The 60,948-nt window shown below is 45.1% G+C and overlaps 1 protein-coding gene across 1 annotated transcript; it reads left to right on the top strand.

The window, feature by feature from the left end:
- Positions 1–2,267: 2,267 nt before the first annotated feature.
- On the top strand, positions 2,268–58,381 carry LOC139666818 (GDP-mannose 4,6 dehydratase-like). Its single transcript, XM_071546143.1, has 8 exons — positions 2,268–2,468; positions 16,789–16,833; positions 17,908–17,995; positions 18,810–18,919; positions 47,457–47,649; positions 48,741–48,845; positions 57,808–57,935; positions 58,160–58,381. Exons 1-8 carry the CDS (start codon positions 2,373–2,375, stop codon positions 58,379–58,381), a joined length of 987 nt encoding a protein of 328 aa, XP_071402244.1. The 5' UTR covers positions 2,268–2,372.
- The last annotated feature ends 2,567 nt before the right edge of the window (positions 58,382–60,948 follow it).

Below are 60,948 nucleotides of genomic sequence, written 5' to 3'. Positions count from 1 at the left end.
CTGATGTTTACATAAGACTGTAATGGAATCACACCTTTCATCATGCTGTGCGCTCTGGGAAGCCAAGCAGTGAGAGAGCGCTTTCATAATGCTACTGACACTCACTGCTGGAGCAGATGTTTTCATACCCGGTCAAATGTACTAGAACAATAAGGGATTAGGAGCTAGTCTGAGTGTTTGATTGCTCCTGTTAAGATAGTGTCTCATGTGATATGATGATTCTTGTGAAATGAACTCCTCTCTCAGGGACAATAGATCAAGTTCTGTTCCTGAAATTGTATTCATTTTGGCCTACTGACAGGCCAGTGCTTTAATAAACTTAACAGTTTTCATTGGGAGTGAAAGTAAGGTGTTATTCCTCTTGCACTGAAACTCACTAAAATAAAAGTAGTCTAATGGTGAGCCAATAGGTCTGTTCTGCGTGTTGTGAATGGGCCAAACAGATGTGTCAATAACACTGCCTTGTCTGTGCTATCTAAACAGGATAGAAGAAGAGTTTTGCAGGGAAATGATGTCTTATGATTTATAGCTCTTTTTCCATTTCTGTGTTTGTGTGTATGTGTGTGTGTGTGTGTGTGTGTGTGTGGTTGCATCTCTCTCTCTCTCTCCCTCTCTCTCTCTCTCTCTGTGTGTGTGTGTCTGCCAGTGGTAGGTTGATCTAACGAATATGACTTTGCATATAACAGATGTTTTCAGGAAATCATCTGTGATCTCAGCATCTGGTGTTTACAGCAACACAGGGAGCAATGAAACATCCTGCTAAAAAGATACTGCATAAATCATCAGCTGAAGGCTTTTATTCACTAAAGACACTATTTATACTACAAGGATAAAATAATCATCTGACATTCATTGCTAAATAAAAAAAAAAAAGAAATGCAGAAAATGACATTTTCCTGATGTCACTATTGTGTAAGAAGGGGATTTAAGATAGCTGATAATTTAAATGATATTCAATAATGAATTTGTATTTTCTATAGGTCTGCTCATTTTAAGGAGATAAGGTGAATGTTTTTTTATATGGTGGATATTTCATTTTGGAATAGAACTCTTAAATTGTTATTGTGACATTTTGATTTCCGCTACTGTAGACCTTCTTCACAGACCTTTTTACACCCTATCAGCTAGAATAGCAACAGTATGTGTTCTCGTTTCATCCAGCATCCAAAAGACTCATATTTCACTGCTATGGTTTTGATGGATTGTCCTTTCATTCCGTGACAAATATGTCACCTTGTTTTAAGCTGTAAGTGTAGTTCCCCCTGGGCCAATCCGATTTCGAATGGAAAGCAGCGGTGAGATGCATCATTCCCCCAAGGTTTGGTAAATCCAACAAGTAAACAAACGTTGTAGCGTCCACTGTAGGGCAATCAGTGCAATCTCCACAGCCCCTGTCTTGAAGCAAAGAACCTAAATCTGAACGCACACAAACGCACTTTCAAATACAAATGTTTGAACAATCTAAGCGAAGAGTGACAAGGCTGTATCACTGCCAAGTCACTCACAGCCTCAGGTCTGTGCACAGACACTCTGGGTTGAGACTTAATCAGCTAAGAAAACCCCCCCCCAAAAAACACAAAAGAAAACAAAGCAATGATCATTTGTCACCAAAGATAACATATTTAATGGATTATCACTTTAATTATTCTGTAGATTAGCTCTTTAGTAGGCATACCTACTTTAATTGTTTCCTTCCTTATTCATTGTTTACGTTTTTATTTATTGCACATATTTTTTATTTAACGTATTAAGCATTTTGTTGTCTAAATAATGTCTATAACCATTATATTATTATTATGACTTATATATAATTGCCGAAAACAGAAGCGAGAGCGCAACGCTGAAAAATTCTCGAACTTGCTATTACAACCATAATTCCTATCACTTATATTTTAAGTTAAATTGGTTACATTTTAAAGTTAAATTGGTTCATTGGAGTAAAGTCTATCTCCGTTAGTTAGTTAGTTATGGCTACAAACCAACCTCCACCAAATTTCATGGAAATTTCATGCGATATCAGACAGATAGACAAACAGACAAACAGACTATCAGGACCTCATCGAGGAAGGTAATAATGCGTAATATCTTAAACATTTAATAATAATGACAATTAAGTTGCCTTTCTGTCTGAATCCTCTGGTCGGCGCTGTGTAAAACAGAGTGACACCCCATAGAGAAGCTCCAGTCTTTAGTGAAGTTTCCTCTGCTCCTCATACTTGCCCTCTTTCCATTGGCTGGTTCGCGGCCACTTCCTAATACGTCACTTGTTAGTGTAGTTTGGTTTACGGATGCTCAGGCTCGTTGTGACTGAAACACAGGCGTTTTTGCTCGGCATATCGGTCTGTGTGCAGCAGATACCCAGTCGTTGAGCCATGGCCCAGTGCACCGAGCCGTCCGGGAGCCTTGGGTTGAACGGAGAGCTGAAAAGGCAGAGGAAGGTGGCTGTCATCACGGGCATCACCGGACAGGTAACGTTACAGCTCAGTCTGCATCCACAGTGGGGATGAATGACTTGCTCCACGGATTGGGAGGCGATAAAGTAGCAAAGCTTAGTGTCCAACGCCGTTTCATTGGCCTTTCTTGTGGAAAAACCATAGTTCCCCCACCTGGGCTTTGTTGGAAGACGTGTGTTTTTCATAAATCTCGTTAGCCTCTGCAGTAAGGTTACGTGCTTGTGTCTCGGATGCAGAAGCCTCATCTCTGATTGTCATTCTGGATTTCACATAATGCAAAGCTAAACACGGGAGCAGGCCTAGCATGTCTTGGTCATAGTTCAAGCTGCACTGTTCCCTTATATTGAAGTCTGCAGAAGTTGTTGTGGCAAAATAGTTTCTATTAAAAAATGTGATTCCCCTCTCGACCAGGGATAGGCTATAAAAAGTCCCTAAATAATCCTAACCTGCCCAGTTGCCTGTCATGCTTGTTTCAGCACAAGCATCCATTGAGTCCACCAGGTTACACATTCGACTGCTTGCCATTTAGTAAACTGCAGTTCACACACGGCAAGGGATTTGTTTTTAGGGGAAACACGTTTTGGCACAACACCGTCCTTTAAGTCCCTTAGTCATCATTCCATCCATGAGTATATTAATATCAGTAATAATTCAGTTATACTCTATGCCAAAGGAAGGGTCTAGGTAGAGCTATGCCAGAGTACTAACATTAAAACTAATGGTGAGATGAAAGATGTGATGAGATGTTTGGAGAGGTTGTGTGTGTGTGTGTGTTCAGCCCCCTGTCAGTCCATATTGTCCACACATCCAGAATAGAATAGAATAGAATAGAATAGAAGCAGGCGGCACTGGAATGAGCAGTGGAGGGTGAAGAAGGTGACTGATGTATTGATGTATGTAAGGGAGAGGATGACAGTGAGTGAAGACAGAAGGTGTGGGTGGTTGAGTGGAGGCCATTGTCCATTCATACCTGTTGCCCTGCCAAGGTTCATCTCATCCTTCCTCCAGTCATGTAAGTCACAAGTCATAGGGTACAAGTCATAAGCAAGTCAAGTCAGACATAAGGTTAAGTCAAGTCAAGTTGAATCAACTTTAGTTTTGCTTTTAGAGTGTATGGTACAGTGCTGAACAATATATTGAATTCAAACTGAATGTTATATGAAAGAATACAAAATTTTATTGCAAAGGTTTGCAACATGGGCATTTTGAATCAATTTCTATAATACACAAAATCATTGAGTGAAGTAGAGAATGGCAAGTGGCTGGTAGACATACTTTCTTCAAGCCCCAAAACACTAAATCTAATAATTTAATAAGGAAGGGGGGTGCAGTTGAGAGGAGTGTTCCATCCCTCCTAATTGAGACCCCGTAGATTTGCCCTGTTTGGCCAAATGAAACTGTGTTGTACATGTACACAGATATGTACACATGTTCTCTGCCCACAAGAAGTGACAAACTGAACATTAAGAGCAAAATACAAACTGTCTCCTCAACAGCAGTGAGCAAGTGCTCTGTCCAGAGAAAACTGGACTGATCAATGTTAAATCTTCTGCTTCTCCCATTCCTTAAAGCAATTCCAGTCCTGCCAGCTCCTAAACATGAGTGTACTGTGTGTTGCTGACATCAAATTACATTATTTCTGGATACTGAAGTTAAAGTTTTTCAGTTATCAATTCAATTCAATTCAATTCAATTCAATTCAATTCAATTCAATTCAATTCAATGTGCTTTATTGGCATGAAAGTTCACAGACAATATTGCCAAAACATCAAGATGAATATCAGTCTAGGTGTGTGTGTGTGCGTGTGTGTGAAAGAGTCAGCGCCTGGACAGAGGAACTGGGAGTTGAACTTGTTAAAGTAGATTTCTCTGGTTGAGTTAAATCTTTCACATTTTAGGAGGAAGTGCATCTCCGTCTCGACCTCACCTGTCCAACAGTGACCACATGTTCTGTTTTCTTTTGGTTGCCATGATTTCTTATGTCTTCCTGTTTCGATTGCCAATTGGTGGTCACTGAGCCTGTACCTGGTGAGGATCTGTCTCTGCTTCCTATCTCTGACAGTAGAGAGATATTCTGCCAATTCATAATCTCTTTTTAGGGTCAGATACCATTCTAGTCTACTTTGGCTTTTAGTTTCTTTTTCCAATGTTCCAAATAGGTTTCTTTGCATTGTTTAATAATTTGGTTTACTCTGATTGGTGTTGGTCAAGCAGTGTTGGTGTGAGCCTGGTCCGGGTGTGGCTGAGGGGGGGCAGTTAGTCTCAGCACCAACTGACACAGTGGACTCTTTTCTGGGTTCAGCTCTTGGGTTTGGAGGGCTTTAGAGTGGAGGCTGTCTGGGGAACTGAATTTGAGGTGATTTAAAAATTTTAGCGCTTGCTTTTGAATGTTGATTGTTAAAGGATAACGGCCTAACTCTGATCTGCATGTGTTTGTTGGTGTTTTTCTTTGTATGTGTAGGATGTGTCTGCAAAATTCAGCATGTAGGGATTCTGTTGGATGTTTCTCCCAGCTGGTGAAGCTATGATGACTGAGTGGACCCCAGACTTCACTACCATACAGCGCAATGGGCTGAATCACACTATCAAATATTTTAAGCCAGATTTTAATTGGAATTTGGATATTATAAAATTTCATTTTGATTGCATGTAGAGCTCTTCAAGCTTTTTCTTTTAGTGCGTTCACTGCCAGGCTGAAGCTGCCTGAGGCTGTTATTGTAAGGCCGAGGTAGGTAGGTGTAGCTCATGGTGTGTGGTATGATGGTGTTTCCTAAGGTGAACTGATGTCTGTTTTCCTGACATCTGGCCTTTTTTTGGAACACCATGATATTGGTCTTTTTCAAATTGACTGCCAGGGCCCAGCTCTGGCAGTAGCGGTCCAGCAGGTCCAGTTGCTGCTGTAGTCCCTGTTTTGTGGGAGACAGCAGAACTAGATCATCTACATAGAGCAGGAATTTGATTTCTTTGTCCAGAAGAGAGAGGCCCGGGGCGGCGCTTAGGTCCAGCTGCTCTGCAAGTTCATTTATGTAGATGTTGAACAGCGTTGGACTCAGGTTGCAGCCCTGGCAGACACCTCTCCCCTGGGCAAAGGACTCAGTGTGTTTGTCTCCAATCTTCACACTGTGTCTACTTGTCATATACATACATTTAATAAGGTTGTATACTTTTCCACCTATACCGCATTGAAGAAGTCGGTAATATAGGCCTTCATGCCAAATCGAATCGAAGGCTTTTTTGAAATCAATAAAGCAAGCAAATATTTTACCATTTTTTGTTTGGTGTACATGTTTTTCAATGACTGTGTGAAGTGTGTAAATATGGTCGGTGGTACGATGTTTGGGGAGAAAGCCAATTTGGTTTTTACTAATGATGTTGTGATTTTCAAGGAGATTTGAGATTCTACTATTTGCTGCAGAATAGCTTTCCCAGACAACTGCTGACACAGATTCCCCGGTAGTTGTTGTACTCTTAAAGATGGGGGAGATAAGGCCCTGGCACCAGATGTCAGGAAAACATCCTGAACTCAGTATAATATTGAACAGTTTGAGCACTGCATCCTGCATGTTGGGGCTGCAGTTTTGGAGCATTTCATTTTTTATGTTGTCTGGACCACAAGCTTTTTTTGGTTGGAGACATTTTGTCTTTCTTGACAATTCTTCCCAAGTGATTGGAAAGTCGAGGGGGTTTTGGTTGTTTTTTATGGTTGATTCTAATTTTTTGAGTTTTTCTTTTACAAGATGGTGACTTGAATTAAATTTGTTTGTTGGAATGTCTTTATAGAGATTTTCAAAATGGGTTCTCCAAATATCACCATTTTGAATGGGTAATGCTCGTGTTTCTTTTGTGCTCAAGGTGTTCCACATTTCCCAAAATTGATTTTGGTTTATGGACTGTTCAATTTCTTCTAATCGTCTGCTAGTATAATTTTGTTTTTTGTTCCTAAGTGTGTATGTATATCTTTTGAGGGTGTTACTATAAGCTGTTCGTAATTCTGAGTCATTTGGTTGGTGATGTTTTAAGTTAGAAATTTTCCTCAGTTCTTTTCTGATGTTTTTACACTCATTGTCAAACCATTTTTCATTATTTTGTTTTTTGTAATGCTTCTTTTTCACTTTGGCAAGGTTAGCCTTAATAGCTGCCTCGTGAAAGAGCATATTAACATAAGTGATGGCTAAATTAATACCATACCATTTCTGGTGGTGTCATATTGATTTTCTTTAAATTTCAATATTTGGTTCGCTATATCTGGGGAGTTCAGGGCCATAAGGAATTTGTGGCCACTGTCTTGAGTCCATCTACATATATGTCTGCTTTAATTTGTACAGCTTACTGGGCTGCTGTGGTGGCTGTTTGGTTTGACTAGAAAGCTTGAGGTAGATATTAATTTGGTTGTGGTCTGAGAGGGGGGATTGCTGCCTGACAGTGAATGCACTGATAGTGGAGGGGTCCATGTCAGTGATTGCATAGTCTACTACACTGGACCCAAGAGCTGAGGAATATGTGAATCTCCCTAAAGAGTCCCCTCTGAACCTACCATTAACTATGTACATTCATGAGGCTCGACAGAGATGCACTACCTCCTTGCCACTTTGGTTTATTTCTGAGTCAAGGTTGTTGCGATAGGTGCTGGGGGGTGTGATATGAAGGGGGGACTGACCAAATAAATGGCTGTTCCCTTGTGGATCAATGAAGTCAGGTTCGCTTCCTGTCCGACCATTTAGATCTCCAGTCAGAAGAACGTTTCCCTGGGCCTGGAAATGGCTGATTTCTGACTGGAGCGTTTCAAATATGTCTTCTTCAAAATGAGGAGAATCTACTGTATGTAAATAGCACATAGGTATATATCCCTGTCAGTTATTCCTGAAGTTTTATCTAATCTGAGCCATATATGTGATTTTCCTGGTTTTACTGGTGAGATGTGGCTGTTGAGTTCTCCTCTGTACCACACCAAAATCCCCCCAGATGTTCTGCCTTTGCGTATATTTCTTAAATTTATAGAGGGCACCTTGACTTCGTTGTACCCCGAGGGACAGTGAGTGAGCATGTCATTTTGACACCATGTTTCCGTCAGCACAATAATATCAATGTCTTCAATAGATTTCAGAAATTCAGGGTTTCCACTCTTAAGCCCAAAGGTCGAAGAATGGAGACCCTGGATGTTCCAGCAGCTTATGTGAAATGAACGCATCAAGACAACCAAAATGAACCTATAAGATGTGACAGATGTGAAAACATCTATACTGTATAAATACTAGATAACTTGACAAGAGTTCTATGGAGGGTTATGCTGCTACTCTCACTAAATACTACCATTGCACTATGACTATAAAATAATAATAATAACAATAATAATGACAGTAATGATAACACTGTCCTACGATGTTCTAATCTATTACTTAAGTAGGAGAGTGTTCTGAATGTCTTAGCTTGACAGGAGCCGGGTGCACAAGGTGTGCAGCATCTCTCTGATCTCTCCAAGCTCTGAGGTGGCTGGGGAAGGCCGGGCTACAGCTGCTGCATAGCTTCGCTGCTGTAGTTGGGGAGGGGGGCAAGAAAAAGGAGCTGATGTATAGCTCTGCTGCTGTAGTTGGAGAGGTGGTCGGGGGGGGGGGGGAGGCTGTAGCACGGTTCTGCTGCTGTTGCTGTGAAGGGGGGTGGGGGGTGGGGGCCAGGGGCGAGGCGGGGTGGGGGTGGTCTCCTCTGTCTGTGCTTCACTGTTGTGTTGTGAAGGGTGTGGGGGGACTGGGGGATCATAGAGGGGTGTTGCGTAGTTGTGGTCCAGGCTGAGCCACTTTGTCTACTCGTAGCGTGGGGGATGAGCCTGGGGTGGTGATGGAGGGGGGGTCGGGGCTGGTCTCTAGGGCTCCTGTTGAGGGGGGGGACGGAAGGACTGCGTCCCAGAGCCACATCTTTGAGGGTCTTCTTGTCACTCGCTGCCATTTGGAGCCACCAATATGCTGTTGTCTAGTGTAGCTCTATGACATACTGTATTATTTTACGATACTTCTTTATTCCTTAAAGTACACTGAGTACATCTCACGTTTGTTACTGTTAACAACTGTTATCACCTCTGCAAAAAATATTTCCTATCTCCACTGCCTTAAACAATGCACATCTATTAGGCTAGTTCTCAATGGAGAAACTAGGTGTGGTGCATGACCGTGTCAGAAGCTGTATGGCTCATGGATGAAGGATGGCAGATTGGCTTTGCTGTGACATTTATTTATAGCTATGACTTTATGCTGCAGCTATGACGTTAAATATGCCCCATGTTTGAGATGCTGCGCGCTCAATGTGGCGTTCACCTAAAGGATTTGCTCATAATCTGAACAGAAAATGTGGACAATGGATGGAGAGGAGTGGCAGCTGGGCAGGACTTGTCTGACTGGAGCAATGGGCTGCATGTATGTACTGAGCAGATAGCAGGTTCTGTGTGAAAGGTGCTAGTGACACTGTGAGAGTGATAAGGATGTCAGAGAAGTTTACTACCAGGTTAACCTCATTGTTTTGTTTGAATGCGTGGTTTCTTGCCCTGCAGGTTGGTTAGTTGTGTCATCACGATATCTATAGGCAAGGACAAGACCCATTTTTTACTCTGTCATCACCAGCCTGAGTCCATTGAGTATTAGGATTACAAACTGAGAATGAAACATATTTCTTTTTCTCTTGGCTGTCATTTTGATTCATTGGGGATAAGTGTAGTAAAAATGTTTATTTAACAGGAAGAATGTCCAAGACACACCTTTCAACTTTCATAGTTCATCTTCCTTCCTGCAGTTATTCCTCATTCACAGTTTTACCTTCATTTATTGACATGTGTTTATATCAATATGTATTTAGCCTCTGACTGGGTCCATGCTAAACTATAGCTATGTAACCAGGGTATGCTAAGTCTCTCCTCACATTTTCAGTCTCCTGTGGATTTAGTCAGTTGAATAGAGGATCAGTGCAGGGAGTATCCTGTATTTGCATCTATAGTTCAATGGCAGTTTAGATTTTATCTACCTAGGGCCAGGAGTAGGCTGGTGTACAGCAGTGGAAACACTGTCTGTAATGACTTCTCAAAAATAACTTTTCCCTCCATCCCTCACACTCCTTGTGTGTGTGTGTGTGTGTGTGTGTGTGTGTGTGTGTGTGTGTGTGTGTGTGTGTTTTCAGTGGCGGCCATGTTAGCTCTTTAATCCTGCTTCATGGCCGTCGCTAAGTAGGCTAAGTGATTCTCTGCCAGCTGATCTTTCGTAAGCTTGGCATCTCACCATAGTGATGTTACGGAGGACAGTATTACACATTTATAGCATTTCCAAGTCCTTGAGAAATGGCAGCAACATGGCACTCGTAGTACAACCTGGCCAAGCTATTTGCATCACTGGCTCTGTGTGTGTGTATGTAGATAAGCGTAAGTGTATTTGTGTGTGTGTGTGTGCGCATGTGTATATGTAGCCAGTGTGCTGGTATGCACATTCAGGAGAGTATAAGATGTCTTTGGGAGATGATTTGCATCAGATATGTAGGGAATAAGCAGAGACTTGGGGAATGTTTTCCGGTATAAGGGAAAAGTTGTCAGTTGACCATTCCCAGAATGCATCCCTGGAGAGACAACTATCCCAGGTCTTGGAAAGTCATTTTCAACGTCTCGCATTCCTTCGTCAAGCAGCACTCTCCCAAAGCTCCTTCTCCCTCCCCCCCTCTAACAGAAAACAAAGAATAACAGTGTTATTTCATTTTTATTCTGCTGGTCATGGTGATATATCTGGCTCCTAAAGGAATTGTAGGATACTGAGAGCCCCTGTGCTGATGCAGAAGCCCCATACAGGAGGCAGGCATCTGGTTAGACCATCTCAGAAATATGGGGGTGGCTCCCCAACACCAGCCGGGCCACAGGGTCGCAGCGATGCCATAAATCGCTAGGCTAACTACTGTTCATAAATTGCAGGGCAGCACGCTGCTTAGTCTGAATATTAGACTGCTGTCATTGGGTGAAGTGCCGGGGTCAGAGGGTGTGAGTTATGGGAGACCACCTGAGTGCCAAGGCTGAGCTGGGCAGGGGCTCTGGCTGATACCACTGCTTTACGATCCGGGGTTATGAGAAGGACAGGTTCGGCCTCTCTGTTCGACGGTAAAACTTTACTTTGGCTTCTCACTTCTCACTTCTTTCTTCGGCTTGTCTGGCTAGGAAAACAACAGTGTGTTGTGATACACCCCCCTCAAGCTGTTTGATGTGCGTCCTACAAGCCCCTTTTCTTGATCCTTTGTTGGCATTTGATACACTTCTCTCAGCCCCTCCCCGCCTCCTTCCACCGTTTCCACTAATAGTCACACAGGATAGGGTCTGTCTGAGCGCCAGCAATAATAATCATAAAGCTAAGAATCCGTGCACACATCTCCTCTGTCGCTCATAATGGCTGCTGATGACTTCTGATGGCTCCTCCAAGGCTGATTCCCCCTCTGAATGAAGTCTGCATGTCTGGTAACTTTTAGTTGGACAGGAAGAGTGTCTTTTTTATGTAGTCATCTACAGATGTAACCTAAGCTTTTGTTATTGCTAAGAGGGTGAGCTAAGTTTATAGTTAACAACTCAACTTCAAATGCTCAGCCTACGGTATATCTTCAGTTTTTTTCAGCAGTTTCATAAAATGCCAAATACTTAACTTAGTGTCACAAAATTTGTAGCCGCTACTTCACAGGTCTTGGCTCTTGGGTTTCGAGCTTTAGATGAGTTGTTTAAGCCGTTTCTACAGTTAATCAAGATCACAAATACTGATTGGAGTGCCTAGGTCTACTGCCTAGGTATGCTGTAGCATAAACTGACTAGTCTTCGCCCTTAAGTAGTCACATGATCAAACTGGTCTCATAGAAGCCATACGTAATGTGTGTTGGCCCAAATGGTCAGTTGTTCCTTACATCCTTACATCCTGTCATGAATCTGTCCATTTAGAGAAATGGTGATAAGAATAGCTTAGGTATATTCGTTGCAACAGTAGTTGTGTCTGTGATGTGTGTCTAAGTGTGTGTTTGTGTGTGTGTGTGTATATGCACACATGCGTCTGACTCCCCACTGAGAGAAGTCATAAAGTAATGTATTTCCTGTGTGCAGAGGAAGCCCCTTCAGAGCTGCTGATTACAGAAGCATATTGATAGCAGGGAGCTCTGTACACGCTCACTCATTTGTTACAGTGACACGCCTGAGTTGGCCTAAAGTACGGGGGAGAGATTTGGACTCCTCTTCATGCAGCACACCAAATGTTCTTAGGATTTACTGTGTGTGTGTGTATGTGTATGTGTGTGTGTGTGTCTACGTGCGTATGTGTGTGTGTGTGTATTGCGGTCTCTGATTACAGCTTCATTAAGCCGTATCAGGCCTAATTGCAGTCCAGTGGTGTGCTTGGCAGCCCCTGCCTGTGGTCTAAAGAAAGCACATTAAAGTGATTCATTTGTAGCTTACACACAATGGCAAATAAACACGCTCTGTAAGCGCATACAGCCATGAACGCCGTGCTTTTATAGATACACATGTACGAACACATGCAGACACACAGACTAGGTCTGTTGGACTCGGTCGGAAATACGTTCCATTAGGCCGCCTTTGCCTTCTTCTTAGCAAGGCTGTCTAACCCTAATTAGGACTCTAAGGTTACAGAACTGCCTTACTGTTATCTATTATGGGTAAAGACCCTGTTAATTCACTCTTCCACCAGCAGGGGGTACCAAACTAACAGTCTGGGGTTTTGTCCAAAGGCATCAAATACCCCCCCCCCCCACTGTTCCCTTCTCTCTGCCTTGAGGGATGACAATGTTTATAGTGACAAATTGAACATAATCACTGCCGGTGTGTCATGCTAATGTGTTGCTCAGCCACACTGTAAGGGCAGCACAGCGCTAGAGGAATGTTGATAAGTTGGAGGAGGAGAAGCTGAATTACAAGACTTTGGCGTAGATTGCTTTACCGTGACACACACACACACACACACACACACACACACACTCACTGCCACCTTCTGATATTTATGCTTATCCATTCTCTTAATGAAGCCACCCAATGATGATGTGATAATGATGATGATGGGAATGGTGATTGGAGCTAATGATAGCACTCGTGGGGGTGGGGGTGGGGGGTGGGGGGCGGTGGGGGGAAATAGGGGGGTCAGTTCTGATGAGCTAACATTGTTAACATACTTCAAACACATGGATCGATTTAGTCTAACATCAACCCTTTCTTTCCTTTTTTTCTCTGTCTCTCCTTCACCCTTTCTCCATCTCCATCTCCTCCTCCTTTCTCTCCCTTCCCCTTTCTTTATCTGGCACCTCCTTTATTCTGCCCCAACCTCTGTCCATACAGGAGAGTGTACAGTGTACAGTGTAGTTACTCTTAAAGCTTTGGGCAGGATTTGCCTTTAACTGTGCTTTTATATTATGTGCTTTATTGTGTTTTATTGATTTTTTTTGTTTTTTGTTTTTTTACTATGTGATTTTATTGTCGTGGTCAGGCTTATTTCCAGTTAATGCTACTGTTTGGCAGGACTTACCTTTCATTATGCTTTTATATGTGTTTTTTTTTATTGATATTGATTTTTTTTCCCTATGCCATTTTATTGTTAGGGTACAGCTTCAATTAATGCTACTGTTTTATACATCATATATGATTGGCAGGATATATATGATTTATTTTTACTATGTGATTTTATTGTGGGTTCTTACTGGAAACCACACACACACACACACATACACACACACACACACACACACACACACACACACACACACAGAGTAAAGTTTTCCAAATCGAACAGTAAAGTTTGAATTGAATTATAACTCCCCAAAGGGACTGTTGGAACCATGTACACCATAGGCTTTTTAGCAGCTTAAAAAAAAATGCAATTTTTACAAATATGAGCTCACACACGGCCTCTTGTTTTCTGTTCAGTGGTATTAGGGTTTTCGCACCTGTACATGTGTAGTTGCCTTTTGCACAGCTCTTGCGCCCCCTGCAGACAAGACTGTCCTACTGCGACCTTCTGGACTCGGGGGAATCCATAACACTCCAGTCACTATCATTTGGGATACTTGTCTCCTTTAGTATCACATTCAGGTGTGCCAGACACTTAAACTCTTGTCTTGTTCTTTAAACATTTACCTCTTTACCTCCCTGATATTGAAGCAGACCATTGATTTATGTTTGGTCTAGCTGAAGAGTAGAGTGATCATATTGTGTTTACGGCCAAAATGAGTCTTTGGGGAGTTTGTGGTATGGCATTGAACTGGCAGGTGAGCGTGCATTTGTGTGTATGTGTCTTTGTGTGTACGAGTGTGTGTCCCCCATCCCTCCCTCCCCTCTGCGCCCAGCTCCCCATAACAGGAAACAGCGAGGTGAGGCCAGGGTTTATGGGCTAATACGGCCTCAAAGGAGCCTCTTGTTTTTAAACAGAGCAGCGGCTCTTCAGGCTTGTTTTCCATATTGGCCTGGCGTGGAACGCTTTGACCCTGGCACAGGGGCAGGAAAACATGACACTGGCCGGAGCTTTGAACGCCGTGGGGACGGGCGAGGGGTTGCCAGTGCCCGTGCCCATCATCCCCCTGGTTCGGCGGGAACAGGTCGGGCTTCAGTGCCACCCCACCGCCAGAATGCTCAACCTGCACTAGCTGGAAAAAAAAGTCTGTTTAAAAAAAAGGTTGTTTAATGTAGCATTGGGTCTTAAAATCCTTTAGTAAAACAAGTGAAACAAATCTGCCAACTGGGTGAGTTTCAGTGTCATTTCTTGACACGAGCAGAGAGATCTGCCTTTCAAGATATTGACACTTGTTTCTTGAAAATTCCTGGAACAAGTTAAACTGCATTGGGAACAAGTGGTATTGCCTACACCCTCAAAATATTTCACTTGTTTTTGAGAAAGAAATTTTAAGACTGAATTTGAAACTAAATGACTTGTTTAGATGGGCATTTTTTTTGCAGTGTGGACCTCACAGAGGAGCCGTGGTTCTCAGTTACCCACTCTGAAGCTTGGCCATTAGCCCATTTTCGTGCGTCTCATATTGAACTTAACTGAGAGATCATTTCCCTCCCTCTAGTATTACTAGCGGTGTTTCTGTTAACAATCCGTTGTCACCATATCTGCCTCTCCTTTCAGCTTATTGTTCTCCGTTGTGTCGAAGTGTAAAACTGCCAAGGGCCACTTTGTCGTCTTCACTCTGTGCCAGAGTTAGCGTGCCAGAGTAGGCCTAACTGTGTTACAGTCTTACTTACCCCTAAAACATGATTGTCCCTGGTAGTGACTCTCGATTCCTGGGTGTCCTCCAACCTCCAGCCCCCTACCCTTCCTTCTCTGTTCCTTGCCCTCCACCTTGGCCGTCACCCCCAGACCTGGAAAGGAAGTATCGGGCTGGCATGCTGGCAGTGCGAGCGTACTGAGTGTATATATGTGTGTGTGTGTGTGTGTGTGTGTGTGTGTGTGTGTGTGTGTGTGTGTGCGTGCGCGCACATATGTGAGGGGGATGGAGGGATGAATGCCATGACTAGTTCGGAATGTTCCAGAGTGTTCCAGAATGTGCGGTCGGAAAGTCTGAGCAGGGAAAAAAGACGAAGAGTAACATGGGTGAGGGGAACAAGACCTTATTGACAGGGCTCTCAACCACACACACACACGCACACACACACACACACACACACACACTCACACTCACACACATACACACACACACAGGTCCAACTTCTGCCCAAAGCTCCTGACTCATGTTAACAGTGTGGATGTTACACTTAATGATCCCAGTACTCACTACTCATCTCTGTGATTTCAGGAGTGTTGTGTTCAAATGCATTTTCAGCCGTCTCACAGCAACAGACTGAACTCTCATAATCCCTGCGTAGCTCTGCTGAGCTGGGTTAGCTAAAAAAGAAGGACTCACACTTATGATTTTTGGGTTGTTTTAGACCAGTCATGTACATTCATGTGCCATAGAGGGCTGAGAGTATGCAGGTTTTCACTACACTAGCTGGTTTCGCCAATTAGCACATCTTGAGCCAGAAACAGGGGAACTAATTAGTCCCAGGTCAGTAGAGATTGTTTTATTGTGTTTTTGTGACTGTTAATGGTTTGTCTAACAGTGTTGTGGCCTGTCTCAGTACTTAGGAATTTGCCAAGTACTCTTAACTTGCCAGAGGGGACGATGTGTCTGTCCCACTAGAGTGTCTTTCCTGCTTAATCTTTGATAATTTAATACCCGTATAATGTTTAACTTGTCAAAATGTTATCAAATTGTTGTTCTAAATGGGTCAAAAATGTAATACAAACCGTGAATGTAATAAATTGCTAGATAATGTAAAAACACATTATTGCATTAACCAGCAATTATTACTTTATTATAGGGCTGTAACTTATAATATTTTTAACTGATAATGTCACAATAATACTATTGGGTAATAATGTAAAAACATGGGCTGTGGCATTCTTCTTATTCTTACAAGATATTACATTACAAGTCAATATTATTATTACATCATCAGTTGAAAATATATTACAACCCTTATGAAGTAATAATTGAAGTAGTAATGTAAGTAATTAAAGTAACATGATGCAATTAAGTTATTCAAGAATTACTTACATGAACAGATTTTAGGACATTTTATTCTATTTTGACAAGTCAATACATTATCTGACAGTCAGTTGCTACAATCAAAACAAAAATCACAACAAAACAAAAGCAAAGTCAGTATCCTGTACACACGTATAGAGCAGGGCATCTTTTCAAAATTGTTTGCACCGATACGTTGAATTCTATACTGGTACCAAAACGGTACTTTTTTTAATACCTCTGTTGAATAAAAGCATATTATGGAATCTCATATCCTAATTTTTTTTTACCATAACATAATTTTTGCCATTAGTTTTCCCAACTAAAAGAAATACTGAACTTGTGAAATGTTTATGTATTTTTTGTTCTTCACTTTAACAGTATAAAACAACATTTATTTGTTTAAAATGCAGTTTTATAATAGAAAAGAAAATCATGCTTTGGTTTAATCAAAACTATCAGATTCACGATCTTATAACTGTTAAAATTATGTAATAGCTTACATTTTAAATATTTAGAACTATGGCAACCTGGACAAGTTTGTTACCTAGCAAGCCAATCATCAGTCACTTTAGGTTTTTAGAACAGGCATGATGCTGATTGGATGAAACATTAACCATTAAAATACTGAACAATGGGACGTCCTGGTGGCTCAGTCAGCTAAGGAACATACCATGTACCTGCGATGTCCCGGGTTCGAAACCGATTTGGAACCTTTGATGCATGTCATCATGTCTCAGGTTTTAAAGGCTGCTTTTGTCTGTCGTTTCAGGATGGTTCCTACCTGGCCGAGTTCCTGCTAGAGAAAGGCTACGAGGTGAGAGAGACACCCAGACCACAGACTGAACAGCACCAAGGCTCCATCCTCTGGAAGCTTAGACACGCACACACATGCATGCATACACACACACACAGATGAATGCAGACACTCATTACTGCCAACAGACACACACAGAGCAACATTCCCTCGATAAGCTCCATCCAGCCATAGCAGTGCGGCTACACTGGAGGGACCCTGACGTAAAGCTGCAGTCAGTTGAGTATGTGGAGTGACTCACACCTCACCCTGATAAGACCCTTTGTGTTGCCCCGGGCCTGTTAACCCCTGACCTTTTACCCCCGGGTCAGGCCATTAACGAGGAAATGGCTGTTATTATATAGCCATACGAGTGAGGTCACTCACTTTCACCTGCTGCACGATGTGTTTGCAGGAGCCCAAAAAGTCAACATGGCCTCTCCGTGCGGAGGTTTACAAGCTGTTTCTGACCGAGTGGGACTACGTAAGGCTTCTGTGGCCATTTCACACCCATGAAAAGTGTGTATACATACTCACTTATAGACGCACACACACACACAGCTCACTGGTTGTCATTGTGTTTTCCTGACAGTAGCTGAATGATTTCATTTCCCCTCAGATGTTTTAGCAGCAGCAGTATCCCCAGCCCCCCCTCTGCTCTCCTCTGCCCCCCTCTGCCTGGTCAACCCCACCATGGGCTGCCTGCCACAGAGACAGCAGAGAGGAAGTGGACATGCTCCAGTTTGGGGACGCTGGTGGGTGGGGTGGGGGTGTGGTGTGTGGGGGGGGCATGAAAGAGGGGCGCACAGGCAGGCAGGAAGTCCACAGTGAATAAAGGAAGTGAGGTCAGGGCACAGCGTCCGCCCAGTAATGGACTCCCTTGGATCAGGTCCTGTTATCTTCTCTGAGCAGAGCTTCCTCGCACCCCTGCACCCCGCCCCCCTCACCCCCCCCTCCCCAGATCACGTAGTACAGGCAGCCCCAAATCACTGATCACAGGCACCATTAAAAACAGAGAGTGCAGAACAGGTTATATGGATAAATCTTCCTGTCCTGTCCCTCTGTATCCGCCCCTCCTGTCTCCTTTTCTCTCAGGTCCATGGCATTTTGCGCCGTTCCAGCTCCTTCAACACGGGTCGCATCGAACATCTGTACCAGAACCCCCAGACGCACACCGAGGGCAGTAAGTGTCCCAACCGCACCGCTAGTGTCACGCTCAATCAAACTAAGGGGACACACGCTCCCTTATTTGATATCAACATCTCTTAAATATCAAATAAATGTTTTGTTTTGTTGAGTTTCATTTTTATATTTAGTCGTGATGATTCTTAAGGAAAAAGATTAGTGCCTGTGAGGATTACTGTTGATTTGCATATTGAATCGTAGAATTCTTCATTGATTTCTTAGTTCTATGATCTTTGACAGTTAAATGACTGATTGTGAACATGAACATTTCTGTCCCAAAGCCAGAATCTAGAGAACTAAGGCTCTTCCTGCGATATCACACATACATGTGCCCACATGCAGGCACACACACACGCACACACACACACACACACACACTTACACATTTTTACATTTAAATTGTTGTACTCTATGCCAACAGGCAGCAAAAAACTACTGACAAGAATTACAGGTACACCAAACATGTATAATTTATTAGATTTATCACCAGGATCAGTTGGCTGGAAGTGAACTTTTACCATGTTGGTTTTACCTTTGGTTGCATGGACGAGGCAAATGTCAGATCTGGCTGATTCCGATCTGGGTGATTCTGTTTAAACAACAATTGCCAAATAATAATCTTGACTCTGATGTCGGAGATATGAGTGCTATAGTCAAAAACAATCTACTTAAAAATGAGACACAGTGAATGAGTGAAGGTTTTAAATTTTTTGGGGCCAAAAAATTTGGATTAGGGTAGAAACTAGTTGTATTTGGCTGCTCTAGATGTGTGTGTAAGTGTTGTGTTTCGTGTGCGTCTCCCTTCCTGTCAGACATGAAGCTGCATTATGGCGATCTGACCGACAGCACGTGCCTGGTGAAGATCATCAACCAGGTCAAGCCTACAGAGATCTACAACCTGGGGGCTCAGAGTCACGTCAAGGTAGTGTGATCCCACACCACACCTTTAACACTCTCACTGGACCTGTTATCAGTCAGCAATGAGTCACTTCACTTGGAATGCCAGTGAAGCACTATTACTCAAAGGTGCAACATGTCACATTTTGTCTTTCTTAAAATTAAGACCACTTTTCCCATAAAACCTGTTACAAAGAGGATGTTGCTACTTGTCCCCCCCCTTTCCTGGAGTCACTCCATATATGTTTGTTTTGAAGAGCAAGAAGAAGGATAAGAGCCGATAACAGTCCTTGATAACAGCAAATATGTATTCCAGCAAGGTAAATTAACGTGAAGATGAAACTATGCAGGTAGAATAGAGGAACTGGAATAAAGTTGTGTATCGATTGCAAAGTAAATATGGTTCTCCTTTTGGGCCGTAAAGCAATTGCTCATTGCAAAGTAATCTAGTAGATTCCTTGCGAAATCCGACCTGGTAGCACACAGTGTAAAATGCAGCGTAGAGGCTGGCAATCTTCTCGCCGATGGTCTCGTTTGTTTATGGTGATGATACTACTGTCCCAAAAGTAATGATTTATTGATCTTAAAATGCTACACATAGCACCTTTGATGAAATGCCCGTTTTCCTGCCCCTTCACCTGGGTTTCCACTATTGCTGCATGCAAACCTCTCTCCTTATATCTTCAAATTCCATCATCAGCTCAATCATTATTTGTAAAATCCATTTGAAACTCACTGGATTCCAGTTCCTCCCCAAACACAGTCTGTGTTTTTTTTTTGGGTTACTGTGAATCGGTGTCATCACACTGAGAGAATACAGTCAGCGTTCCCTGCTACTGTGAATGGTTAACAGTGGATGATGTTGAAAGAGACTCTCAGTCCTGGGAAGTGAGCGGCTCATCTGGGGAGGATGCTGGAGCTGATGGGACAGGAAGCAGCGTTTCTCGGACGGGTCGGTCCGTGCCACAATGTCCCTTTTGTCTTGGAGCTCCACTGTGACCCCAGGAGATCCTGCTGTGCCGCCCCCTCCTCCCGCCCCTCCACGCTGGGATCTGACACACACTCAAGTCACCACTGATCTTCCTTTACCATGGCGGTTGGGGTGGGAAATGGAGCCAAGAGCTTAGTCAGATCAGAGGGTTTCTTTTAGTTAAAACGCAACTACCCCGCTAGTCTGGTCAGGACTCCTATTAAATTCAACCCAAAGTCTGACCCAGATTTGACCTGACCGAGCCAAATATCTCAGAAGCTGCCCATCCCATGAGTAAAACTGCGATAGCCCGGTCAACCTGCACATCACTAGGGTGTAGTATTGGCACATCTGCAGAGAGTGGGACAGTGAAAGAAAGAAAGAGAGTGGGAGCGAGAGGAGAGGGGAGAAGAATGATGACTCCTCTCTCCACATCCTTTGTGGTCAGAGGCCATGACTCTGCTCCCAACCTCCCACATGGAGGATCATCCCTAGGCCACACACACACGTATACAGGCACACGTGTACACACACACACACACACAGTGACAGAAAATCCCTGTACCTGTGTGAAGCTTTCCAGTGTTTATTTGTTTCCACACCAATAACCCCGGCTCTGGTAGCTTCTTACCACATGCTGTACGTTCTGAACAGCTGAGCCCACTGGATTACTGGCAGCAGTGGTGTGGAGCAATTTCCAGTCTCTCCCACCACAGAGGAAAAGATCACTCACACCAGCTACTCAGCATCTCTCTTCCTTCCCACCAAACTCCTCCCCGCTGCCTCTGTCTACAAGAGGCTCCTTACAGGGAATCCCTCCTCAGGCCAGCTTGGTAATCAGACTTACCCAGGGAGCATGAGTTGTAGTATTGGTTTGAGATGGTGTGTGTGTGTTTGTGTCTGTGTGTGTGGGTGATGCCGGTTTCCGCTGGAGAGAGTCATCACTGAGAACAGAGTGGAGGTTATGTCTTAATGCTGCAGGGGTGGAGGTGGTCAGGGAATAGGGGACGGACACTGGAGGGCTAGAGACGCAGCCAGCTGCAGTATCAAAAGACCAGCACACAAACAAAACCGAAGGGATTTTAGATCTCTCTCGCTATGTGACTTTAACTCTAGAAGAGATATTATGGGATCGTTTTGATCTTTGTGCTCAAATAGGTGTTAGCTGGTGGAATTGGACGGACACTGATGATGAATCTGTGCTGAACACTACATCTTCTACTGCCATATGCAGTAAAGGCATCTTAGGCATTATCTCAAGAGTGAGAAAATGAGAGCATGTAGCAGCTTTGAAGCTAAATGGTAATATGTCTAAGTCTGCCAGTTTTGTGTAGATTGGTAGAATTTACAGAAATTGTATTAAGTTCATTTTTTTTATTTTTTTAATCTGCAGGCCATATAACAAAGAATAGAACACTAAACCTTTTATTCCTCAAAGGCTAAAGTTTTTTTTTTTTTTATTTATTCAGGGGGAGTTTCGCTGAGAGCAATGCTCTCTTTTTCAGGAACGCCCTGATCACATTCACACACACATTCATACCTGGAAGCTGACTAGGGCTGGTTATTGGTACTCGATACCTTTAAGGTATCGACCGAAATAACCCAGTACCAAGTCGAAACTTCTCCAGTCAAACGATACCTGCATTCGATATTTTTTGTACACAGATCTAGAAAAAAATGACTATTTGTATGGTTTTGCTTGCAGCCAATCACCGCAAGTGTTCTTTGATTTAATGTGACGTGTGATTGGCCCACTACCGCAGCAGCTACAACCCATACAGTCTGTGGTGGTGAAGTCGAGCACGGTGTATGTGACGGAGTTGGCAGTTCAGCGTGCCGAGATGCCACCAAAACGGAAAAAAAAGGTATCGAATGAAGTACTCTATTGGTATCGGTATCACTTTAAGGGTACTGGTATTGGTACTGGTATCGTAATTTTTTAAATGATACCCAGCCCTAAAGTTGACCAGTACAACCACAGTCTGATCTGCTGGCCACTGAGCAGCTCCACTGGAGCGGTTGGGGTTAAGGGCCTTGCTCAAGGGCACCTCAGTGGTGGTAATGAGGTAGGGGCAAGCGCTGCTTTTCACTTTCCCCACCCAGATTTATCCTGCCAGTCTGGGGGATTGATCCGACGACCTTCCGGTCACAAGCTCACTTCTCTAACCTTTAGACCACCACTGCCCCTAAAGTGTTAGCATGAAGCACCAAAACAAATGATCTAACAGGTTTTCATCTGTTGTCATCACTTAACGGGTAAGTTGACTAACAGGCCGATCTTCTAAACACTTGGTGTATTCCTGTAACCCCAAAAAAAAGTCATGAATTATGGATCCTCTACTAAGAATTGAATACGCTGGAAACTACCCTTATGAAATATGCATGAATGATGAATGCGAATGGAAGTGCTTACAGGCTGCTCATGACGATCTGTTAGGCATCTGAGGGTTCAACACGCTCTCATTGTGTTCTTCCACTGAAGCACTTCATAGGGAAGTCGTGAACAAAACCCCTCAACATCCCTCTCCATGCTCTGTGTGTGAGTTCAACCACCTGCAGCTGTCGCCACACACACACACAGGGAGAAGGCCAGAGGGGAGCTGAATAGACAGGCTGAATTATTAACACACCTCTGTCATGATGGTGAAAGTGACAGGTGGGAGGCTGGACAGGGAGAGAGGGAGAGAGAGAGGGAGGGAGAGAGGGAGGGAGGGAGGGAGGGAGGGAGGGGGAGGGGGCGAAGGATGGAAAGAAAAAGCACCCGAGAAGGGGGAAAGAGACTGGGGAAGTGAGAGGGGATGTATGTACCAGTGGTGGGTTTCAAACACACACGTTGCGTGCGGAAGACGGGGTTTCACACACTTCCTTCATCCATATCCTTTATTATCCGCATCCAAACTCCCCCTCAGAAAGACTAATCATCATCCCATTATCTTCTTTCAGCTCTCTCTCTCTCCTATCCCTTGGTCTGTCCCACATCCGGGCTTACAGAAGCTCCCACGCCAGAGCCACACACAGGATTTAACACGCCTGTTTCCCTACAAAGCTCAACACTGTTTGCTTGGTGTGTTGATGCGTTTATAGGCCTAAAGCAGCCATTGTACAGGTTGCCAGCGGTTTACTCATGTGCACGGTAATACTCCCAGTTACCACAGTTTGTGGACATGTTGTGTAATGTATGTAAATTGTTAAATAGTTGTGTTGTCTCCCTGTGTGTTGTGCAGTAGGATGCAATGTGTAGGCAGACAATATTGCAGCACACCTTTAACAGTTGAGTATGCAGGTTTTATAGATTTACAGATATTTCCCCCATTCTAGTACACAAAAGGATAATGTGTAACTCAGAGAGAGAGAGAGAGAGAGAGAGAGAGAACGCAAATGTGAATGATGAGTGGTCTCTTCTCCTTTACAGCCCATTGGCTGGGTTTACTCACTCTTTGATTGGTGTTTACATTACTGCCGTCCAATCAGCCCTCGGTGGCACGCGTGCAGCGCAGTGTGTGTACCACACTGGGATAAAGACTCGCCTGGAATCAAATTAGCACATTCCCCACTGAAGTGTGTGTTTTCTGTCTCTTAGGACTCATTAACTCTGTGTATGTATGTATGTGCATACTCGTGTGTGTGTGTGTGTGTGTGTGGTTTGTGTGTATTTAAGGTGCCATGTTTTCCATTGTTTTTAAATTGCCTTTCAGAATTGGAATCTTGGTGGTTTGGCCAAGTGGAGATACAGTATATCTCTGTGCCCACATTTTCTCATGTCTCCCGCCTATTGAATGAGCAGAAACAGGACTGCGTTGCATTGGTGGCCTAGTAGTCAGCGGTCAGAATAGCTCCCTAGGCAGACCGATCCCTGAGGCGTGTTTTGAAAGGTTAGGCCTTCATACAAGACAGGCTGCCTGGCCTCGATGGGTTGAAAGTGAACTTTAACTTAAGAATAGGCCATTCTGTGCCAAGACAAACAACTCTGCACTTTCCTTGTTCAGACTCAGGGAATGTTCTGTGGTTGCGCTTTGTGGGTCAGACTTGTTGCTCCACTCATGAGTCAGTTCTTTTTTTTTCTGTTTTTCAGGGAGGTTGTAACACACAGAAACATGGGGGGTGACTTTATGAGGTTTGTTAAATAAATAGCTTGAGTCAATAAATAGAATCACAAGTCTAAATGTGATTACATGTAAGCTTCTATCTTAAATCAAAACCCAAACACTTCAGATGAACCTTCTCATTTGTAGGACTTGCAGAGGCCAAAATAAACTGTGTAAATGCAGTTGTAGCTGTGACTTATAGATGGCAGCAGTGAGCCACCGAGGCTTACTCCCTTGATAGTTCCACCCAGGACTGTGGTCAGGTATTCTATAGCAGTGGCTCCCAGTGGGGTCTGGGGACAAAAATCTCAGATGGGGTTCCTTAGGATGCACTCTTCAAATCAAATGGGGGGCAATGGTTTAATGCATATCTATTTGGAGGTACATGATATAGAAAAGTTATAGAAAAGCCCCTGGACAGCACAGCTCGTCCTCCTGTGGCTGTAGATCAACAGAAATCTAGTTCTTAAGTCTCTAAACTGTTACATCTTTAGTAGTTTAGTGCTTGTGTAGCTTTATCTTTGTTTTAGTAATGGGTGAGGACACCAGTGTGTGAATTAGCAGACAGCTCAGAGCAAGGCCCCCTGCAGGTCAGCATATCACATTACATCTCTTCTATAGGTGTAAGGGCAGTGGGGCGGTGTGGTCTGCTTTTCAGTCATGTGAGTAAAAAGAGAGGAAGAACAAGAGGGAAATAAAGGAAGAAGATGACAGGAAAGTAGGACAGGGAAACTATTAAACAGTGGTATAATGTTGACACATTGAGGAAACTATGTACACTATGTTAGGGAATTCTTTGCTTGCACTCATCTGCTGCATCATCCTTCCCTCTCTCTCTCTCTCTCTCTCTCTCTCTCTCTCTCTCTCTCTCTCTCTCTCTCTCTCTCTCTCTCTCTCTCCTGTGTCTGTCTTTTTCTCTCTGTCAGCTCTCTTTCTCTCTCAGAGTGATGAGTGATTGAAGGTAGCCTATAGCGTGTTCATGTAGCCTGTTGGTGCGGGGAAAGCTGCACACTCATCATAGTAAACACATGAAGGTGGAACCCTGTGTTTAATTAGCATTGTGTAGTGGGTAGTACAAGGGAAAATTGAGGTGAGAAGACAGTAACCAAGGATTAGGCTAAATATTTATCAAGCTCAATCAGTCTCCCTGTTGCTATGTCCTCCAGGGAGACATTTGGGCTCTGGCAATAATAATCAGCTTCATAGCAAATACACAATGTTTGTAATGATTTATCTGGAGTACGCTGGTTGTGTGATCAGTAATGTTTAATAAACAAGACATGTTCTGGCTTAAGCTGTTTGAATAGGTTAAGAGATTCCTTATTGACTAATCCAAAGGCAACAGCCTTTGCAAATGCATTGTTACATGAAATACAACAACAAAAGTTTTGTTTTCTGATGATTAGATCTAACCTAAAATGCAACCTAGGGTTTCTGTGGCATTTCTGCTTCATTATAATACACAGATAGAATACGATGTAGGCAGTTAGACAGCTTTGAACCCATGACGAGTATATGGTGTGTGACTCAGCCCACTGGGATGCCCCAGGTAGGAACTCATTTTCCTGAACTTCAGAGATCTGGACTGCCTCTTGTACTGAACCAGCATGATTAATGACATGCGCTGATAATAGTAATAATAATTTTAAAAAAAAACGTAATCATATGCAGTTGTAAAAAATGTCTGATTCATTCAAATAAAATGATTTTCGTGACAAATTAGAGTGTGGAGGGCACTTTGGAATATGAGCAGATGAGTTTGAAAATGTTTTGTGCTGATATTATAATTTATTTCAGGAATGCAACATTCAAATTCTACCGTACTTGTATAGAAGGATTAATTTATGTCATCTTTCAGCTGAAGCTGTGATATAGAGATAGCTGCACCCCAAAGTAACACATCATCTACAGTTTATTTTGCATATAGGTTTAATGCATTTGCAGCTATGTGTGGGTATTTGTTTTTTATTTTTACATTTGTTAGCATTGCCACAGTGGTTTCAGGAAGGGGGCTCACCATTCCACCTTGCACAAAAACCCTGTGCATATCCAACATGACCCTTCAATCAAAATGAGTTTACACAATGAACACACTATGCACACATTTCAGTTGACATAGAGATTAGGCTGTAGGGGCATTGTTAACTGGTGCACATACACAGAGCTGTTTACATAGACCTTACATTGTGTGTACGAAGGGATCTCTGTAAGCAGGCTCACTGCCACATACACACAAGCAATACGGCTTAGTGAAGACACCTGAAAGATTTATGCGTGACGTGTTGCTTGTTCTTTTTTAATGGGTGGGGTGGCGTTTCTTGTTATATGTCATATGTTTGTAAAACAAAGCGCACAACGGCTTTATTAAATTGTGCAGCAAATCAATTATGATCGCTTAATATCTACCTCTTCTGTCATCAGTACAGCCTTCTTAATTACACCGTGTACCCAAACACCCACACTGGACGTGACACACAATGAAAAGATGCAGCCCAGCTCAATCTTTCCATAAGTGACATAAGCTCATTACTCACTGTAAACATTGCTGCTAATCTGTGAGCACAAGTCCTGACTGCTGCTGCCCACTCTCTGGTGTGTGCTCACACCCTCATCGATGCAATACACACCAACACTTCCCCTACCAAGGAGCCGTAATGGCATGTTTGTGTAATTCTGCAAGTTTGTTTGGAGTTTTTCTTCCGAGTATGGGCTGCGGCTCACGGACCAGGAGCTATTGTTCCTGACTGTTTCAAAAAGGCTTTTAGAGTGAGATCTAAACAGAGAATGATGATATTTAGCTCTAGCCAATTAGGGATAAAAGGTAGAGCCCCGAAAACACAGTATAATTGTCATTTCACAATCTGTAAATTCCCTTTTTAGAGTGTCACAATCTGTAATCTCTCCAAAAGGCATTATTCCCTGTGTTTTGGCTGAGTGTGTGTGGGTGTGCTGCATGTGCACGTGCACACGTGTGTCTGTTGGGTAATTTAAGGATTGCCATCTATTTACACACGCTTGCTGTAATGAGGTGTGATCTCACTTGTTTGGATCACATAATGGAATGATGATCAGGGAACAAAAACAAGAAAGGGAGAGACAGAGTAAGGAGAAGAGGGAGGGGGAGAGAGAGAGAGGGAAGTGGGGGAGTGGATGAGTTTCGACATAAGATACTAATCTAAATGAATGTAATTGTTTTAGCCAGAGTCTTTTGTTGACTTAATGAAGGTGTCTTTGTAAAGCATGGGAATTTTTTTTCCTGTACCTGCTGTGTGTGTATGCTGCAGCCTTCCCCTGTGCGTTTTTAATTGAAGCTCTAAATCAGGCTGTCATACCTGTGTGGAAGGGTTGGGCCACTCATACATTGTCTCATGTCAGCCAAACAAACAGCCCTTTATTCTCCTCTGCTCCATCAGAGAGAGAGAGAGAGAGAGAGAGAGAGAGAGAGAGAGACATTAAGGTGCATCAGGTACATTAAGGTCATCAGTAGTGAGCAGGGTAAGAAATTGACTTTTTTTGTTTTTTCAGAGGACAGTTTTTTTCTGATTAAATTTTTTTAGGGGGGCATTTTGATCCTTTTTGGGCAACTTGTACCACTAAGATGAGCTTAATTTGAAATCATAGTATGCCATCACATTTAAAGAGTAACACTCGTTTTCTACTCAGAGAGATTTTCTACTGCTTCAGGCTGAGTGTGTAGTTTTCTGTTCAAAAACTGCTCCATTTTTCTGGCCCAGAATGCACTGGAAAGAATCATGCAATCATAGGCTTCCATGAGTCATGAATCACCTACGGTGGCCCACGGGGGACAGTCGTCACGTTCACAGGAGAATATTTGACAACTTGACAAAAAATGTGAAAACAGGGTGAAATACAAAAACGGATACTAATTATTGGGGTATTTTTTGCCCAATCATTAAGAGTTTCACCGGCATTTGTGGAACTTTTATGGGCGTTTTTGCCTTTTTTGCGTATTTTCTGGAGATAAAATAATTAGTTGTTACAGCATCCTTGTTCTGTGTCTGTATCTGTGTCTGTGTCTGTGTGTGTGTGTGAATCAAGAGGTGTGCATGTCACACACATGGCCCATGCCCTCCTGAGCCACCTGTAGCAGTGTGGTGCTGCCAGCTGTATGAGTGGCAGACTAGAAAAATGATCATAAATCAACCTATCGCCACTTGTTCATTGTCTCTATCTCACTCTGTCTTCATCTCTCAAGAGTTCTGCCTCTCACTTTTTCCATCTTTACTACACTGGAAACAATTCTAGTCTGAGAATCTCAGGATGCTTCAGCCGCCCAAAAGGTGGCTGTGAGAGTGTTTTTCAACAGACATTTTAGTTGTTGGGCTGTTGGAAGCATCCCAAAATTGATTTATTGTTTTCACAGACCTGTAAGAGTCATATAGGAGGGGACAATGAGATTCAAAAGATGCCTGCAAGTACTTTAGTCTCTCTTTAAAAGCCCCTCAGGTGGTGTAATCATGGACACACACACTAACACAGCACTTTTGCAAGGAGTTACGTGCCCTCACAAAGGGAAGACAGATGAGAAATTAGCTTGAACAACACCTTCCTTGTCCCTCTGTGAGGCTAGAACCTGAAGCCTTTCCACTCCTCGCCCTCAGGCTGCTGCGGGATTATAGTTACGATCCTGATTACTCCTCCTTATTATCGTCATTAGCGCGGGTATCAACAGCGGCGATGAGAAACATCTCTGGCTGTGTGAGAGGCTGGTAGCAAAGTGTGATGAATGGCTCCTGCTCTGTTATTTGCGAGAGATGATTCTGTCACTTAGAGGGATGGTTTCTAGTTTTCCACAGGACCATCAATCATCCAGCCTGGCGTCTGGTGGGGCAGGTTAGGCTAACGGACGCACGGGCGAGGCTGACGGACACGGGAGGCAAATGATCGGCAGGCGAGCAGTAAACTGTCAAGAGGCTGCCTTCCAACTGTTGACTTAAAGCGTGTAACCCCTTGGTTCTTCTGAGCTCATCTTGTAGAGAGATCCCTGTGTTTGTTTTGATGGAATCCAACCAGTTTTCATCGTAGCGATCTGATAAATCAGTTCGCAGTGGCGTAATCATTTAATATAAAGAGGAATTGCATCTGCTTGATTTGAAATACTGAGCTGGTCTATTCAGTAAAGGGAACCGTGATGATCAGTCAGGGAGGTGCAGAAAACCATTTTGATGTAAAAACATCTCGCAGCTGTTTTCTTTAGAACAAAACCGTGGCAGTCCCCTCTGAGGCGTGTAAAAAGCTTTTAAAAGTGCCCTCTTAGAGGTTGGTGTGTCTTGCAGACATGCTTAAGCTGCAGTTAGTGACCCTGAGATGTGTGTGTGTGTGTGTGTGTGTGTGTGTGTGTGTGTGTGTGTGTTTTGCGTGCACGTGTGTTTTGCGCGCACATGTGTGTGTGAGTGTGTTTGCCTATATGCCTGCGCAGGCGATGCATGTGTATGCACTGTTTGCGCGTGTTTACATTTGTGGGCCTTTGTGTGCACGTGGAATTCTATGTGTGTGTGTTATGATGATGATGGTGATGATGATGATGATGGGGGTGGGGGCCGCGGGCAGGGGTGGGGGCCGCAGGCGGGGGTGGGGGGGGCATCTAACTGAGAACAGAACATTATTAGTCAGGGAGACAATCTCTCCTCTCCGTCTCTGTGTGCAGCGTGGGCCGACTCCAAAGAAAACACCCCACTGTTTTCTTTACTTTTCTTTGCTCTCTTCTAAGAAAGACGTAGACACACACACACACACACACGCACGCACACACACACACACACACACACGCAAAACGATTACTGAGAATTAAGCAAGAAGTGACACAGGGAAGAGTCAGTGTTTGTGTGCGGTTTTGTGAGCGTGCGCTATTGTGTGCGCACAAGTCTCTGTGTGTGTGAGTGTTAGGTTTTCCCTCTGCTGTAGGTTAACTTGTCATAAGCGGGGCGTGAGGGTGTAGCCGTCGCACAGCGGTAAAGTTTGAGGGCCGTGTGACGTTCCCAATAATTCCCCCAAGCATTCCTTCCCCCAATTATGAGCATAACGAGGGGGAAAGCCATAGATACACAAACACCGGCCAGGGCAGCGTTCACACTTTCCCCTGACCGGCCAGCCATTTTGACACTGATGGCCATTACACACACACACACACACACATATACACACACACACCTGGGATTCTGATCTACCCATGCTAAATCTTTCCTATGTCCCCTCTGCCACTGGTAGGGTAATATCTGACACCGGCCCAGCACTCTGGCATGGACCAGACTAGGGTAATCTAAACTGGGAGTGTTTATGCATGTGTGGCCAGCGCAGGCCACCACCACAGCTAAGCGTTTACAATAATAGTCTCCAAGTGATGCCTATTATAATAAAAGTCAACTGTCTTGCCTGGTGCAGTAAAACCAATCTGTCGTGCTGATCTTATTATAGTCAAATTAAACTGTCGTGCCTCGGGCGGGGAGGCTGTAAACTATGGAACTTGAACAAAAACACACTCCTTGTAGCCAGTCCCTGCTTTCATCGTACACAGGTGTGAGAGTGTGTGTGTGCACTCGCTGCGCAGTGATTTGAGCATGTGGGAACACTGTGTCGGGATGGATTGCCATGCACACAAAAGGCCTACGTTGTATTATTAGTCTTCTCTTCTCTTCTCTTCTCTTCTCTTCTCTTCTCTTCTCTTCTCTTCTCTTCTCTTCTCTTCTCTTCTCTTCTCTTCTCTTCTCTTCTCTTCTCTTCCTATTTCCTATTTAAAAGCCATTGTATGATCAGTTTTGGAGAAAGTTATTTTTAAGTATTTATTTAGTTTACTTTGTTACATACGTTAACAAATAACTAGTTACATTGCAAAATGACTCTTTATTAAAAGTAACTGGTGCAACTGGTCTTCAAAAACATGCTGTAGCAGTATGGCTTGTGCTACCAAGTGTCGATCATTGTTTTAAAATGCAGTTCAAGACTATTGCTCTGTATTTAAAACAGTAAGCCAATTTCATTTCTATCAAGCATACTTAGATTGTGTTTTTTTTCGATTAGCAGCATGTCGTCTGCACAAGATGCTGCAGGATTTTCATATTTTTCCACCTTTTTATTTTTATTTGCTGCAACAAAAATGAAATAACATGGAAGAAAAACAAAAGTAATGACTTTGTCATTTTAAAAAGTAACTCATAACGGATTGCAGGAATTGAATAACGTGTGGACTTGCTAGCTACCGCAAAAAAGTAATCAGAATACTCCAAGTACAAACATTGCAAAGTAATGTGTTATGTGTCGGAGACTGTTGGAGCGTCTTTTGTCTGCTCTGGATTGTGTCTTGACTTGTAGAGTTCTGGCAGCCATTGCCTTCACTAACATCCCAGAGAGAGAGAGAGAGAGAGAGAGAGAGAGAGAGAGAGAGAGAGAGAGAGAGAGATTCAGACACAGATGTTTCTCTCTCCTCTGCTCTCAGTGACATGTCTTCACTCCGTGTGTGGACCCCTCTCAGGTTTAAGAGACATGAAGGCATTACCAGAGTGTCAGTCAGCACCTCACCGCCCCAGGGAGGGACCCAGCAAAACACACACACACACACACACACACACACACACACACACACACACACACACACACACGCACACACAACATTGCTGCAATGTTACATGGAGGTTAGCCATGGTTAACTTTATTGTTGCAGCCCTGTTTTATGGTTAGAGTAGGTTCTTTTCTCATTTATTGACTTTGACTTGTGGGCTAAGTAAGAAAATATGGCCCATCATAACCACATGCAAAGTCTCAGCGCTACTGTTCCTTATTTCTACAGATTTATGGATCTTGCTCTGGATGTTAGCATGGCTGTAGTAATTTGAAGAGAGCTTTACGTTCGAGTCTTGTTATTCTCAGCGGGAATTAGTGTTATGACACTGATTCTGTGCTCAGACGCACCAAGGATTTGAAATTGCTTTGATGAAATGAGTCTATGTGACTTTTTAAGAAGGCAACTAGGCAGAAACATCCACTATCCACTTACACACAGCGGTGCTGGAAAGCCGGGCGAGGAGTATGGAAGGCATTTGAGAGATGTGGGGTTTCTTTCACGCAAGGACCTCACAATTGTTTCTTGAGGCTTGGGTTTCTGGGAATGTTTTTTTTTTTTATGTGCAGAGTGAAGTCTTTGTAATCATGTCTTTGCTACAGTGAGAGAACACGATTCATGTTTCGCTGTACATGTCAGTGTCAGACATACAATAAATTTGCACTCTGACATCAAAATATTTTTTTCTATGATCAAACTTTTTATTCTTTTTTTACAATCAACAATTCAACCAACCATACTGCCACATATAGACATACATGAAACACAAAGAGAAAAAAAAAAATTCATAGACATATCTGCATATATAAATATATACGCATGTGCGTTTGTAAGTACCCTGCAGTAATTTTAATACAAAATATTTTTTTCATTAAGCACACTCATACTATACACTGCTGTAAGGATAACAAACTATTAAAATAATTAAAATTATAATGTTTAGATTGTGATTTGTTGTTTAAACAAAACAACAAAATCAAGTTATATATCGTACTGACAGTTCTTGAATAAGTAGTTTAAATGTGATGATTGATTTCATATGAAACATGAACCATATATCGAGCGAGTGAAAGTTGAAATTGGTCGGCTGTTATCCTTTTGTAGCAGTGTGCCAATGAAAATGATGTTCCCTTTTAGACAAGCAGATTCTCTGTTTCTCTCCCCTCTGTGGGGAGAGAAAGCTCCCAAGCTGTGGACAAGACTGGAGGACCCAGTGGCGTCATTTATTTCATGAAACTGTGTGTGAGAGCATGAGCGTGAGGTAGAGCGCTCATGGCACACACAGTTTGCGGGCAAATGCGTACAAACCTGCGTATGTGCACTACACAGTATTTGTCCAACAATTTTAAAAAAGTGATCCTGAATGTTTTCTTCAACATGTTAATAGAATTGTTGTGAGTATTTTTGTTGAGCTTTTATTAATCACACCTGCAGCATTTTGTAAAACAGTGTTATCCCAGATTAGCAGATTACTGCCTGTTATCTTTGCAGATTATCCCCCTGTCACCTTACTCTGCCAGATCTGTATGGACTCAAGTGATGTTTTCATTTCACAATGGAGTCTCTTGTGATTGCCAGGATGATTAATGCCGCCCTAGTGAGCACAGGATCACAGATCTGGCTCTTCAGGATAGATGACGGAGGTATATAAAACTGTTGAAAGCAGTTAAAAGTCCCATGCAGCGCTTTAGAGCATTTGTTAGCTACAACAATATTTTTTGTGTGTCAGCATATCTTTAACTTTGGGGTGGGACCCAAAATGAAATGGGTCACAGTCATTTTTCTGTTTTATTTTTATTTTTTTGCTTTTTGGGGTTTTTTTCTTTCCCACATGACAAGACTTCCAGTATGTTTTCAGAGCCTGGTTCATGGTTCATTTGGAAACCTTGGCCTACAGTATGTGCCTGTTCTATTCCTTGTCAGACCCAACTTTCTGACTGCTGTCCCATATATGTGATGTACCGTTGAACACAGGCCACATTGTCCTATCTCCTTCTAAGCCATTTTTTTGAAACCACACAACAGGTGTAATTGTTTAATTTGCCAAGACATTTGAAGAATCCTGTATATTGTCATACCTCTCACTTTGCACCCATAGGACAAAATGGAGAACTGATAACATCAGAGATGGTACATGTTGAGTGTTTGAAAATGACCGGAATGCTGCGAATGAATGTATCGATTTGTATTCCAGCTATTGCAGACATTTTCCACACGTAGACGCAGAAAATGCTATTTAAAGAAAAACCCATCAACTTGAATGCGCCAGTGATTAGCTGAGAGGAATAGCTGGCAGGGCCGACTTGGCAGAGTTTCAGGAGTGTCATTGTGGTATGTTGTTGTTTGCTTACAAGTGTAACCGCACTGGGAGATTGTCACAGACACAATAGCAGCTCTCATTTCTTCATGTGTGTGTGTTGACACTTGCTGTCGGATAGAGCTGTAGTCCATGACTGCTACGTGATGGGCAGGTCTCGGCAGAATTCCTCCAATGACAGTTAGAGTGGGTTTTTTTTATTGCTTTCCACAGCAAAACAGTGTGTGTGAGAGGAATAGAAATTAACTATTCAACTGTCTTGGCTTGGAAGAATCACATCACATGCTTTGATTGAATCCCTGGCGTCACTATTCATATAATGGCAATATCTATCTTTATCTTTGCTTTCCATTGTTGATCCCAAGTAGCTGTGTGCAAGGTGTTTTGCTGCCCCACGGTTGGTTTCCCAGGTACAATGACAAAAACCCATTGAGAACGAGTGAAAACACAAACTTCTGTGTCTGTGTGCCCAGCTTTCCCTCCATCACACAGGGAGAGGAAGCAAGCAGCGGGTTCTGAATATGTGAATATGCAGATGAGGTGTAAGGTATCGCTGCAGAGGAAGAGATTTCATATGCGAGTCTTTGAACGGCTCTATGTGAGCCTGTGCCGGTATCCGCTCCCACACGGTAACCGGGTAAGGCGACACGGGCCAGACGGGCTGCGGTCGGCCTCACTGGGGAGGTGGCGGTCTGAGAGGGGAAAGCTCTGTTGCTCTGGGTGCTACGGTGGAAGATTACAGTAGAGGTGAGGACAGAGAACTCTGTGAGAAGATAAATATGAGGCGTACCAGATGTGTGTGTGTATGTATGTGGGTTTGTGTCTGTGTGTGATTGTGCACATGGAGGTGTGTACAAGTACTCCCATGTTTGTGTGTGTATGTGTGTGAGAGATGCTCACAAGTCACTTAATGCAAGTCCACATCAAGTTTCAAGTCTTTGAGCTCAAGTCTGAGTCAAGTCTCAGATGGTTTTGCTTGAACCACAACAAGGTTATTTCTAAGAAATCTACAGCCAGCTGATTACATGCAATAGGGAAAAACCCCCACAATGAAACACAAATGTTTTAGATATGCCATAGTCATGCAAAACCTAATAAAGAAAACAATAACACAATGCTATTTTTTTTTTACAGACGGTCATTGTTCACGAGTCACAAATCTGGAGTCAAGTCTGAAGAAAGTTTGTGTGTGAGTGTGTGTGACTATGTGGATATTTGCTGCAACAAACAGCTGGGGAACCAGAGGTTGCTCCTGTGGTCTAGCCAGGTTGCTGCTGGATCGTGGGATAGTTTGGGTCAGTAGAACAGTCCTACATGTTTTCCCATAGGCTGATCCTGGTCTCTCTCTCAGCCGCTGACTTCACGTGCCTTCTGTCCACATCAGCACTATCGGATATCAGTCACATAACTGCAGTTATAACAGGTCAGGCCTACTGTGACGGCTGATTACTCTGTGGTAAGTGGCGTTTTGCTCTTCCACAAGCAGCCTCCCTACACGAGCCCAGTCAGGGATTGGATTGCAGTTGTTTAGGCTGCGCTTTCCTGGAAATATTCCTGTTACATGTTTCTTTGACATTCTCTTTTCCTTTGTGGAGGGATAAGCAGTGGAAGATAAAGGACAGACACTCTGCGGCCTGCTGCCCCATGTGGCAGAGGGGAAGCCTTTCCATTGATATCTAAAACTACAGCAGAGCACTTCCCCTTCCCGAAAACCCTTCCCTGCCACAGGCCTCCTTCAAAGACCGGCCCGTTCCACAACGCTCCGACCCGGCATTCCAACCCCTGCTCCGATGTTCCCACCCTGGTGAGAGAGACGGGCGGAGCTGGGCTGGACTTGAACCCAGGCAATTGTCTTCTCCTAACCTTTCTCTGTGTATGTGTGTGTGTGTGTGTGTGTCCATGTGTGTGGCTGTAAATGTGTGAATAGTGTTTTTGTTTGTGCTGATGATATGTAACTGGCATGTAAGGTTCTGTGACACAGACAGTGAGGGATGCACAGTGTAAACACAGAGGGTCATACAATGAAGGTTGGCAAATGAGACTAAAATCAATAATACATTGCCCTTCAAGTAACAGTATAAGAAAAAGTTGGTTAGACTTGGTTGGTTAGAGTTCTGTTTTTATCCTCAAAAGTATCCCCTTAGTATTTTTTCTTTTATTGAGACAGACAATCAGAAAGCTGAGATGGAGACAGAACAGGGGAGACAGAGGATTGCATTGATGTGGGTGTAGAGATGGGTCTCTTAATGGGTCACCATGACTGGGCAGAACTGGTCAGAATTGTTGACAGAATCGCTCTGCATCTACATTGCCTTATTAAAACACTGTGCATATACTGTGGTCTTTGGAGTCAGTAACAGCATTGCCTTGTCACACCAGTGTCAAGCCCATCAGCTATCTGGAGCCATTTTAATAGAGATAGATGGCAGAGATTAAATTCCCATCACAGCCCAGGCTCTGCAACACGTACTCCCATTAAGCACGCTGTGATATCCCTCCCCAATAAGGACAGCTTAACGTGCCATCATCTCAAGATTGATGACTGGTATTAATGTGGATTACTTGCTGTGTGTGTGCGGGTTTGTTAATATGTGCTCGGTTAATTTTAGCCCGTGTGCTAGTACTCCTGCAATATCCGTAAGCCTCCCGCACATTTCGTAGCGACACACACAATTTGGTTTAGATAGCGTAGTAGGGGCACAATTACTTACAACGTCCGTGAGCATGTGTGTGCGCGCACCCATAGCGTCAGCGTTGTGATTGATCAACTTCTCTTCCCTTCCCTGAGCCGCATACTTTGTGTGTTCTAACAGAGCAGAGTGGACTTGGCTGGCGCTCATATAAAAATATGAGCCTGCGCACTGATTTATGGACTTGTACAAGAGCCAGATATTTCTTAATACAACTATAATAGTTTAACAACAGGCTCTAATAACAGTCTAGTACAGCTGTGGTCCAGCATATTAAATTCACTCCTTCTCTGTCAGCTGTCTCTGTCCCTTTTTACCTCCTTAATTTAGCATAACCTTTCTTGTAATTTTACAAAGTGCTTTGTAGAGCGTTTCAAACGAGAATGCGTAGGTATAGAGATGGAGAAATAAGAGGGTGGGGGTTGTGTGGGAGGCCACCGGCAGGAAAAGGGGGAGATGCTGAAAGACAGGGAGGAAGGGGTAGAGATAAGAGAGTGCTAATGTCTCTAATCCGCTCCAGATGAAAGCTGTTGGTTTGATGGGGCTGCGTGAGGATGGGTAGGGTTGGCCACTCCTACAGCACACCACACCATCTTTTATGACTTGCTCTCCTCATACTGTCAGGAAAACCATCGCCATAGAAACAATAAAGTAACACACACATACACACATGTGGTAACAAACAGGCACCTATCTGCCTGTGGGGCCAGGGTGGTTCGCTAGTTTCGCTCGCCCAGCCCTAGCTGTGTACTACTTTGTTTTAGCAGGGTGCCAGCGCAGGGTGGCTCCGCAGGTTTCTCTATGTCACGGAGGCATCGTCACCCCATCGCTCTCTCCAACTTTGTTTCCATCCTCCCACTGATCGTTCTCCCTCCCCGCCACGCCACACCTCGCTACTCATATTCAGCTCGGTCCTGTTTATTCTCTCTCTCATACAAATAACCTCACGGCCTTGCAACCAGGACAACACACACACACACACTTAACATCTCTAAAGAGACACCTTCAATGGCTCTCCTAGACTCTCCTAGACAGACAAGAAGGTATTTATAACCAAAGAGGCACCACATAACTGCCCAGCCGTAACCTGGACCCTGCTCTTCTTTCTCTCTCTCTCTCTCTCTCTCACACACACACACAGCTGTTCTGCCTCTGCCCAGGGGGTCTTGGGTGGGCCAGCAATAGACTGGGGAGGGTTTGAGGTGGGACAGGAGTGGACAGGGGAGTTTGTGTAAATGAGGCATACAGACGAGCAGAATCTGGGCCTCGGTTTGGTCACAAGGCTCTGTGACAGCTACCAGGGTAGCCAAAGTGTGTGTTGGTATGTGTTATTGCGGCTGAGTGTGGTCTGCGTGTGTGTATTTATGGGAGTATGTTCTTGTGGTGTGTCGGCGCATGCGTATTGTGTGGGTGCGTGTGTCTATGCGTGTGTGTGTGTGTGTGTGTGTGTGAGTGTAAGTAACCAAAGAGAGGTAGCACCTGCAGGGGCGGCGGTCCCCAGACTTCACTTCTATTTAAAGATCATGTAAGCAATGCCAAGGCAGGGGAGGTGGGGGTGGGGGCTTCCTCTGCTCACAACGGCAGCATTCATCAAGTGAGTGGTGTGGAGGGGGCGTGGGGGGGTCGACAGGGGTGCTGCTGGATTTAAGTGGGGGGTCCGTGGGCATGTGAGAGGGGAGGAAAGGAGGAGAGAGGGACGGGGAGTAGGGGAGGGGGTGTTTAAGGAGAAGAATGTGGCGATTTGTCGAGTCCCCCCCACCCCACCCTAATCAGAGACGATGCTGGGTGCTGATTACAGCCAAATGGAGCAGCAGCAGCTGGAGTTGGGGGGGGGGGGGGGGTAGAGCGATGGAAGGGGAGGTGTAAAGGGGATCAGTTTGGTCCCGGCAGGGGGTCTCAGATGTGGGAGGTCCTTCCTCACCTCTCCGCTGACCGCTCCCTTTGAAGTCATCTGGTCCTGCTGCTCCACAGCTGATAAAGAGTGTGAGAAAACACCTAGGCAGAGAGAGAGAGGGAGAGAGAGAGAGAGAGAGAGAGAGAAATGTTGTGTTATCTGTTGTTCCAGATGAGTATTGTGATTCAGCAATGTTCAGTAGTCGCCCTGTGTGTTTATGTGTCGTGCTGAAGGGTGCGATGTTAATGCTGACGATATGGCAATGTGTTTGGGTCCATATTGTCCAGTCTTACGTAGTTTTAGGGCATAGTTGAAGCAATAAAGCATAAAGGTAAATGGTATCAGCTGAGGTAGTAGATGACATTTCAGAGCCTTCAGTAACCCCCATTGTATTCTACAGTATTAACCCATGCGGCTCAGAGACTTGCAGATGAGTTAATGTTGAGCATGGCTTTCGAGGGATTGTAGGAAATAGTCTTGCCGTCTCCTCTTCATTTGCAGTGAATTGTGTTGTGACTCCATGTCCCACTGCAAGCGATAAGTGTGTTGTTTTGAGGTCAGTGAGCCACAGTTAACACTAAAAAGGCAAAGCCACTATCAGCTGTTTTGAATTTTAGCATTGAAATATCTCAGTTTTCAAAATTCCATTCCATGACACACCAGTGTTGTTAGATTTTTAAAATCATGAAAGATAGACTATTTATAATCACATTTATCTCCCTCAATTGACGGCTTTTCTGCCTTCTCTTAGAGTCTCAAAATCAACTGGCCTTTCCAGTGTTAAACATTCCCTGAGGCTGGTGTCACTGGTGACGAAACAGTCTCTACCTGTGTGTTTATGTGTGTATGTGTGCATGTGAGTGTGTGTGTGTGTGTGGGTTTGATTGCTCCACACTGCCCCCGGGGCCTGACCGCAGCCCACTGCAATAAGGCCTGTTGCCATGTTTACACGCGTGTTTATGTTTGTGAGGTAGGAGTGATTGATTGGTGGTAAGTGTCTGGAGGGTAGATAGGGTAATCGAGGGAAGGGAGGAATGAAGGGGTTCTTCTCTTCTTGATTGACTTTTCCAGGGAGTTCCCGTTCCAGGAGGTCTTATCCAACGCTAATGGAATGGGGTGTTTTACTGTACCTCTCCTGTCTGCTCTCCTCTTCTCTGATGTTCTCTCTCTTTTTTATATTCGCTCTATTTCTCTTTCGTCCCGTGCCTTTTATATACTTTCCCTCATTTTCAGCAGAGATTCTGGGTTAAATAGTTGAGCATTTTCTGGAATGCCAGCAAGTCTTTTGGCTTTAAGCACTTCTGATTTAATTGAGCTGTGTAACATTTATTAGATGGAAGCTCATTGTAACATGATTAGCTCGTTATGATGTGTGGCTGGCACTGGGAGATCTATCAGATGAAACTGATGGGATTTTGGACCGTAAACTGATTGGATTGGCTCGGGCGTCCTTCAAATTCCCTGCAAGTCGCTGCCCCGTCAGGGGGAGCGGGGCGGCGCTGGTGGAAAGATCGGCTCCCTGCGCATATTGATACCTGTCACCCCAGATTTGGCAAGGAGAGAGGGATGAAGAGAGGGAGAAAAGAGAGAGAGTGAGAGAGTGAGTTGCCGGGAGGCAGACAGGGACTTTCCAGACTCCACTGCATAAATCCTGGGTTTGACAGCCAATCTCCAACTCTCAGTCTACCTGCCCTAACACACGCCCTCACAGCACGTATCTCTCGACACGTGCGCTATCCACCCTCCCTACCCCCACATCTCCATCTGTCTGTCTCTCCATCTCCCCCCTTTCCATCCACCCAATGTGTTTGACTTGTATTTGTTCATTGCCATAGCTGCAGCAGCCTCCGCACTCACCGAGCAGAAGACGCCTGTAATTAGACAACACGCAAACACGCAGAGATTGAGATATGATCATAACGATGACTGAAAATCAGTGGGGGGATTAGTGGGTGGATGCATGTCAAGCCTTGCACCGATCTCCCATGCCCATTTGATGTGAAAATCATTGACTTATTGCTGTTGGCCTAGAAGATGCCTTTATGTGTAAGGTACATAGTTAGGTTTATCTGATTAATCCTATCTATTATTTCCATTGTCAGTGGATCAACATTTCAATGCAAGCTTCACACATTCTGTAAACTGTCTGTGCTTTTACCACGCATACAGGTAACTGCCATAATAAAGAAACACCTGAGTAAATGAGGGGGAAAAAGTGTTTTGAAAGCAGCCGGGTACATTTTCTTGGCATAGTCTAAGTCCATTCAGCCTCTCTGTGGGAACGGTAGACGCCAAGAAATACAAAGCCATTCTGAGTGATCGCTTTCATTCTATAGTGAAGTTCAATCCGAATGGGATTGGTCTCTTTCAGGATGAAAAATCCCTCATCTACAGAGCAGGAGTGGCCACTGAATTCTTTTATCAGCATGAAAACAATGCAAACCAAGCGATGCCACGGCTGTCACTCGCCACATCACCGCTCGAGTCAACACTAATGGGAGATTCTCAGTTGGAGAGCTCATTATCCACAACCATCAACAAAACACTAAATGACACAATTTCTCATTGAAGAATGGTGTCACACATACTTGCCAACCCTCCCGATTTTCCTGAGAGTTTCCTGATTTTCATTGCCCTCTCCCGGTTTCCTCCCGGGGTCACAATTCTCCCGATTTATGACAATTTTCACACCTTTTTGTCCTTTTTGTTATCACAACCTGTTTCTGGCACTGTACAGCGTGTATAAGCCCTCTAAAATATAGTATAAGACTCTAAAATTCTACTGTTTCCACCCGGACAACAATACAGCTACACCAAATGTATCGTGGCATGCACGCGAAGAGAGCTGCTCGCCTCGTCCTCCTCAGTGAGGGACTGTCTTCTTGACGGAGAGAGAAATGGAGACTTCGAAGAGAAAGAAATACTCGTGTAAATTTCAGACGTCCTGGAAAGAAGAATCTTACGGAAAGTTTTACAGGAAAGGGGCATGCGTTTTGTCAAATCTGCCGCGTCGATTTTTCCGTTGAGCACGGGGGTCGCACCGACGTGAAACGCCATCGAGAGGCTCAGAAACATAAGAAGGCGATGACAGTGCACCAGAGCCAGCAAAGCATCGTAGGCCTGCTTGGTAAAGGGAGACCTGATGCAGTAGTATATGCTGAGACTAAGATGGCTATGTTAGTGGCCAAACAGAACATCCCCTTCACCTTCAGTGATGAAATAAATAAGTCAGTGAAAGACATGCTGTTGCAGTGTACTTATTATTTTGTTATTTTCATTCTTTAAAAGTCACCAGAATGCAGGAAACAAAGTCTCTGAAACTCAAAAAGCTGTTCTGATGGCCCTGAAACCCTAATAATGAAGTTAATATTTGCGTTCCTTTCATTTTGGCAGTTGTCTGTGTACACAAGTGCTCCTACCAATTAGAGCACTTAAGAGGGTTGCATTGCTTCCGCTTCTCACCATATCTATAATAAGACTGAGGTGTTCAAATGTCGCAGGTCTCAAACAAAGTGCAGCGGCTACGAGGGAATCCCTGGAATGGTGGGTGTGTGCGTGTGTGTGTGTGTGTGTGTCTGTTTTGCGTACCGCGCTGTTATTTTGAGAATTGTTGACATGCTTACAGTGTTTGCGAGCAATGGCTGCAATGCTTTTACTGGCAAAGGCTCAGAGGTTGAGGGTGTACGCATGTGTCAGATAGTCTTCCTTCAGTTTCACCTGTGGAATGGTTATTGTTTTGGTGATCCATTTTAAGAACACTTGGTTCCCAGCGAGAAAACGCAGACAGCGACGATCAAAGGCCTGACACGAGTTCCAACTGGATGATGCAAAGTCATAGATCCACACCTCTGTCTCTCTCTCTCTTTGACACACACACACACACACACACACATACACACACACTATATATATCTCACTCCCTCTCACTCTTCCTCTCTTTTCGAGTGTTATTGTGTCTGGGCGCTCAAGGAAAGGCAAATTGGCACCGCGTGAGGAAAAATATCACTTTGTTTTTCTAACAGGTGTGTGTGTGTTTATGCACAGACAAGCATGAGTGACACAACTCCAACAAGACAGAACTGGAGGTGGAGAGATTCCCCTCGGTTTTCATCACAACAAAGTGATACATGATGATAGAGATACAGCTATGTTTGGAGAGTGTGCTGTTAGTGTAGGCCTGCATACAGCAACAGTAGCTTAGGCTACAGTAGGTCGCTTGTGAAAACACAGAAAATTGTGGGAGTAGGGATGTGCCTATAGACCTAAACCCACATGGAGTAATCCAGAATGTTATGCTCTGTATTAGTGTCTTTACCCTCGCCTCTGGATTACACTTCACAGTTGTAATGGTTAGTCCGATAGAGAGCGTTGATTTTTAATCCTCATTTGGCTAAAGTAGGCTAATAATCCACATTTCCAGCATGATTGATTATCTATCAGATAGAGAAGAGATTGGTACATGCAGAAACTCACACTTCATCAACAGAAAATACAAGGGAAGAGACATCATAGTACTGTAGCTTGTGAAGTGATCTCTGGGAAGTGCAGTGCAAAAACATCACAGCAATAGCCGCTTATCACCTAAGATATCAGATTACCACTTTAATTTAAATGTGATCTGCTGTTACAGTTTAACCTCCCATGCATGTGTTATAGACCATACAGTGGCAGCCATTACAGATGTCCCCTATCATCATGCCCCAGGCATCTTCAGTACGTCATTAGTACTGCAGCAGCTGCTGTAGGTTATTCTTTCCTAAATGCTGTGGAGTATAAGTAAATGGTATATTGTTACACAACTTATGTCTCAGAAATGACTGTTTTGCCTAACCATTACGTCTGCCTTCTGTCTGCTGATGGGAAGAAAAATGTAATTTTACAAACAATTTCACTTGGGGGAGGAGAACGGTGCAGCGGTGGTTTCTGTTATATATGATGTATGCAGTAACAAGTGGGACTTATACATTGGCTATGTCTGTAGTAACGCAGATGAGTGACACTGTAGTTGAGCTGATGAAAGCAGAGTAATTGATCTGTCTGGCTGTGGGTGGGTTGCCAGGTTGGGGCTAAACCTCCCTCTTCTGGAGGGAATTCAGCCTGTTTGTCTTTGCCCTGTTAACACACGACTGCTCTAATTTCAGCTGGCCTGTAATGTGATGAGTAAAGGTGTAATTGACTGTGGTTTCTCTCTCTCCCCCGCCCTGCCTCCCACTCACACACACACACACACGCACTCTTTCTCTCCTCTGTCTCTTTCTCTCTGTCTTTCTTCTCCTCTATACCTGCCTCTTTTTCTTTCTCTCACTCAGTCTTTCCTGCCTCTTTCTCTCACTCTCTCCATTTCTCTCTCTTTACCTCCAGGGCGTCTTAGTGATTACTTTATTTGGGTGTTTGTGGTTGGCAAGAATGTGCCTGAGTTTCAGAGTCTGACAGCATAGCCCACAATAATGAGAAAGTGATGCTCGGAGGGGGTGGGGGGGTGCGGGGGTGGGGGGTTAACCCAACTGCTTTCACTAGTTTCACTAGTAATTGCCCTGGAATCTGTGGCATGATATTGGTTTACCGCAGGGGCCATTAATTTGCTAGATCATTGTTTTGCTATGGTGATGCCTGTGGACCAGTAGCAGGTTTGCTGCTGTGGTACAAGCTAGCAGGCTGTAGGACATCAAAGACTGTGTTAGTTTGTTCATTACCTGTAGTGCAGAGACAGTTCATCAAAGACTGTGTGTGTGTGTGTGTGTGTGCAGGTGTGTGCTTGCATGCATGTATTTTGTAGTGAGTATGGGATTGATTTGTTGTTGTCCATTCCCATAGACAGTCTATCTTTTATTTGTAAAGTAGGAGAACAGGGGGCACACTAAGCCAGGCAGGTATGTCTTATCCACTACACCATCTATAGACATTTTTTTTTTTACTCTTGAGTGTTTCACTTATTCTCTTTCTGTTTTTTTGAGTGCACAATGGAGGTCTACATTTCTGCATGTGTGTATATACAGTATAATGCCCAAATGTTATACTGTATGGTCAAAGCAGACGCAAGGCCATGGAGGTATGCAGAGAGAGGCCATAGCTGAATAAATGTAATTCATATTTATACATCTGTCAGGATACACACCAACACACACGCACACACACACACACAGACACACACACAGTCACATTCCACACTCTCAAGCACGCATTTCAGCAGGCCCTGTGTGAGCAGGAAAGAAATGAAACCACCAAACGCGGCACGTATCCTGTACATTTAGAACCTTTTAAACGGATCGCTTTTTTAGCGTGGGGATATTTGCTTGGCGGCAGACCCCCAATGCTGACAGAGCTTGGCTGGCTTCCCAGAACAGAACAATATCTGCCAGGACGACCGAGGGGCCCAGCAGCCAACCCCCCAGACACACACACACACACACACACACACACAGAGAGAGTGTACACAAATGTCTGGCCTTTAAACCGTCAGCGCTCAGGCCCTGCCTTACATAATGACAGAGAATGGAGGCATTAAGGCAATTTGTTTGATTTAAGTTGTCAAGGCGTCCTGGACCCTGCCCCTCTCAGCTGGTTTTGATACCCTGGCTTGTGTGTATGTGTGTGTGTGTGTGTGTTAGTGTGCGTCGCATACCTCATCGGTAGAATAAAAACAAGAGGAATGGACAGGCTCACACACACAGACAGCAGGACAGAGAGGGGGTCTCAGTAAGGGAGGTAGCTGACATAAAATAAGGTTTACGAGGGCCAGGGAGAGGGGGATAGAGCAGTGACAGAGCCAGAGTAGAGATCTGCAAGGAAGGAAAAGGTGGGGGGAGGAACCACACAGTAAAGAAGGGGAGGAGAGGAAGAGCTGAAGTTGGCCCGGTGAGAGCTGGGATTACATTATGTCTGCTGTTGGAGAGGGAATTGATTTTGTGTGTGTGCATGACTGTGTGCAGTCCGCCTCCCCTGTCCTTGACTCAGCATGAAAGGAGGGTTTGTGGGTTCCAGGCTGGGGTTCATTTGGAGCCGGTGTGCTCTACCTCTGGTGTAGCATTTAGAGTCCAAACGCAGCCCATTCGAAACCCTGGAGGAAATCTTGACCACGTACTGTGTAGCAAGGAGCGACTAGTTGAAGACGGAATCTGATGTCTTCCTCATTGAGTATATACAAAAGAGATTCTGAAAAGTAAATCAGAATCTGAAAAGTTTTATTTCATTGTTGAAATCCAATTTGAGCGTGTCAGAAATGGAAAACTCCAAGTCCAAGTCCACCATTCACCCCGATCCCGCAAACGCTGAAACTGAATCGTCACAACAAAATCAAACTTTGGAATGTGTATTTTTTACATCTATCTGTTTTGTATGTACTCAAGGAGGAAGCGGTTGCATCAGAACAGGTTGCAACATATGCAGGCTACTTAAAAATTTTAACACGAATTGTGCAATAGTTTGCTCTCCTTCTACATCCATTGCATCTGCCACCATTCATCCTTTTTAATTGTTTTAATTGAGTCTTTTTGTACTTGTTTCTGTGTTGTCATTGTGTTTATATTATGCCTTGCTGTAAGCTCCCTCATGGACAATTAAAGTGAGCTGGACTGAAGGGTTTTGAGCAGGTCATGGTCTGACTCAAGATGCAAGTAAACACAAATGAATTGCAGCGGCATCTTGAGGCCGTTCGGGCAACACTGTTCTTTACTTCACTCAACCCCCACTGACATCTCAGTGGGGGTGAAGCACCCGTCCTGTCTCGGTATGTGTGTGTATGAGAACAAGTGTGTGTGTGTATGAATATCCGTGTGCTATAGAAAATGTTAGGTAGCATATGTCTAGGTGTGCGTGTGTATGTGAGAAAGAGAAAGCGAGGGAGAAAAGATGTAAATGAAAATGCCAGAATGCAAATTAAAAGCGTGAGCAGAGCGTCAGGGGTAATTACGCTGAGCTGTGGAGTGCAGAGAAGTGTAATTGAAGCTGATCAAAACTTCCCACTGTGTGTGTGTGTCTGTGTGTATACGCGGGCGCGTGTGCATGTGAGTGTTTCTGTATAGTGTGCATGGACTATGAGTGGAATAGAGGCCCAGTGTTCTTGGGTCCCAGGTTTAAATAAGGGGTCTTTATCCCACGGCTGTGTATAGCGCTGGTGTGGAAGCACTAAAGGGCCAAAGCGTTTCCTCCGTACAGACATGGCTCCTGCCGCACGCTCCAGGTGTGGTGACCACTAACCAGCGTGGCTTTTAACCGTCACGCCTGATCTGGAGCCTGAGGCCAACCTGGCACACACACAAGCACACACCGTGCAAGTACACAATTTCGCACACGCACACACGTCTTAAGCTTATACACACACTCACACACACGCACACATCCATTTTTCATTTAAACTTAATTTCCCCCCAAGTGTCCATTAAGTTCCCTCCCCTCTTGGCCCTCACCAGTAGTAGCAGGCATTATGGGAGTTGGAGTGTTTAGTTTGAGGTACAAGCTTTCTAATCTACTCTGATGGACTCTAGAAGCAACACATTCCCTGCTCTCTCCTCTGCTCTGTGTCTGTGTCCCCTCCTGTCATCTTTTAGAGGAGATTTTGGTTACTTTGTATGGAATATGACCTGTAACTGAAAACAGTTATTCTATAATCTTCGATTGCTATATTAAAGATTCCATGTCATTCAGTGATTTTGTGATTTTTATGATTACTCTTATCCTGATACTGTGGCTCAGGATAAGAGTAATGTTCTTATGCTTTGCAAATAAATGTAGTTAAAAGGGTATTTATTGAATGAATTTGAAGACTGAGTCTTCACAGGCAGAACAGTCACAATACTGTGCTCTGATTGGCTGATTATACCAGCTCCCTGAATTTAAATAAGGTAAACTTGGTGAGTGGAGGCTTTTGATTTCAAATACTGCAAACCACTTAAACAATCACATTTTAACAATGTCTACATTAAATATTGGTAACTATATATGTATAGAAATACACAAAAATCAGAATTCCCCAAATAGGGCCCCTTTAATATCTCTCTCTCTCTCTCTCTCTCTCTCTCTCTCTCTCTCTAGATCTCCTTTGAGTTGGCTGAGTACACAGCTAATGTGGACGGTGTAGGTACGCTGCGTCTGTTGGATGCCATAAAGACGTGTGGCCTGACCAACAGTGTGCGTTTCTACCAGGCCTCCACCAGCGAACTGTACGGCAAAGTCCAGGAGATCCCTCAGAAAGAAACCACACCTTTCTACCCCCGCTCACCTTATGGTAATGCATACAGATATCCATGTGGAGACACACACACACACACACACACACACACACACACACTCACACACAGATTACTTAACTTTGTTAACCTTGCGCCATTCTTCAAAGGATCATGTATGGCCAGATACAGACACACATGCAAATGCAGCACACATACAGAGATGGCTTGACTTTGATACTTTTCAAAGGTTTGTGTGTGTGAGAGAGAGACAGAGTGTGTGTGTGTGAGTGTGTGTGTGTGTGTGAGAGTGTGTTGTGTGTGTGTGTGTGTGTGTGTGAGTGAGTGAATAGAGGGGGGCTTCAGTGCTCAGGCAGAGTTTGAGCTCTCCACACACCCTCAGGCCAAACGTCTGACTGAGGACTGGAGTGGCTCTCACTTTAACAAAGACACCTTTATATCCATAGCACTCAGCACTCACTTTCAACACACACACACACACACACACACACACACAGCCCCACACACACACACACACACACACGCTGTACACGTGTGTGTGAGATCAGGTTTCATGTTCTGTGTTGTCTAAATGTTCTCCTCACTGACACTTTCCCTGTCTGTCAGCACTCGATCCGAGGCTGGATGGGAGGCACATACCATCATAAGGAGGGCTGCTCCTCTATTAATTAGAGTCGGAGGGGGTGTGGGGGTGGAGGGGAGGTTGCCACGGTGACCTCCCTTCACCTCCAGTGCACGTCCTGACCCATGGCTTAATCAACGGGCGCCTCCCTTCGCTCGCTCCGGTATTCCCCTCGTCGCGGAAGAAAGGGAGGCAGGAAGGGAAAAGGAGGGGAGAACTTTTAGTACATGCCTGCTTTTGGTCAATCAACAGGAGTCTGCGGTTAATGTTCTTGATGGTGAAATATGAGCTGCGGTACCACTGTGCTGAAGTATGACATGTAGCATAGTTAAAGTACTGAATCTTTTGAAGCCACTGTACTCTCTTTTACAGTCTCACTATCTGTCTGTGTCTTCTCTTTCTGTCTATCTCTAGGAAATGCTGGTATTAAAGTGTGCCTGTCTTCCTTGCTCTGTCTGTCTGTGTGTCTTTCTGTCCCTTGCTGTCTGTCTCCGTCGCTTCTCTCAGGCGCTGCTAAGCTCTACGCCTACTGGATCGTGGTGAACTTCCGAGAGGCCTATAACATGTTTGCCGTCAATGGGATCCTCTTCAACCACGAGAGCCCTAGGAGAGGTGAGTGCTCATCGCGGCACGCATTCACTGTTCCACACCATGCCATAAAATCATAGTGGTAGATGAAACTTGAGTGATCCCCCGTGGGGAAATTAGCTTGTTGCAGCATAAAAAGTAATAGGATTCAGCAGGGAAAAGACAAATAGAGTTTCACCAGAGCAATATGAAAAATAAACAATAAAAACAGTAACGGGCTAATACAACAATAAAGCCATAAAATAGAATGTGAACAAATTTGGGGTTCTGTAAATGCTGGTGTCAATTATGTGCTCTATATAAATTCATAGTCATTCACTAGTGAAGCCTTTTTTCTCATAACTGCTTGACAGAAACTAGCCTAATGTTCAGGCAAATGCTGCCTTATTTGTGCACATATACGCACACACACACACACACACACGCACACACACACACACACACGCACACACACGCACACACATTCTGACACATAGTGAGTGGGTTGTGGTCACATTTTTAATATGTGCTCTGAGCCTGGAGGGTCGCAGGCGCTGGTTTAACCCGATTTACACGCCACCGCGACCCAAAATTAATACCACATGACTGGAGCCCCAGCGCTGCGCCCAGGTCAGCCGCTCAGGTGTTTATGATTTATCCCCTAATGAAGGCCCTGGCCACGACCCCAGCCAAGGTCAGGGGTCAGCCAGTAAACTCTAATGGGTTGCCACGGAGATAGGTGTGGGAACTGGTGTAGCTTACAGCCAGCTAAGGAGAAACGGTATGGGCAACATCGACTGAGGCTGTAGTTTGTCATCATGGTGTCTTGCAGTGTAGAGGGAGATGATAGAGAGATATGAGACAGGGAAGGAGACCAGGAGCGATGGAGACCAGAGTGGGGGATGTTAGACTTACAGAGAAGCAAGAGAGACGGTTGGGTAGAAAGAACATGTTGGATGACAGGAGGACTGATGGAGATAAGCTAACGGGTTGAACCACTGGCCCTATGAAATTGTGAAATCGGAGAGGCTTGTATCCTTTTCCACACATACACACAATAACCTTATAAGGGCAAGGCTCACTGCCCACCCCATAGCATGTCCTCAGCCTTTGGTCAGCTTTCTTGTCTCCCTCTCCCTTTGTCTCTGACTCCTTTTCTGTCTTTCTCCACCCCCCCCCCACCCCCCCACACACTCTCTCTCTCTCTTTTCCTCTCTCTCTCCCCTCTCGTTCTCCTTCTCTCCTGCTCTTTCTCCTCAGTCAGCGTTTCTGCAGCGGGCCGTTGGGTTTGCTTTTGCCACTTCTATTCTCAGAGTTACGGCTGTTGTTGCTCATAAAGCAGGAACGCTGTGCTGTGATGTGGCCAGATGTCCCATGGCTGCCTTGCACAACCCAGGGTGGCGCTTGTGTTGGCCGGGCTGGCCAGTGTTTACCCAGGCCCCCGGGGCCTGCTGTGACCCCGCCACTGCCGCACTGAGGGGGCGTTTGGCCGTCCTCTCCGTCACCCACAGGAGGGCCTTAGAGGGGAGGGGCTGGTGCTGTGAGCCACACAACGCTCAAGGCACATGTTTTCATAGTTGGAGTGTTAGGAGATACAGTAAATCAAACAATGTGTGATACATAGATATCAATATGTGTTCCTGTACTGTGAGAGAATATTAAAGTAATAATCTGTGACATTTTCATATAAATAAATGTCTGTCTGCTACTCTATCGCCGATTGATATAGCACAACAGTGATTCAACCTATACCCAGTTCATGAAACCTTTTACATTTGCTTTTCCAAACACCCGGTGTCAGGTCTTGCCTGGGAAAAATTCTATGGCCCACAGGAAATTATGTATTTTACATTTCCAGCAGCAGCACCACTCCGTAGTTATCAGGAGTGGCGACAGCCACCATGGATGAACAAACAAAGAAAAGACCCGTACCTACAGAAACTCAGACGTATTTGACAGAAGAAAAGACGTCACAGTCCTGGCCACATTGTTTGATTTCCCAGTGCGGAAACATCAAAGCACCAATGATGCCACTAAAATAAAAAATAAAAAGAGGATCCCCACTTAAAAGCCGGTGGGAAAAGCAGAGGAACGTTCAACTCCTTTCTGTTCTCAGCCACGTCTACATCCAGCATTTTGCAATACTGTCACTGTGTGTGTCAGTGCACTTGTGGCTGAGAAAGATAAAGAGTTATTCATTACCTGTGTGCTGCCCCTCCCTCTCTCCCTCCCTCCTTGTACCTCTGGGTAATTAGTCACTAATGGGGGAGGAAGTCAATGATGTCAGTTTCAGTGGCCATGACATCACCACTCCTCCGCCCCCACTCCCACACACAGGAAAGGCTGTGATGTCATTTTCCCAGAGTGCCAGTGGCTACGTGTGTCTGTTTGAGAAACAAAATAGATGTTGGCCTTTCTGAGGGATTTTTTTTCCCCCTTAACGAGAAACGTATTGAGTCTCGTTCTCATGGTCTCTCCCTAAGTGACCCACCAGTCTAGCCAATGCGTGCCATAGTGCAGCATGGCGTGGTCTGGTGTGTTATGTACATAGGAGGGTCTGGTGGCTGCTGGGAAGGGCTCAGAGAGGGAGGAGTGGAGCGGAGTGGGGCTTACCTACGGTTTCCCTCTCTGCCTTCCCGTCCCTCCGCTGTCGGAGCCAACAAGGAGCTCTGTCTCTCTCTCTCGGCTCCCAGGATGACTTAATCCCGGCAGGAATGTTCTCCCGGGTTTTCTTACCACTCTCGTAAACACCTAAGCGTTCCACCAATAAACAGCCGATTCCTATTGTTCTGCAGCAAAAGGTCGGTATTGGACAGCCGAGGAGGAAAAATAACCCAGTGGAAATCCAGCGTGAAGCAAAGCAAACAGAAGCCCGCATCTGCCGGCTGGTTCACACCGCGGCTAGCTCTGCGCTGGTTAGCTTAGCTGTTAGCCATAACAAACAGCCCCCGCACTGATGCTGAAGGGGGGGGGGGGGGGGGATTAGCGTTAGCGGGGCGCTAAATGGAGTCCATATTGCCGTGACATATGAGACACTGCATTACCCCACGGTTGGTTGGAAAGAGTGATCAGTCCTGAAACCTGTCCAAATAACCAGTCCATATGTTTATTTGTTCATCGTATTCAACAAACATACAGTACCTCAAGCTCCGAAAAATCTCATTTTGAAAAAAGGAGACAATACCCAAGTTTAATTTATAGGTATTAGCATTGTGTTGATCTAAGGCTCTACAGTAAATCAGTCTACTACTATGCTATGTGTGTGTGTGTGCGTGCGTGCGTTCCACCATTCCTACTACTGACCATCCAGCCCTGTAGTTGTAGGTTAATCCCCTGGTTTATTTGGGGAAGTCCCGTCCATCTCTCCACCCCGAGAGCTCTGTGGTTCACGCTTGGCAGTATAGAATAATATACTGTTATGTTAGGAGAGAAGACCGACTAGCATTGGGGAAGTTAGAATAGCACTGCCAAAGTTAATGCTGCCCGTTTAAACACACAGACACAGACACAGACACAGACACAGACACACACACACACACACACACACACACACACACAGCCTCTCGCCATATACATGCCTCAGTTTCATCTTTCTGCTTTCATTGAGGTTGGTTCCTGAAAGGTCAGATGGCATTATAGATTTGTAAGAGGATATGTTTTCCTCATATTTGAGAGGTTATTTTCAAAGGATATCTGCGAACGGGAATGGCTCGGACAGGGGGAGGAACAAGGGGCTCCGCGGTCTCGTAAGACGGAACTCGGCGCGGAGCGAGCACGTTTTTTTTTTTTTCGCTCTCTCGTTCTGTCAGCTGTGGTGAGAGAGGGCTGAGTGAGAGCAGCCTAAACATCAGGTGAACTGTGGCCAGGTGAAGAGCTGCGTCTGACACCTCGGAGGAGAGGTGACGATAGATTCCTCCCCTCCCCTCAGCCCCCGCCTTCTCCCTCCACCTGGCGTCACGTGAACCCGAAGGCGCCTCCCTCCGCCTCGCCCCCTCCGCCTCGCCCCTGCCACGGCTTCGGAGAGGTGGGGCTCCGCGGCTGAGGTGTCGTTGAGGTTTCACCTTCACTCATCGCTGTCGCCGCCTCCACATCTGTGTTTGTTTTCCCGCATTGCCATAGCAACTAAGAATCCAGTTGACTGAGCGAATGCTTTTAGCGGCGCTAATTACACCGAGAGGTGAAGGCACCCCGTCGTCTCCCTCAACCTCCGCCAGGCCCTGTCAGAGCCCGACGGGGGGACAGACAGACCCCGCAGTGGCTGGCAGGTTTTCTAGTGCTGAATGGCATCTGGATTGGAGTCTATCTGCAGGATGATTCACGATAGAATCACAGTCTTTAAATGTCTTTTTTTGTGGGTTTGATCTCAGGGTCAAACCTTCTCCCCTTCGCTCTCTTTTCTGTCATGCTGTCTGTGTTGGAGCTCAAGAGTATCATCTACTCCCCAGTGTTCACCTTCTCTTTCTCCACACCCTCCCTTTCTTTCTTCACACATCCGCAAAACCCTATGACATCCATCCATTTTGTTGCATCACACCTGATTAAAAAGGAGTGACTCTCTGTCTCTCTTTCTCTCTCTATCTGTCTCTCGCACCCCTCCAACCCCATCCCACCACTCCACGCATCACATTTCTTTCTCTCTGCACCCTCCCTGTCAGTTGAGTCAGCCCAGAGTGAGGGCAGCAGTCTGTCAGGTGTGAATAGACGCTGTGTTGGCGGAGCTGAGCGCATGACCTCTCTTGGATGTAATGCAAGTATTCTCTCTTCGCCGAGGCTCCAGAAATCAGTCAGAATGTGAATTGTGCAACGCCGGTGATGGCAGATACTGACAGGTCTTTGGCCTGGGTGGAATTTGGCCAACCCCCGACCCGGGGAAGATTCATCAGCCCTGCTGCAGAATCACTCAATGTTCCTACAAGTCAGGTATTTCAGTCATAACTCAGTACAGATAACTAGAGTGCGAGAAAGAAGCAGCTGAAGTTGCCGGGATAGTAAAGAGCATCAAATTTATTTCACGTATTAGCCGAGCATGCTTTCGATTTGAGGTGAGTGGGGCTACAGGGTCGGCCTAAATCCCGACATGTGCGGCAGTAGAGGTGGAAAACGAAGGGCGCGTTTTTCACTCGGAATCTACCACAAAGCCTTTCACCCCCTGGGCCCTTGGTCAAAGACAGAATAGGATTATGGGATTTGCAGTTCTGGGTGAATTCCAAAACAGGTGTGTAACCCCTCTGTTGAGGAAACTTTAGGGTTTTCATGACAACCCTGTGTCAGTCAAAATCTAGTCTTGGCTACATTCGTTTTTTTTTTTTTCTTTTATTTGTTTCTTGCAGCGTGTCATTTTATTTTTTTTTTTTTTTTGCCATGTTCAGAACTAGTTCAAACAAGTTCACAAAAAAATGTCTCACATATCACATACTTGGAACAAACCTGGAATAAGCTTTTGTGTCATTCTAAATAACTTCTTTATGTTTTAAGAAGAGAGATCCATCCACACTGCTGTTTTTAGAATTGTATTTGTTTATGCCATAGTTGGTGACCAAGTCATTCCACATTTTTATTCAGTTTCTACTTGAAAAGGTAGAGCTTAGTAACAATAACTTTACATGATGGATTAGAAGTGAGAGTGGAAGCAAGTAGTGGTTCTGCCTGTGCAAAAGAGAGGCTAGAAGTGTAGAGAAAGGTGAGACATGGGGTAGTATGAGCCAAGACTTGAATCCATTCGGTTAAGCAATATTTCCAGTGCACTATTTGACTGAGCCATCACCACACATTATGTTTTCAAAATAAATGCTACAGCAGAGTGATTTGAGTAAATTACACTGCAGTTAAATCTTGACCAATTGCAAACACACACACACACACACACACACACACACACGTGCGCACACACACACACACACACACACACACACACACACACACACACACACACCGAGTGAGTCAGAGACATCTTGAGGTCTGAGTGTGTAAGGCTGGGCCGTCACGCAGTTTGAAGACAGACTTCATAAGTCACCTTCCTTTAGCAGTGTGGTACTAACAGCAGCCCAGAAAATGAGGAGTAACCCGGCCCAGCCAAGCCAAAATCCCCTAAACCCACAGTCCCTTCCCTGACTCTTCCAGGCCTGAGCCCCCAGCTGACAACCACCCCCCCACCCCCCCCCCCCATCCTGTCTAGGTCCACATGGACTGGCTCTGGATGGGACACATCTCCCCAGATTTCCCCTCACCTTCGCCCTCCGCCTCCTTCTCCCCCATCCTTAGGCCCAGCTGTGCCAACGCAGCCCGTGTGTTACGTTTTTCCTGTCCCTCCTCTGGCCAACAAAATGAAATGGAATGGGAAAAAGTAAAAAAAAAAAAGAGAGAAAAGAAACGGTTGAGTGAGAATGAATGAGAGGAGAGAGAGAGAGAAAGAGAGTGAGTGTCAGTTTCTGGCACGGGTTTTGCTGTCTGCTCGGTTTTCACGGCCCGTGGTTTTATTGGACTTTCCGCGGGGCCGCGGGCGAGGTTAAACGGCCACCGCTGCCCCGTTTGGGCTCTAAACCTCCCGTTAGCCCACCTCCCCTCCCGCTCCCCCACCCCCTCCCCCTGGCTGTCCTGCGGTGCTGCTGCCAGTAAAGGAAACACATTAACACCCAGGCCAGTAACAGAGCAGGCTTTGTGCACGGCCAGGCGGGCCAGTCCATTAGGCCTACGCTCTGGTCCACACCACACCAATTAGAGCAAGCAGGGAGTAGAGCCACTCCAAACAGAGGTGTGAGCTTTACTAGGGGGACTACAGGTGTGCCTGGGGGAAATAATGGACTTTACTGCTGATTGGGGGTACTGTGCTGCACTGTATCCCTGCGCCCCCTATAAGAGCCAGCCCTGCTCTGCTCTGTGGAGTTTTGACAACCTGTGTTTAACCTGCAAACCTGAGTTTGCCTTGGATGTTGGATCAAATCGGACCCCTGCCATCCCATTTACTGTAGTTACCAATCTGGGGTCCTGTTACACTGCCTGGCCCCACCAGGTCCTCATAAACGAGAGGGGAATGTTTGTGTGTGTGCGTAGGTGTGTAAGTGTGTGTGTGTATGTGTGTGTGTATGAGCTCATACGGTACTTGTGCATCTGTCCGTCTTTGTGCCTGTGCAGTGGGATATGGTGAGACAGGTATGATGAATGACTCCAGTCTCTGTGATGTGATAAGAGCCTGTCTAGCTGATATGGCCGAGAGAAAAGCTGACAATCAGAGATGTGTTTGCGGCAGATGAATAATTGCTGGTTAACATTTGACTACAGTTAGCAGAGCTGATGGTACTTGCCAGAACAGATGACCTGCCAGGTTGGAGAGAGGCCCCGGGGCCAGATGAAATGATCATGCAAAGACAGGACTGGTCTGACATCGGAGGGGGTTTCCAATGACAATTTATCTATGCTTCGTAGACATATGCTATTTCCTAATAAAGGTGTCAAAGATATTGATTCAGAATTGTGAATAATAGATAGCCTTGGTGATTAGACTAAATAGCATTTCATTTAAAATTTTATTGTAATGTTTAGCTATGGCAATACAGAGCCAATCTGAAGACTGCATGGAGCCTCATTTAAACTTTATTAAAAGTCAACCAAACATGGCAACAAAGCAGCGTTGACATGGGGCCTTGTGACCCACAACCAACACACGACACGCTGTATTTTCTCAAATAAGCGTGTCTAACTTTCTCTGGTCTGTTTTTACTCAGCCTGCCCAGGGCTGTCGCTTTTATATGAAATAATTACTACAAATTTGGTGCGTTCGCATGATTGGGTTCATGGGATTTTCCTGTGTCTAAATTGAGGCTCTGCTCCATGTCAGGGCACAGTGATACAGTGTCGAGACAGACCCGCGCTATTATGGCCAGGATGGATGCAGAGAAAAAGGCAACATTCAGCTCGAGCTTGATGAGCGGCCTGTAGAAACTCTAGTTCTAAGAGGGTCACACAGGGTTATGGGAGATTTATATAGCCATGTTGTGTGGGCTAATAATAGCCTATTCTTTGATGGCCATAAGCTTTCCTTTGAAATGACAATTTTATTTTATTTTCACATATCCCTATCTGCCATTTTGGTTTCCAAATGCAACAAAGCGCAGCCTAGCCAGAGTTAAAACCCTCAAGCTCTAATAAGCTGTTTCAACTAAGATTGCGGCGTTATTAGACATGACACCCTAATATTTAATGTTGATATCCATCTGTATAATGCTGTGTTTTGGTTGGAGGGTCGGAGCGTTTAGTCGCAGGCTCTCCACGTCGTCTTTCCCCCCACAGCGGGAACAGAGAACATGACACCGGCCCTCGGTGTCCCGCCAAACACCCAAACCTCTCCTCGCCCTGCTAGCGGCACAGAAATAGTCATTAGGAGCTCATTTGTTTTCCCGCAGATAATATCGCCACGTGTGTCGGCTCAGAATGAGAAGCACCGCTGGGCTTTCTGGCAGGCCCGGCCCTCGATGTGGTGCTTCTGGACTGGACACCTCACCAGCGGAGCCGGGGTGGTCCCCACGATTTCGCTGGAGCTGTTTAGTTGTCTGCAGGCATTTTTTCTTTGGAACTTCCCTGGTTTTTTGGTGTTGATAGACTGATGCTCTAAGATTTGGATTGGCACCCAGCCCAGAATTGACACCGAAACAGTGAATTAAAGGGGAAAATGAGAGGCGAGATGAGAGAGAGGGATTCTAAAAGGATCTAGCGGCTGTAACGTGAGGTGGTAACGAATTGCTTTGACTCTTGGTGGCTTTTGGGCTTTCTTTTTTTGCATTGGCAAGGCAGGACTTGGAGCAAAAGAGGGGAGTTGGAAGGCAGTGGAGGGGGTTTGGTAGGCTAGGGCCTTGACCTCACTATACCCACTCCTTGTTTCTGCATGTGTGTGTGCGTACATGTCTGTTTATGTGTGTTGGATCAAGTTGAACCTCTGTGATATTTATGTCCCATGTAAATCATAATTTAATTCAGTGGATGCAAACAAAGCATTTAAATGTATGTGTTTTAGGTTCAAACTTTGTGACTCGAAAGATCAGCCGTTCTGTGGCGAAGATTCACCTGGGCCAACTGGAGAGCTTCAGCCTGGGCAACCTGGACTCCAAGAGAGACTGGGGCCACGCCAAGGACTACGTGGAGGTAAGGCACACACACACACACACACACACACAACCACACGCATGCCCTGAGACACGTACATACAGAGGCATGTTGAGTGACATACACTCATACTCTGTGCGCACGGCTTCAGAGTTGAACAGGGTTCAGATGTGCACACAGCATTGTGGGGGCATGTTTTCCCAGATCATTTGAGGCCGCAATATGTGATCTGCATGAAGCCTCCTATGATTCGCTGCCAAAAGAGAAACAGAGATAGAGAAGGAGAGCGGGAGCGAGAGGAGAGGGAGAGGGCCGCATGCTGTGAGGCCACAGACTGCACTCTGGTTTCCCACAACTCACCCATGTCCCAGATCCCTCCAGACCCCCACCCCCATTCCCAGAACGCCCGCAGAAGAAAGAGAGATATTAAGGGAATGCCGGGTGCCGGGGACGATGACAGAAATACGGTGTTTGTGTTAACGTAATGGTGCCAGCAGCAAGCAGAGAAAGGACTGGGGAGATGAAACGAACAGTGGGTCGCCATGTCCAGGAGCAGACAGAGCCCAGTGTGTGTGTGTGTATGTGTGTGTGTGTATGTGTGTGTGAGTGTGTGTGTGTGTGTGCCCACGCATGTATGTCGTGCACATTCTTGTGTGCGCGTCAAAGTGTGTGATAGGTTAAGGCTAAAACACGTGTGTGTGTGTGTGTGTGTGTATGTGTCTGGCTGTGGAGATGAAAGGCTCGGCGGGTTGCCATGTCTGACAGCAGACTCCTCACGGTGGTCCCTGTTATTACTAGGAGGTGATGTTGGTGGGGGGGTGCTCTTTGAGATGGGAGTGGGGGTGAGGAGGTTACTGAGGTGGGGGGGACTCAGTTTAACTGCAGATCACAGTGTGGGGTCACTGCGTCAGAGTGGGGTGGTAGCGGGCCGGCTCACGCTGGTAAGGTGCGTCAGTCATCGCCTGATATGGGCCGACTGTTCATCAGTCACATCCGATTTGAACCGCAGAGAATAATACCGCTTTCTTTGATTCCTGTCTAGGCTGTTTGTCCAGTGGCAGTTAGTCTGACTTTCCATCCGGAGTTGGAGTTTGTAACACGGACACATAAAAGGTCACTGTTATAAAAAAAAAAAAAAATAGAGAAGAATGCGTTTGTGTGACTATATGTCTCACCTGACAAAATAAAGCTTGGTTTATAATGTTGGGTTGTACAGGAATAAAAAATACGTGACACAAGAATGGTACTCATACGAGTCAAATGCTGGTTATTGGGTCAGATTGAATACAGTAGGTTCCTTCATCTTGTCTACTGTGTGTATGTGTGTCTGTCTGTGCGACTCTGTGCATTTGTGTGTGCCTAGGCTTGCCCAGCAGCTCTAGCCACTGCATCTGTGTGTGTGTGTGCGTGCGCCTGTCCAGGGCACCCTGGCTTGAGACGCTCCAGGTTTCCTGTGGGAACAGCCGACATTCCAGGCCTGGTGAATCAGGCACCTCCTCGCCGCGCGTCTCTAGTTTCGGAAAGGCGGATTTCGGGAAGTCAAACAGAAGCCGAGGTGCTGAGGGGAACTGAGGTGGAGGAAGGGGGGAAGATGAGAGGAGGAGGGGAAACAGACGCATGTTTGTGGGACGTTTGTACATTATGCATAAATGAACCATCTCTCCTGCTGAAAGTTTACCCCACCCTGCAGACCATCAAAGGCACCACCACAACGCTCTTCTTCTCTCTCTCTCTCTCCCTCCCTCTCTCTCTCTCGCTCTCTCTCTCTCTCTCTCTCTGTGAATTTTTCATTCAGCCAGCATCAGCAGTGTGTTACCATGGCAAAGCCAAACAACTGGCAATTTGTAAACAGAACCATGTGTGTCCGCTTTAGGCTGACAACTGCTTTTTCCTCCCTCCCTCTCTCTCTCTCTCTCTCTCTCTCTGTCTCTCTCTCTCTCACTCACTCTCTCTCTCTCTCCCTCCCCCTCTACCCACCCAGGACAGGGAAATTGCTTGTAATTGGCTGTGGATGGATTGCGGGTGGCAGGAGGGGCGTGCTGTGTGTCTGCTCTAACGACGTCTGAAGGCGTGTGGCTGGCTGGGCGTCGTCTCAGCCGGGTATCGGGTGTCTGGACCAGGCCAGACCGGAGCTGCCCAGCCACTCTCAATGGAGCCCTTTATTATGGCATTATGGGATGGATGCTGGGAGCCGAACGCTTTACTCTAAAATCGGGGGATAAAATAATTTGGAGATCATCAGTTGTAATCCTCTTCATGGCTGATCTCATTTAGTTAAAAGGGTTAAGAGTTGTTTTGTTACGCTATTTGAAGCATTTGGCCGGCCTTTTTTTAAAGTGTGGTTTTCTGGGATTTGGTGATACAGTGCACATTTCTAAATCCGAGCACATCGAGGAGAATAGGAAACCACCGGCGCTCGCTCACCAAAGGCTCTTGCAGACAGCCAGGCGTATCTGAGCAGATAAAGATGTTGGAGTCAGCCATCTTTACCGAGGACTCTCCTCCTCCTCCTCCCCTCCTCCTCCTTCCTCCTCCTTCCTCCTGCTGCTCTCACCCTGCCCAGGAGGGCCAGTGCCCCCACCCTGAGTTGGCCCACGGTGGGTACAGCTGTTTGGAGGGCCGCTGCCCCCTGGCCCCCCTCCACCCTCCACCCCTTCTGGCTGCAGAGAGCCATTTCCTGTGCGTAGAGGAGTCCGGGCTGGCTGGCTGGGAGGGAGTAGGAGCAGAAGTAGGCCTGGTGGTTTGGCCCTCTCTCTCCCCTTGGGCTCCATCCGGCTCTCGCTGACTGTTTAGAATGTTTCTCTGTCTGCCTTTTTGTCCGTTTTCTGTTTCCTCTCTCCCTCTGTCTTTTTCTGTGTGTGTGTGTGCGCATTTACATGTCCCTCCCTCCTCTCGGTGTTTACTGCTGTTGGGTGTTTTGTTGTTCTGGAAAGCTGTGTGACTAGACCAGACCGCTGCGCCCTCTTGTCCGGCCCTTACTTGGTGAGCAGTTACCACCCAGTTACCAGATATTTCCCTCTGACATCTAATAACTGGCTCTTATTTTTCCTCT

Source organism: Centroberyx affinis, unplaced genomic scaffold (genome assembly GCF_046629955.1).
Source record: "Centroberyx affinis isolate AG114_WGS23_722 - 3 ecotype Tasmania unplaced genomic scaffold, CSIRO-AGI_Caff_v1 ptg005145l_1, whole genome shotgun sequence".
Classification (NCBI taxonomy): domain Eukaryota; kingdom Metazoa; phylum Chordata; class Actinopteri; order Beryciformes; family Berycidae; genus Centroberyx; species Centroberyx affinis.
Note: the sequence above shows the minus strand (reverse complement) of the source record. Positions and strands in the feature narration are given on the sequence as shown.

Bases quoted from the DNA above. Each gene is read 5' to 3' on its own strand.
- LOC139666818 (XM_071546143.1), top strand. From the start codon at position 2,373: ATGGCCCAGTGCACCGAGCCGTCCGGGAGCCTTGGGTTGAACGGAGAG. The intron at 18,920-47,456 runs GTAGTGTGATCC...CTCTCTCTCTAG, and splicing joins GGGCTCAGAGTCACGTCAAG to ATCTCCTTTGAGTTGGCTGA. The intron at 47,650-48,740 runs GTAATGCATACA...CGCTTCTCTCAG, and splicing joins CTACCCCCGCTCACCTTATG to GCGCTGCTAAGCTCTACGCC.